The sequence below is a fragment of the Ursus arctos genome, chromosome X, assembly GCF_023065955.2.
Source record: "Ursus arctos isolate Adak ecotype North America chromosome X, UrsArc2.0, whole genome shotgun sequence".
NCBI classification, from domain to species: domain Eukaryota; kingdom Metazoa; phylum Chordata; class Mammalia; order Carnivora; family Ursidae; genus Ursus; species Ursus arctos.
This window is the reverse complement of record NC_079873.1, coordinates 35,953,461-36,025,549: the sequence shown is the minus strand read 5'-3', so window position 1 is coordinate 36,025,549 and position 72,089 is coordinate 35,953,461. Positions and strand designations below refer to the sequence as shown.

General features: G+C 41.3%; 1 protein-coding gene across 1 annotated transcript; it reads left to right on the top strand.

Moving 5' to 3' along the window:
* The first annotated feature begins 34,679 nt into the window (after positions 1 to 34,679).
* Positions 34,680 to 59,590, top strand: PPP1R2C (PPP1R2C family member C). Its single transcript, XM_044389372.3, has one exon. It carries the CDS (start codon positions 58,735 to 58,737, stop codon positions 59,359 to 59,361), a length of 627 nt encoding a protein of 208 aa, XP_044245307.1. The 5' UTR covers positions 34,680 to 58,734; the 3' UTR covers positions 59,362 to 59,590.
* The last annotated feature ends 12,499 nt before the right edge of the window (positions 59,591 to 72,089 follow it).

Below are 72,089 nucleotides of genomic sequence, written 5' to 3'. Positions count from 1 at the left end.
CAGGACTGCTCTTTGGGGTCAAGGGAAGAAAGAAAGGCCGTTTGTACTGTTGCACGTCCAGAATTCCATAACGTCGGAAAATCGCCCTGATCTGTCTCGGTTCCATGTTCTGCAGAGAGCCATTCTCATGTCCAGGAGGAAATGCAGCCTCAGGTAGGAAGGCAGCTCAGTCTGAGCCTCTTCACTGTTCCTCTGTCTGTAGCCCAAAGAGCTCTGTGACCAGCCCTCCTCTCTCGCATAGGAGGAGCCAGGTTCTGGGGAGACCACATGAGAATAAGGGCGTCCCAGGGCACCTTCACCGAACTCCGGAGCAGCGCTCCTCACAAGCCTCTCAAAATTCCTTGGAGGAGAGCTTTCCAGATGCATGAGGGGAGGGGAAAACCTGCCTAGATAAAGCCTTGCATCATCTCAGTGCAGAATCCAGCTGGGTCCCAGCAACTGCAGTAAGAGTCATCCCATCGACGGCCTCGTGCAGCTACCAGAGGCTCCATTATTAATACGCTGAGAGAGACAGCAAATTATCCTGGGAAGGAGGTGAGGGGGAAAGAAGCAGCAGCCACCCGGCTCATAGGTAGCAAAACCCTGAACACAACACACACAGCCTAGGACGAACCCACCAGAAAGAACTTCTTTCCCACCGGGCGTTTTGGCTTTCCACGAGCCGAGCCTGCGTGAGTGTTTTCTGTGGTGGCTCTTGCTTTATAGCATGGGCTGAACTCTGGAGAGAGGATGTTACGGAGCCAAGGCTCCTTACATATTCTTAATGATCGTAAAGTGTCTGGATTTATGGCATGAAAAATGAAGGCTATAAAAGCAGAGTGGTGCACGATGGAAGAAACTGCTGTTTGTTCCTCTTTAATAAAATATGGTCGAATCATGGCAACATTCAGTCAAAAGTTGCAGTTGGAGAGCAAGAATAAATAAAATAGTCCTTAATCATGCAGTTAACCAGGAGATGGGTATTAAACCAATTATGAAAGCTTTGTTCAAGGACACTGCCGACTTAGTACTGGGAGCAAACCAAGCACCCCAAACCCCATGTACATGATCCTTCTCAGAGATTCAAGAACTCCCCACTGTTGACATGAATAATTCGGACAACCTTGCAAATACTAATGGTTAAGACATCAAAATAAATCACGGCATTAGGGAGACATGAGCGCCCTGCCCTAATAGGCCCACTTTTGCTTGTGCTGAGCGGCGCAGGAATCCATGAAATAGCCATCTTTTTTTTTTTTTTCCCCTTCCCGCCTCTTGGCTGAGCATCCTTGATTGCACACATTCGTAAAACTCGGGAAAATATTGGGAAGTATTGCTATTAGCAGCTACCGAGCCATCTGAAACAGACTACAGGATATATATTGATAAGCTCTTGCCAATTCACGGCAGCCAGTAGCTATCATTTCTCCTCGTAGTTCCAGTTTCTGAAGTGTGCATTCTGTTTCTATAGCAACTTTCATTTTGTTAACCTGTTACTCACATTAAAAGTGTTATTTTTAGCATAACATTTCCAGAACTCTTTGACAAAGAAAAATGGAAAGAGATGGTAGCTTGAGGATGAATGTAATGCCCAATATGAGTTCTAATATGTAGCGTTTTTATTTGGTCAGTACATCATCTTTTACAAAATTATAGAAATATAGATTTTTAAATGTGTGTGTATGGACTTTGCGGAACAAATGCCATATCCCGTATCTTTTTTTTTTTTTTTTTTTTGGAACAAAGGAGAGTATAAAAAAGTAACAATATCCAAATGGATTTATTTCCCACAGATTTTCACTTACATAAAACCCAAGGAGAGGAACATATAGCTGAGGACTTTGTGCGTGTGGTAGAGTGGCAGCTTTTGCTACTGGGTTGCAATTTTAAAATGTGATGTAGTATCAGGACGTGTAGGGCTAATGCGATGAATTGCAGCTGTGAAGAAGTCATATAATAAGCCAGTTTGGGGGGGGGAGAGCAGTTCTACAGATAGTTGACACTCATAATAAATTGTGACATAGCCTGCCTTTTGACCTTCCCACAAACAAATTGCTTTCTCTTTTTCCAAAATATTGTCTTATCTTTCACTTCCCTGTCAAAAATGGAGTCCTGTGCCTTTTGATTAACGTGACTGGAAATGAACGACGTGAACACCGCTTGATTAATCCACTCTTTGGATGTGGGTGAGGAGAACGTTGCCCTTCGTTTATTACAAGTGAACCCTGAAATTAGACTTGACTTGAGTTCTAGATGAGAACAATTATTTTCTCATGTTGTAACTAATATTCTCTAATTATTAGAAAGGCGGTAGAGTGGAGTGGCTAAGAGCCTGGCTTCTGGAACCAGACTGCTTGTGTTTGAATCCCAGCCACGTCAGTCCCTGTGTGACTTTGGCAGTGTGCCTCTTCGTGCCACACTTCAGCTTCCTCATTTGTGGAAGGGATGATAATGGTACCTATCATAGGGTTGTTGTGAGAATTCAATAATTTCAACATGTAAAATGCTTAAAAGGGTACCTAGCATGTAGTCAGCTTGATTAGTGGTATTTTTTGTTTTTTTACTTTAAGCACTATGGTTTTTTTTTTTTAATGGTTTTATTTTTTTAAAGATTTTATTTATTTATTTGAGAGAGAGAGAGAGAGAGTAGGCACACACGTGGTGGGAGGGGGCAGAGGGAGAAACAGACTCCCTGCAGAGCATGGAGCCTGACACAAGACTCAATCCCAGGACTCTGGGATCACGACCTGAGCTGAAGTCAGACACTTAACCAACTGAGCTACCCAGGCGCCCCACAGTATGGTTTTCTTTCACCACCTTAATTAGGAAATTACTTATCCTTTTACTGGCTGCCTGATATGGGTACAAACTACTATGTCGTTTTCTAATAGGTAAATTGTCAAAGGTCACGCAGTTAGTGACGGATGCGGCTAGGATTCCTACCCGGGCAGTCTGGTTCCAGAAGCCAGACCCTTATTCACTCTATTTTGCTGACTTTCTAATAATTTGAGAATTTTAGTTAGAACATTAGGAAATAATGGTTCCCATCCAGAATTCAAGTCATAGCTACAATTCATCCCATTAACCCCTTGCCTTTAGTAGAAATACATATTACCCCAAGGACTGCATCCCGGTATGAGTTTACACCTTTAAGCACACACAGGCTCAAAGTAATAAGTCCTAAAGGACACTGGCCATGCCCTAGAACTCATTCTCCCCCACCCCAGGAATTCGCTCCCCAAATTCCCTCCTGCCCCTTCACGGTCAGTACTGCTTCTCCCACTCTTGGCTTCTGGCAATTACTGATCTATCTTCTACCCCTGTAGTTTTTTTTTTTTTCCCTTCCAGCTCCAAGAGTACACAATTCTAAGTCAGATAAGGATCATACAAAATCTCTCAAAAGTAGCAGGTACCTGATGTTACCTCTGTGAAAGGGGAAATGAAATGGGGTGACTTATGTCAAGGGGTTTTCAAATGCAGCCAGGAGGCCATTAAAGAGGTGGACCTTATGCATGTCCTCACTGGAGGAACCATGAACTTTTGAGGTGGGCCAAACCACAAATACTCCAAGGACTCAGCCCAAACACCTGCAACGTGGTACAGTAGCAGACTTTGCTTAGTGATAACCTTAGCCAGCAGTTATATTCAGTCAAGATTAACTTTCTGCTGCCAACACCCAATCAGAAATTCTTTGTAAGCAATGTATACAAGTATTCCCTTTTTGCTTTATAAACCCCTGACTTTTACTCCCTAATAGGACACTATTTGGTTTGCTGCCCACATCTGCATACCCAAATTGCAGTTCTTTGATCCCAGATCAACACTTAGATTTCATTATTGCCTCCTGACGATTTTAGGTTCACACCCAATACGTGGAGACTCATAGGAGCTCGAATCATTTAAACTCACGAAACAGTTGCTGGGTATTATGCGTGCAATCTCCTATCTTACGGTTCCAGTGGGGAGAGGGAAAAGAGTGAAGGACTGTGGAAGAGTAATCTTAGACACAAATCCCATCTCCGGAGAGGCTGTTAATTAGTAGAAAAGGACAGATGCAATCAAGCACAAAAGGTAGACAAATCCATCTTAATTAAACAGAGTTAGGATCATAAAAGCTATAGCTTTCTCCTTTCCATCGATGCCCTTTATCAAACAGGAGAAACATGAGGTATAGTGCATATGTCTTGTGAATGACTGCAATGGCCCTCGACTTAAGCGTCTTAAAGCAAAGCTCACATTCATTCACCTTTGCTGTTTCTTCTTTTGCTTCACGGTACATGATAACGGGTAGGCGCTCATAACGTATCTGTTTAGTGAATGAAAAATGAACTCTTTGGTAGGAATGTTAACAAATAGGGAATTGTAAATTTGGCCCGTGATCTCTTAAAACTCACATCTTTTCATGGTTGATCTGGGCTGAGATGCAAAAATTTCTGGGAGTGCTCTTAGCTGCACCATATCGCCTTCCTAAGACCTCCTGACTGGAAGATGATTCCTCCCAGTAGAGCGGTTGTAGGCTAATGACTCGAGTAGCTCTGTTGCCGAGGAAAAGCAATGGGGGAAGAAGCATTTTCAATCACTTCCTTCCGGTGATTCAATCTAAGTATTTGAAAACCTGTTATCGGTCTGTTTTCTAAGGAACACTTTTCTCAACTGATTTTTAGTTATTACTTATTTTTGAAAGCAAGACTGAATAGTATCAGTCATTTGACCCTAAAAGTCATAGTCTCATAAAAAAGTTAACCTTTTTCCCATTAGGACATTTTCCAATACAGTAAAATATTCTTGCCATAAATGATAAGAGTAAGTATATGAAGAAAAATTGCTTGATAGTTTCTATCTGGGTAAAGGCTAATTATTCCCATGGGCAAGACTAGAATTTTAAATATAAAATTTTGATATTTGTTAAATTTTGGAGAGCTCAACTTCCATGACAACTATCTGTACATTCAGATTTACTAGTGTGGATTATGACATGTGCAGAAAGGAATGTTTCTGGCTCCAGTCTCTTGTAAGGGGGTTGCTTACCTTGTTCGCACATTCTGTTCATTTGAACTATAATTTATCACCTGGGCCCACCAAGTTCAAGTACTTACATATAAGCAGGTATTGAGGGGATTATTAATTAAAACTCTAAAAATAATAAAGATTAACTGAGAAAAACTGAATATACACTGGGGGAGAGAACTATACACAATTAACTTTAACAGAATCACATACAACACAGTATAATTTATTAGAAATATAATTTTGACATTTAAGTGCAAATTCTTTCTTCCTACTTTATTCTGAAATAGATTGACCACATTAGTCTTAGAAGATGAAAAGATAAATGACTGTAATTCTGAATATCCAAATCCTCAGCCAACTGTTGGTGTCATGAGAGGCAGATCAGTGTGAGGACCCTGGTGCTTCCTGAGCTAAATTGAAACACAAGGCTGGCCTTTGTGCTTCTGTGTGAAGGCCACATTTTAGAGGAGACGAGCTGGTCTCCAGGGCCCCTCACTCCCAGGTAATCTTACTTATTAATCTTGGGCCACAGCATCATTCCAGTTGATGGTAAGTAGAGTTAAGGGAGGATTAATCCAAGGCCAAAGACAAAAAGGGAAATATCTATTTCCTCCAGAGACAAGAGCAAAGATATAATGTGCTGACCATCCATGCACTTGAGGAAGAAAGGAAGAAAGGATTCCAAAGAAAGGATGACAGGGAGCTTTTTCTAACCAAGATGCAGTAACAAGGACGAAATTTACTGTCCCATCTGATACAAATAAAATACTAGACGAAACATACAAAAGAGTAGATTTTAAGTCATTGGATGTCAGGCTATAAAGGATATGCTCTCCGAGAGACAGAAGCCTACTATTGCCCCAGTTTAAAGCTTTGAGAGAGTTTCTAGGCCACAGTGTATTGAAGGCAAATCCAGATAGAATGCATCAAATTACCTGAGTTGAATCGATATTGTTAGCAGGCTCTGGAGAAGTAAATAATGGAGTTAACAAAACCTAGCACTGGAGAGAAGAGAGCTACACAGAAAAACTTCTGCAGATTTATAGAGGGTCCCCCTCAGGTATGCAACAGAGTACCCAGCTGCATAGGCATGTGAGAAAACTACCCAAAGCCAAGGGAAAACCACCCGAAAGGACCAGCGGGAACAGCACTTGGTGATAACACAGGACCATTAATAGTGCCTGTTCTTACAAGCTGGCGTGGTAATCTTCATAATTCATGGAGTACTGAATAGAGTCATTAGAAGAATTTTTCCTCAGTAGTAGAGAATAATTAGTCTTAGACTAAATGCTGCTCCATTCCTGACACATAGGTCTTAAAAGCAAGACCCAAAAGGATTACACGGTTTCCAAGTAACATCCTCCCACAGCAAGATCAAGAATATTTATAAAAATACAGAAATACCCAGCATCCAACAAGGTGAAATTCACAACATCTGACATCTTATTAACGATTACAAGGCAAGTAAAGAAGCAGGAAAAAAGAACTCATAACGAAGAGAATAATGTATCAACCAAAACAGACCCAGAACGGGCACAGATGTGGCAGACAATGACATTAAAGCAGTTAATATAACTCTATTTTATATGTTTAAAAAAAAGGCACAGGAAAGATTAAATATGTTAAGTGGAGTCATTGAAGATGTTTTAAAAACTTAAGACCTAAGTCAAAATTATAGAGATAAAATCCACAATGTGTGATGTGAAAAGTACACTGGATGGTATGAATAGTCAATTTGATATTGCAGAATAAATGACTAGTGAACCTAAAGATGTGGTATAAGGAACTCTCTGTAACACAGACACTAAAACACAGAAAAGAATAAAAATGGAATGGACAGGTCACTAGGGAGCTGTAGGACAACTTCACACACCTAATGTGCATATAATTGGTGTACTTATACGAAAGAAAAGAAAGATGGGATAGAAAATTAATATCTGAAGAAATAATGGCCCCCAAAGCTCCAAATTTGGTAAAACTTAAAATCCCAAAGATCCAAGATCAAGGAACCTCAAGCACAAAAAACATGAAGAAAACCACACAAAGGCGCACCGTAATCCAATTCTCAAAACCAGTCATAAAGAGAAAATCTTAAAAGCAGTCAGAGAAAAAAGATATATTACCTACAAAGGAACAAAGACAAAGATGATGGCAGATTTCTAATCAGAAATCAAACAAAAGGACAGTGGATTGACATCTTTCGAGTGTGGAAAGACGTAAACTGTCACCCTAGAATTCTCTACTCAGCAAAAACAGAATTCAAAGATGAAGGTAAAATAAAGACCTTTTCAGACATAGAAATCCTGAAAGAATTCATCACCGGAAGCCTCCTTTTACAAGAAAGGTTAAAGGAGGTTGATCAGGCAAAAAGAAACTCCTGTAGATGAAAATGTAGATCTACACAGAGGGATGGGGCACACCAGCATGGTGGATCCTTGGGTAAATATATGAAATATTTTTGTTATTTGAATCTTTTAAAAATTGGCTGCTTAAACAAAGGTGAAAATATTGTAGAATGATGTAGTGGGGTTGACAACACAGGTCGAGGTAAAGTGAATGATAACCAAAGCACAAAGCCCGGGAGGGTAGAAATGGAAATTTACTGTTTAAGGTTCTCATACTTTGTGTGAAGTAGTGTTAATACCAAATGAAGGTCGACTGTGACAAATTCGAAATGTGTTCTCTACATTAAAACATAAAAGAGCAAAGCGAATAGTTACAGCCGAGAAACCAACAAAGGATATGAAATGAAATTATAAAAAATAATCAGTCGAGGGCCTAAAGGGTATTATGCTAAGTGAAATAAGTCAGATGAAGACAATGCTATGTGATTCCACTTATATGTGGCATCTAAAAAAGCAAAACAAATGAACAAACAAATAAATAAGAGCAGAAACAGATCCATAAATACAGGGAACAAACTGGTGGTTGCCAGAGGGGTGGGGGTGGGGGGATGAGCAAAATGGGTGAAGGGGAGTGGGAGGTACAAGCTTCCAGTTATGGAGGGAATAAATCACGGGGATGAAAGGTACAGCACAGGGAATATCATCGATGATATTATAAGAGCAGTGTATAGTGTCAGACAGTAGGTACACTTGTGGCAAGCAAAGCATAATGTATAGCATAATGTTGAATCACTATGTTGTACACCTGAAACTAATGTAACACTGGGTGTCAACATACTTAAATAAATGTTTTAATCAATCTGAAGGAAAGCAGAAAAAGAGGAACAAAAAACAAAGGAGACAAATAGAAAACAAATAATAAGACAATAAATGTAAATCTGAACATGTTAATAATCACAGTAAGTGTAAAGAGTCTAAACACCCCATGAAAAGGCAGAGGTTGTCAGATTGGATGAAAAGCAAGATCCCACTGTATTCTACCTACAAAAAACACACTTAAATATAAAGACACAAATAGGTTAAAAGTAAATTGGTGGGCAAGCATAGACGATGCTAACACTACCCAAAAGAAGGCTGGAGTGGCTATATTCACAAGTACCCAAGAGCAGTGAAAGCATTTACTCGTTTATATGAGGACTTGTACATAAATGTTCATAGAAACTTTATTTGTAATAGCCAAAACTGGAAACAACCGAGATGTCCAATTATCAGGTGAATGGATAAACAAATTGGAGTATGTATATTTATACAATGGAATATCATGCAGTAATAAAAAGAAACAAATTAATGAAACATACAACATCATGGGTAAATCTCAAAAAGAGTACATAGAATGTAACTCTAAGATCATGGTGGTGCCTTCTTCCCTGACCCATTCCAGCATTCTTCATTCTTGAAGATGAATTTATGGGGGAGGAGGGAGAAGACAGCCTTGAACTCACACTTAGAAACAAACATTAGGCAGATAAAAAAAAAAACTTTATGTATATATATATATATATATAGAGAGAGAGACAGTATATCTTATAATATATATATACACACACATATATTCACAAAACAAGGGAGAAAATGAGGAAGTTGGGGAAAATGTGCATAAGAAAAGCAAGTTGAGGGGCGCCTGGGTGACACAGCGGTTAAGCATCTGCCTTTGGCTCAGGGCGTGATCCCGGCGTTCTGGGATCGAGCCCCACATCAGGCTCCTCTGCTATGAGCCTGCTTCTTCCTCTCCCACTCTCCCTACTTGTGTTCCCTCTCTCGCTGGCTGTCTCTATCTCTGTCAAATAAATAAATAAAATCTTTAAAAAAAAAAAAAAGAAAAGCAAGTTGAACCCCGATGCGAGGTTAGGAAGAGAATGCTTAGTGTAAATCTAAGACCTGTGCGCTCAAAAGATGGGAGTCATGAATTTGGCTCTAAGTTTTCTAGTGATCAGCTCAAAAGGGAAAAAAGTTATTCAATTTGGCTAAAAATAAAAACAAACAGGACTTCAGAGGTAATACAGCAGAGGCCAGAAATATGTTCCATGAGGTCATACAAAGAAGAGATATTTAATGTACCAGAAAATATCCAAACTTACTCAGCAACACTTAAAATAAATACAACAGAACCAATTTTATTAAACGTGTTCTTGGAATGTCCCTGTCTGTAATCAGGGTGGTCACCAGACCAGCAATATCAGCATTAAGTGGGAAGTTGTTAGAAATGCAAATTCTCAGGCTCCACCCAGGATTATTAAGTCAGAAATAGTGGGGTGGACCCAGTCATCTGTGTTTTAACAAGCCTTCCAACTGATTCTGATTCATGCTAAGGTTTGACAGGGCTAATTACCTTCTAATAGTTTCATTCATCTACACTTGTTTAGTTCACTGTAAATTTATTTAGCTGCTCCCTTGAGACTGGAAACTTCCTGAGAGAAGGATGTGCCCCAAATGTCTACCCCCACCCCCACCCCACTCACGAGAATCCTGTTGAAGGATCATTCCAAGATAAATTATCTTAATAGGAGTCTGTATTACAGCCTGAAAAGATCAGTTAGCGTTTCCTTTTTTTTTTTAAGAAAAGAGCATATCAGATTCATAATACTCACAGAGATGTAGTTAACTGACCCATTTATTTTTCACAAAATGTTGAAAAAATGCCACGCAAGACGGCGCCAAATGGAAAGCTCAGTTGGCAACTCCTACATGCCTTCATTCTCATATAATTTTCCCGGGACTTCGAGCATCAGAAGTTGCAGTGAGGAGAGAGTGAGGAAAGGAAGGGGTAGGAGACTTAATGAAAGAAGCTCTGAACTTCTCCCAGGGCCCTAACGTTACGGTAAGTACAATGTCCTGGGGAACGGCAATGATGCGCTGGCCTGGACAAAGAGACTGAAAACATTACCAAAGCCAGCTCCTGTACCTACGTCCTGGTTTTAATTTACATTTATTTTTCAAAGCCAGGCAGAATAAAATTAGCTAAAATGCTGTTACAGTTACTCTATGGAAATTCTGTATAGAATAATCGACACTTTTGGAGTCAAGATCATTTTAAATTGCAAGTGGAGAGTCATATTTTCCACCTGCTATCACTCTGTGCAGAGGCTTCTAATATTCAGTGGAGTCACTAAAAAATACACATTAATAGAATGAAAAATGATGACAACTTGGACTCTTTCAAATACATTTTAATATAGCGCAATGCTCATTGATATTGGAATTTTTACTCCTACAATGTGGTTATGTAAGATAATATTAGATATCATCATTTTTGCTTTTCTTTCAAATAAAAAGCCCAGCGAATATTTGAATATAGTTTTATCTGGTTTTCATAGGCAAGAATATGTCCCGTATATGGTGCACAGCTCACCCTGAAGTTCTTCTAGCAAATAATAAGAAAACTATGTTCTCAGATGATCTTTCTGTCCTAGCACAGTCAATGTTCTAGGGATTTCTCGTCATCCATCTTCTGAAAGTTTAACATTTAGAAAAATAGAATTCTGTGAAGGATTCTCAATATTAATTTTTATTGGCATTTCTGTATTTCTGGTTTAATTTAAAAACAGTAGGGCAGTGAAAAACTAAGAAGCAATATCTTTCTGACTTGTATGATTACAAAAAGGTCTTGCATTGGACTCATGAGGCAAGTAAATGCAATCTTCTGTATTATTCTGTCAATATTGACGTTTAGAAAATTGTTCATTTCAATTTAGGCTTATGTCCTGTGAAACAGCCTTAGTAACAAAACTCCAGAACCCTGCTGACTACACACTGTCATTTTACTCTTGATTTATTATTAATTTCCTTTTCTTAATCCCATCCTGTTCTTTCTTTTTTTCCACATGCACTTGTCCTTCAAGTGAATTTTCTTGTTTTTCAGGTTTTCCATTATTGTGAGTTGATTATTTAGTATTGAAAAACATCAGGGAGCTATGTTTTCTCTGACTACAAAAGTTTTGTGTTTTTTTTTAACTGTGACCCCTTTGAAAGATTTTCCTGAATCTTTATCCTCCAGGTATTCCTGACACATCTCAAAAAGCACATAATGGAATCAGATAAACTTTCCAGATCATTTAAAAAACTCAAAGAAATGAGGGACAATGATAAGAGAAAACCAAAGTGGAATGTCCATTCCAATTACAAATGACAAGATGTAAATAATTTTAGAGTAATATAGTCAGATTATCTTAATTTCCATACCTGGGATACCTATGTCTATTGGGTCAAAAAGATTAAATGGGAGAGCTAAAACTTATATTCCTTCATACATGTTTAAATATATGATAGTTTCAACCTCACCTCCCAAAAATTCTTATGGATCTCTGACCTGTGTTGTTCCGACACTTCCCTTCCGAGAATTCAACTTCCTGTAGAGCTTTGCTACTCTAGTAATTAAGTTCAGGGCCGGATCGCCCATTTTTTCTGCCCCATGGCTGTAGAAGGACATCCTCTTTCGATGCTGCCAATGACACCATCTGACACAGATTCATCTCTTTCAGCATTGCATTGACTTGATCCAGTGCAGTGGCCCCCAACAGCCATCCAATCCCAAATCCTTAAAATTACTACTTCCTCGAAAATCCCAAATGCCTGAGACTTGTACCTGCTGGTGCATTCCACTCCACCCGTATCCCACAAGAGTTTACCACCGGTGTAAATTTTAACAATTATACAACCACAACATGCCAGGGGCTTTCCATAGTCCACTTACCACCATTGGAATCTGTATTGCCAGCCAGCCTAGAGACGATCCATCTTCAAAATACCATTTTAGATTGTGCTACCTAGGACCACTTCCTCAATGAACTGTCACATGTCAGATTTCTGGAGAAAAAGACTCTTGAGACTCTGAGATTTGCAAGCAGGAGGTTTACTGGGGAGTGTTCTTGGACCAAAATACGTGTGGGGGAGCAAGGGAAGCAAGACTGGGCAGAGGGAAAGATTGAGCGATGGTACGGTTGCACTAGCAACTTTGGCTAGTCCAACGGGGGTGCTCTGAAGCCAGGATGGCCTTTCAGAGATGCCTGCCTTGCCTTAAGGCACATAAGGAAACTATGTCTCTGTATTCCAGCATCAACCAGTCATGAAATACAGCTTTACGTGGTGCTGCATCCTCTGGCCAGGGATAAGTCCCAAAGAGGGCACAGTTGTGACTTGCTAGTAGCCAGCACTGCAGGCAGATGGTAGAATAAGTGACTCTTTCCTGAAAGGGCATCTGGGTGGCATGGCGTAGTATTCACTCCATCCATGATACACAAAGAGTCCTACAATTGAATTAGCACAAATAATTTTAAGTAAAAAAATCAATTCACAGAAAAGGAAATTCAAATGGAGGACGATATTAAAAGATGCTCAGCCTTATGAGAAATTAGGAAAATTCAAATTCAAACAGCAAGACATTTACATAGCAGATAATATATATTTTTAAAGATGGATAATATTCGGTGGTGATGAGAACACAGGGAAATAAACACTTCCCGTATTGCTAATGGGAGTGTGTGTGTAAGAACATAACTGAAAAACCTGGACGGTATGTGATGGCATTAAAATACAAAATAAAATGCCTATTTTCAGTTAATTTATAGAGTTAAAGCAATCGCAGTGAATACCCGAGAAAATTATTTGTGCAAATTGACAAGCTCATTCTGAAACGCATATAGAAATGCAAAACATCAAAAATCACCAATGGCATGTTGAGGAAGAAAACCAATTGCAAAGCTTTCATTACCAATGTCAATACCTGTTATCAAGAGACAGGAATTAAGATACGGTGGCATTGGTATAAGGATAAACTAACAGGCAAACAGAACAGAATAAAACAAGACACAGACCATCCAGATTAACATACATGGTCACCCAATTTATAACAAAGGTGCCAGCCACTGAAATGTAGTTAGAATGGGTGGACTTTTCAATAAATAGTGGTGGCTCAATGAATTAGATTTCCACATGGACAAAAAATAAATCTTGACCCCCAACTTCATCTTATATTTAAAAATGAACTCCAGAGGCGCCTGGGTGGCTCAGTCAGTTGTGTCTGCCTTTTGCTCAGGTCATGTTCTCGGTTCTGGGATCAAGACCTGCCTCAGGGGGCGCCTGGGTGGCACAGCGGTTGGGCGTCTGCCTTCGGCTCAGGGCGTGATCCCGGCGATCCGGGATCGAGCCCCACATCGGGCTCTTCCGCTGTGAGCCTGCTTCTTCCTCTCCCACTCCCCCTGCTTGTGTTCCCTCTCTCACTGGCTGTCTCTATCTCTGTCGAATAAATAAATAAAATCTTTAAAAAAAAAAAAAAAAAGACCTGCCTCAGGCTCCCTGCACAGCAAGGAGCCTGCTTCTCCCTCACCCTCTGCCTCCCCACCCCCCAGCTCTTGCTCTCGTTCACGCTGTCTCTCACAAATAAGTAAAATCTTAAAAAAAAAAAAAAAAAAAAGAACTCCAAAGGGGAGACAAGTCAAAGCAATAAAGTTTCTGAAATAGCACTAGCCAGTAGAACTTTCTGAGATGATGGAAATATACTCTCTCTGTGCTAACACAGCATCCACAAATGATTATTGACCACTTGGAGCTTGACTCGTGTGACTAAGAAACTGGGTTCTCAATTTTATTTAATTTCAGTTAATTTAAATGTAAGTAGGACATGTGGTTCCCATACTGGGTATTGCGGTTCTACCAGATAACATACGAGAATATCTGTGATAACTATTTGATGGGTTAACTTGAGTGGGCTGAGCCATAGTTTCAAGGGAGATTCTCTGGCAAGGGCCGAGAAATGGAAGGGAGGCAACAGCCCTTTTGTAGCATACACAGACCTAATCTGGGTGCTGCTGTAAAGGGAGTTTGCAAATGTGATTCGAATTCAAAATCAGTTGACTTCAAATTAATCAAAAGGGACATTTTCGGGGCACTTGGGTGGCTCAGTTGGTTAAGCGTCTGCCTTTGGCTCAGGTCATGATCTTGGGGTCCTGGGGTCGAGCCCCACGTCTGGTTCCCTGCTCAGCGAGGAGCCTGCTTCTCCATCTGCCCCTTACTCTGCTCGTGCTCTCTCTTTCTCTCAAATAAATAAAATCTTATAAAAAAAAAGGGACATTATCTTTGTGGGTCTGATTTAATCTGTTGGAAGGCCTTTAATAAAGGGCTTAGGCCTTTCCTGAGCTCAGAGACTGCAAACAGCACCTGGGTCTGCAATTGCTCTCCTATCTGTTCTGGATCTTCCTTCCTACCTGCTGTCTGTGGACAGTAAGCTTTACTCATGCTGTGCTGTTCTAGCCTGCTGGGGATCTTCCCATCCTGCCTGCCTGCCTGCCTCGCTGCGTGAAGATGAGCTACAGCCCATGCCTGTGGGATGCCAGCCTGCTCATGATCCTGCCTTCCTGATTGCCCGCCCTACAGATTCTGGGCTTGCTTAGCTAGGCCCCCACAAAATGCACTAACAATAAGGGAAATGACTGGCTAATCGTAGTCCATTAAAATAAGGAACTTCTCTTTATCAAAAGACTATGTTAAGATGGTGAGGCAAGACCCCAACTGGGAAAAGATATTTGAGATATAAATATAGATATAGATAGATATATAAATATATAGATATAGATAATGTTTAGAATATAGATTTTAAATATGCCTCCAAAGATAGGGACTTTAAAGGACTGATAAAGTGAAGTCATAGGACGGTCCTCATCCAATCTGACTGTGTCCTTCTCAGAAAAGGAAAGGCTTAGGACGCACACACAGGACAGATCACCTGATGACGCAGGGAGGGGAAGCTTATTTGCAAACCAAAGAGAGAGGCCTCAGAAGAAACCAACACTGCTGTCAATGTTGATCTTGGACTTCCAGCCTCCAGAACTGTGAGCAAATGAACTTCCGTTGTTTAAACCAAAAAAACAAAAACAAAAATCTCCACAATCAATAAGAAACTGACATCTCATTTCTTTCTCTTTTTTTCAATGAATACAAGACCTTAGTGGAAATTTCACAAAAGGAAATGTCCAAAGGTGCCCACCTTCATTCGTTATCAAGAAAGTACAATTAGAACCACAATGAGCTTCACGCTAACCAGAATGGCTAAAATTAAACAGAAACAACAACAATAACAGTAAAGTTTAAGAACCTTAAAATACCATGTGTTGGCCAAGGCTTGGAGCCACTGAAGCCCTCAGATGCTACTGATGAAAGTATATATGAATACATTTACTTTGGAAATCAGAGCGGAAGGGGTGTGTGTGTGGGTGTGTGTGCTTAATTTCTTTTTTTTTTTTCAACTGCGATTGGTGCTTTTTCTGTTCTGTTAAGAAACTTTGCCAATTCCAAGGTCATATATTCATATATACACAATGTTCTTTTATGCATTCTTCTATGCTTTAATATTTAAGTCTGTGATCCATATCAAATTGATTTTTATATATGTGTGAGGGAGAGGGGGTCAAGGATCATTTTTTTTTCATGCAGATATTCAGTTGCTCCAAACCTACTCATTTCTTGCTCATTGAAAAGACTCCCATTTCCTCCAGCGAAATGCATTGGCATCGCTAGTTCTTTTTACCTTAAACTGAAGATAAAAAGAAAAGGAAGTTGCGTGAAGAGATCTGTAGGATGATCCCATTCTTTTGGGTAAGAGAATAAAATAAGTTTGGATATTTTAATATGAGATTCTAGAAAGGTACAGAAGTTAACACAAGGAATATTTCACATTGGTTACTTTGAATGGGGGTGGAGATTGAAGGGGTGGAGGAGCAGATTGTGAACTGTGGCCTCATGCCTCTGTATTATTTGACTTGTTATGCAATGTCTCTTTACTCTTGCAACTTAACAAAAGTTCTGAGAAAACGATGAAGCGAGACAAAGCATCCATAAAGCAAAACAAGGAAAGTAATCATTCCCTTTTTTTGAGATTTCTCTTCTGGGCCCCGCCATCTTCTCCCTTGCCTCGAAGATGTTTGTGTATCTGTCCTGATTGCTGCTCTTAAAAAGTATGCCATCAAGTAGCGGGACCACATTATACTCATCTTTGCAACCCCGGTGTAGCCCTTTCCAGTATGATGGAAGGTTGTAAGCAGATGAAGGACAACGAGCAAAGCAGGGATTTCTTCTGTTTGGCTCCTTAGGTGACATTTGTGAATTAATTCTTTTATAGTAAATAATTATTTCCTTTGCATGAATGCTAGATCATTATATGGCTCTCTTTCATTTTAAAATCTCATTATTAATAGGAATACAAGCCTTTTAAACTAGATACATAATAAGATGAGTTCAAAAGGCTAGCTTTGAAAACTAGCTCAGCCATTAACATGGACTGCACTTCTTATATTCTGAAAGCCATGCTGAGGATTCATCTGTTTCTCTCTTTTAACTTTTGCATCTAATTAATCTTTGTCTGAAGGGCATGTTCCTGGTATTCAGAAGCATGCCTCAGTGGTGCTAATGTGCAGCAGAGTGACCTTGAGTGAGAAAACAATTTTCACCCAATCGTTTTCCAGCCAATTATCTCCAAAGGTACAGAGAAGGAGTATTTATTATGCTCGACTCTCTCACAAGGGAAAAACATTGAAAAATTAATTGTGTTTCCCTAGGAGAGATTATAAACCTTCACATAATATATTATGAAAGGGCAAGGTATTGTTGACGCGATTTTAATATACCTTGGAATTTTCAGGCAGCCCTGAGGGGATCTCCAAATACGGCTTAGTTGTCTATAATGTATGCTTGGTAAACTGGAAACTCCTAGAACAAGGACCTAAGTTTTGAAATGAGAGCCTTTTTTAATACATGTGGAAATGTTACTTATTCAGTATGAAAGTCACACTAATGAGCACTTAACCAAGTGGCATCTGGCCCCCAAAGAAGGAACACAAGGTTGGCAAGAAATCGCTCCAATAACTTAAAACGTTTCAGATCAATAAACACCAACACCTACCATACCATTCTTTTGGCTTGTAATTGGCGCCAACACCAGGGACATGAGAGAATGGGAAAAACTTGAACATTCACACCCTGGCAAAAACTGTTTGGGATTAAGAGACGATTTTAAAACCTATTTACAAGACCACAGTCAAGTCACCAAAAGCAGAGTTAGATCATGGGAGGTCCTGACTGTCTTGCCTTTGCAGTCAGTGGTGAGTCTCTTTGATGGTGTCATATGATCAGATCTGTGATTTAAAAGATGGTTCAATCAAAGGAAAAATACCACATAAATATCTCTACCAAGGCCCCCAAAGAATGTGATAAAATTCCACATCTTGTACTGGTCAATCTCTTATAGGAACACTTACATTGCATGCACACTGTGCCAGGAACCATCTGATACATATTTTTTAGATAAATTATTTGATCATCACAACAAACTTACATGGTAAAAATACTATAGAGTATGGTACTTTGATGGAGCCGAGTCTTTAATAAATCCAAAGCAGAGGGTGCAGGAAGGAAGTAGGTGAGTTTGGAAATGAAAGCAGGGGTAATACCATGGAAGTTCTTGAATGTCTTGCTAAAGAATTACACATCCTCTTATGCAGGTAGGATGAGTCCAGACAGGGGTATAACATGATCAGATGGGTGTTTAAGAAAAATGAATCCATGGGGCGCCTGGGTGGCACAGCGGTTAAGCGTCTGCCTTCGGCTCAGGGCATGATCCCGGCGTTCTTGGATCGAGCCCCACATCAGGCTCCTCCGCTATGAGCCTGCTTCTTCCTCTCCCACTCCCCCTGCTTGTGTTCCCTCTCTCGCTGGTTGTCTCTCTCTGTCAAATAAATAAATAAAATCTTTAAAAAAAAAAAAAGAAAAATGAATCCATGAAAGGAGAAATGCCATATGAGTATCACACACACTACAGATACTACAAATGCATTTGATAACATCCAACCTCTAATGTTGATAAAATTCTTAACTAAATCAGAATAGAGTAATAATAAATAATACTTCTACAATACATGAAATATCATTGTTTTATTATATTATATATTGTTTATCATATTGTGTTATATTATGCTTTGTCATATTGAAATTATATAAGGAAGCTTTTATATAGCAATTACTATGAACCAAGCACTGTTCTAAACATTTTTTCATATTTTTAACATTTTTAAATGAATTTCATGTTGACAAAGCCCTATGAGGTAGTGTTATTATTGCCATAATATTCAGATGAAGAAATTAGTACTGAAAATTTAAGTAGCTTGCCCAAGGTCATAGCGTGTAAGTGGCAGAGCCAGAATTTGAACCAGGATAATTTCTTACATAATCTACATCTCAAATCAAAGGCCAGCATCATGTTTAATAGTGAGAAGCTCAACGAATTCCCAATAAAGCAAAAACAAGGCAAAGATACCCATTATCAGCAGAAATACTTATTATGTTCTGCAAGTACTAGTCGAGGCAAATAAATGAGAAAAAGGAATCAGAAGAATAAATGTTGAGAAAGAGAACGTAGATTTTTTTTCCTGCAATTTTGTAAATGTAATGTTTGAAGCCTTAAGCCAGAAGGAAAAGGAGCAAGGAGACTATTCACAAAATCAACATAATTAATACACAAAAAAATGTCAGCTGTCTTTACACAAATAAAAATCACTGAGAATTAAATAAAAATAAAATGTAAATTTTTAAAAATCTCTTAGAAAACCCTGTTTAGAAAAAGTCACCGACCTTAGGAAAATGTCAGTGCCCTTTAGGCAGAGACCCTCATGAACATACTCAGAGGTGAACAAGTTAGGTTTCTTGATTATCGTCATGAGGGAGAATGCAGGCCACAGGGGATCGTCTCAGTTAAGAGGGTGCCAGAAAGGACTTAAGACAGGATTCAGGCTTGCTTCTGGTCCTTTAGGAGAGGGTCCCAATGAGACTTTGCTCAGAATTGTGTGCTGTTAGGGAATGGGGGTAATTCCGTGATTGAGTTAATAAACCTTTTCTAGGAAGAGAAGATTCAAGTGAGGCCAAAGCTCTCATTGATAAAGAAACAGCAGTCACTCGTGTTAGCTGGGCGAGAGGTCATTTCTGTAGTTTGGAAGAGTTCATGTTTTTATCTGTGTTCAGACATGATTACAGAAGGGTCTGGCTTTTGTCTTGATCACAATTGCAGGCTGGCCTTGTTGGTGTTGGTGTTCTGTGAAATTGGTTTTGTTTATGCTCACCAGGAAAGGGCCAAGCCGGTTCCTGGATGTCAGGCACTGCTTCCCTCTTTCTCAAAAAAAAAATACAAGTTCTCAAACCATACAGGTTACAACACCTGGGGATAAATTTAACAAGGAGTGGGGTGTAACTGGGAAGGTGCTCACAGAGGGCTTCTAGGCTGCTGACAATGTGTTTCTCGACCTGAATGGTGGTTGCATGTCTTCACGTTATAATAATTTGGTAAGCTAAATATTTATGGCTTTTGCACTTTTCTCTAAGTGTGTTATGTTTCACAATATTTAGATACTTTAATATCTATTCAATTTAATTTAAATTTATCAACATTAAATTAATTTATTTAAAAATACACTTCCTCAAAAGAACTATGAGTCATAAATAGTGAATGAATAAGTAGAACACAGTCTGTGTTAGTCAGCGATCTCCAGAGAAACAGAACCAATATGATATATAGAGAGATATATACAAGAAGAGATTTATTATAGAAATTGGCTCACATGGGTATAGAGGCTGAAAAGTCCCACAATCTGCTGTCTGCAAGTTAGAGACCCAGGAAAGCCAGTGGTATAATTCAGTCTGAGTCCAAAAGCCTGAGAACTGGGAGCTCTGATGTCTGAGGGCAGGAAAAGATAGACATCCCTGATCAAGAAGAGAGAAAGAGAATTCGCCTTTCCTTTGTTTTTTTTTTTTAATTCTATTCAGACCCTCAGTGGATCAGATCATGGCCACCCACACTGCTATGGGCGGATCGATCTACTCAGACTACTGAATCGAATATTAATCTCTTCCAGAAACACCCTCACAAACACACCCAGAAGTAATGTTTTAACAGCTATCTGGGCATCCATCAGCCCAGTTAAGTTTGCATATAAAATTAACCATCACACAACCTCTCTTTATAAGGACAATTACGATTACATTTAGCACCCATCGGATAATCCAGTGTCCTTATAGAGAGAGGCAGAAAAAGATTGGCCTAGAGAAGAAGAGGCAAGGTGACAAATGAGGCAAGATATTGCATGACTGGCTTTGAAGATGGAGAAAGGGGCCACGAACCAAGGAATGCAGACAACTTCCAGAAGCTAAAAAAAAAAAAAAAAAAAAAAAAAAAAAAAGCAAAGAAACAGATTCTCCCCTAGAGTTCATACCTTGATTTCAGCTCATTGAAACTGATTTTAGATTTCTGTCCTCCAGAAGCACAAGCGAATGAATATGTGTTGCTTCAAGCCACCAAGTTGGTGGTCATTTGTTACTTGCAGCGAGAGGAAATGAATACAGAGTCCAAGGAGAGTTTCTCAAAGGAACATGCAGCCAACAGAACCACATACTGCTGAGATTTCAAGTCTCAATTCTGTTGCCTTTAGAAATGTGGATATTATTGTTGTCCTTAGTGAGAACCTTTTTCATCGAATGATAGGAACAAAAGCAGATGGGAGTGGTTGAAGAAAGGCATGGGAGATGAGGAAAGCCCTCCTATATTCTGGAATCAGCACTGGAAAGAAACAAACATCTATAGCAACACATGTCTCTGGTTTAAAAAATAATAATAAATAGTTAGCTTTAAGTGGTATAAATAAAAAAGACATCATTAAAATAGCTAAATGAAACAAAACAGATGAACATATGGGAAGAAAAAGAAAGAGAGAGGGAAGCAGACCGTAAGAGACTGTTAACAATAAAGAACAAACTGAGGGTTGCTGGAGGGGAGGGGAGCGGGGGATGGACCAGATGGGGGATGGGTAGTAAGGAGGGCACTTGTCATGATGAGCGCTGGGTGTTATATGTAAGTGATGAATCACTAAATTCTACTCCTGAAACCAATATTACAGTATATGTGAACCAACCAGAACTTAAATAAAAATTTGAAATAAATAAGTAAATAAAACCTTTTTGCCCACTAAAATAAATAAATAAATTAATTAATTAAATAAAAGTCTTGCTAAATGAAGGATAGATAGGACAGGAAAAATTTGAAGGCAGGGAGGTTAACTACATGTCTATAATAGTAGTCCAAGCGAACGGCTATGACTTCAATTGAGGTATTAAGTTTGACGTGGAAAAGAAGGATAAATACAAGAGGAGAGGTTAAAGATGAGGAATTACTGTTGGTGGGAATGCAAACTGGTGCAGCTGCTCTGGAAAACAATGTGGAGTTTCCTCGGAAAGTTAAGATTAGAACTACCCTACAACCCAGCAATTGCACTACTAGGTTTTTACCCAAAGGATATAAACAGAGTGATTTGAAGGGCCACATGCACGCTAATGTTTATCGCAGTCTTATCAACAATAGCCAAATTATGGAAAGAGCCCAAGTGTCCATTGACTGATGAGTGGATAAAGAATATGTGGTATATACATACACAATGAAATATTATGCAGCCATAAAAAGAAGGAAATCTTGCCATTTACATCAATGTGGATGGAGCTAGAGGGTATTACACTAAGTGAAATAGTCAGAGAAAGACAAATACCATATGATTTCACTCATGCGGAATTTAAGAAACAAAACAGATGAACATAGGGGAAGGGAAGGAGAGATAAAATAAGATAAAAATAGGGAGGCAAACGATAAAGGATTCTTTATGATAAGGAACACACTGAGGGTTGCTGGAGGGGGAGGTGGGGGGGATGGGTTAAATGGGTGATGGACATTAAGGAGCACACTTGTGATGAGCACTGGGTGTTGTGTGTAAGGGATGAATCACCAAATTCTACACCTGAAACTAATATTACGCTGTATGTTAATAAACTGGAATTTAAATAAAAACCTGAAAAAGGAAAAAAAAGATAAAATTTAAAAAAAAAGATGAGGAATAGGTGGTACTTGATACCAATAATTTGCATAGGGGTGAAAAGAAGTGAGGTAGTCTACTTTCGCTTGAGTGACTGAGTAGGAAGGGGTAACATTTATCTTTATAGAAAACACAGGGCCCAGACAGTCTGTTACGCATTCTCATTTACTGTGTGTTGATCTTCTTTTCCCCACTAAGTTATACACTCATAATTTTTAATGTTTAATTTACATTGTCTCTGCCATTGTTTGCCCCAAGTCCCTGGACCAGGACCTGCAGACAAGCTCCCTGTTTTGGGGCCAGGCATGTGCTCAGCAGAAATTTCTGTGTACTGCATCCTCTGCTAGGTATTGTGCAGGGCGCAGGATTAATAGAATGTTCTTATCTGTGGAACCGAGGTCCCATGAGTGCTACTGTGAGACATCTTGGTACTTCAGAAGCAGGAGCTAGTGAAAAAGGAGACAAAACTAGGACAAGTAAGTCTGGGAAAGTTGCGGAGGCTTGCCCTAGGAAGGGTGGCCAAACAGAGAAATCCATTGTGTTACAGGCGTACATAACATGTCAGCCATTCTAACTCTGGAGGCCCAGTCTTCAAATTGGTAAGGTCTTCCGGGAGGTCCAGTTTGGATGTCAGGTGGCAGGGGTTAGTTGTATGAAAGTTGGTGACATCATGTTTCCTTTTTTTTTTTTTTTTTAAAGAGAGAGAGCACATGCGTGAGTGGGGGGAGGGGCAGAGAGAATCTCAAGCAGACTCCCTGCTGAGTGTGGAACCTGACGCAAGGATTGCTCTCACGACCGTGAGATTGTGACCTGAGCCAAAATCAAGAGTCGGACGCTTAACCGACTGAGCCCCCCCAGGCCCCCCAGTGATAATCATGTTTGTGAACACTGTCTGCTCAAAGGCAGACCTCAGGTAGTGGTGGAGGATATCCAGAGTGAAGTCCAGTAACTCTAGACAAGAGTTTGATAAGAATTTAGCAGGACCTCAACCCAGTTAAGTGGTAGGTGGATTCATGGGGAGATTGTGGGACTAACTCGGCTGGGCTACTACATGGGGATTAGAGGAGAATACGCCTTCCTAGCACACCTGACCCTTGGCTTATTGCATTCAAACTGAATTCTAAGTTCCGCTCGATCTGAGCTGGAACCTCGGATATTTGGCATCCAGGATTGAGTCAGAGCCTGAGACCAACCTTTGCCTAGTGGAAAACCTACCAACGGTTACAGGAAGTTGGACAGGTGAAGGAAAAATCAGGAGAGAGGAGCTGGGAGCAAACAATGACTCCCTGAAAGGGTTAAATTCAGACTGAGGGAAAACCTCCCAACATCCCTATGAAAATGTAACCAGTGATACGTGACTGCATGGGTAGTCACCAATTGCTAGCGCAGTGCATTCTTGCCTTTCGAAGAGGGGAGCATATATTCCTGAAACAGGTCATCTTTTCTCCTCAAGGAATAATATAATAATTGAGATTGTGTTTCTAAGGAAGATTATGGTATAAAATAAATTATACGCACGGACAACAGTGTGCTATAGAGGCAAAGACACAACAACTGCAAACCTCCATAAGAATTTAAAAGAGTAAAATTATGTGTCAAGTCCTATATAATGGGCAGAAATATATTGTGCACATTGATTACACAGAAGGGACTCCGATGTACCATAAAGAGCATACACAGCACGTAAAAATACAGCTCTCATGAATCATGAATTTGACCTGAACTATTATGCTAAGTAGAACAAACACTAATTAAACATTTACTTATCAATAATTTCATGTGCCTTCTTAAAAAATTAAAGGGCTTTTTAAGGGATGGTTTTGCTGACTTACCTCTTTGAAGAGATACCTCGGGAAGCTGAAAAAGATGCCTTTCCTTTCTTTTTCTTTTAATAGACTTTGCAATATTAAAGTAACGATGTATTGAGATGATTTCACTGTCCTTGTGGATATCTCATTAAGGGTAGGGTGATATGGTTGAATTCAACATACATTCATTGCCTATCTATTGAAGGTTGGCCCCTGTGTTAAGTACTGGAAACATAGTGATGACAAAACATGTGTATGCTGACAATCCCTTAGAATCAGCCCCTTCTTTTGGTTACCTCTCTCCTCGGAACCAGGACCTCCTTTATTTTTCTACGTATCCTCAGGGCCTAACAATAGGCCCGGCGCAGAGTAAAAGTCAGTGGTTTTTGTAATGAACTACTGGATATATATTGGCTGTGATGATTGTCTTTTCTTTTTGAAATTTAGGAGGCAGCCGACATGATTAATTTTACCTACCCCGAACTCCTCTTAGGCTATTCAGTGGTAAAAAGCCAAATGTTCTGTCTTTATCCAGACATCAGACCAAAGTAGTGATGACGGGAGAGAGGGAAAAAAAACCCCACAGGAGCAGTTGTTAAAGGCCTCTTTCTTCGTGTCCGCAGCTACAGAGAAGAGAAAGCTATTGACAGCTATTAGAAGGACTTCACACTTCATTGGAAAACCGTAAAAAACAATTACCAGGTCTTTGGCACAGAGTTTTCAAGAGGAGCTTCAAAATATTTCTCATAGAATCGCTAAGACAAGCATAAAACTGGAAGCCCATTGTCTGCTTTTTTTGCCTTTATACTTGGATTTTGACAGTAAGACTCCAAAAGACTAGGTAAAGTGAGAGACAGTCGAGGCATGGGTGTTAATTAAGGCACCGATTTGCCTGGGACTTATCAAAAGACAGGAGATTTCATGAGACTTAATGCCAAAAAAATGATGGGCAGTCAATAAATAGAGCTACTGTGTTAGGAGGTAATGCTTGACGATCGGGAAAATATTAAGCTTGAACATGGGAAAGGATTAGCAGAGGTAAGGGCCTCAGTATAGACATGGATTCATCTGGGGTCTTCTTATTGCAAGTGAGTACGCACAGGTTGGGTGTGTTGTTGGCTAGTAGGTTGGACCCACGGGATGCAGCAAAATCAATAGCAGCTTGGATCGGGCTCCTGAGATGGCTCAATACATCACATCCCAGGCGTGGACTTCTGGTTGACATTAAAAAAAATACATGTTTTGGCAACCAACTTCTGAAATGAAAATTCCATTTCAAATATATTCTATCTATTCGTCCTGCATCTATCAACTGGAATTTCATTCTTAATCATGGCCAGTGTGAGCCCATGCGAGTGTACACACGCTGAAATATGCGTGCTGGTCTTCCCCATCTGTGGGTTAATGAGAAGGTTAATTTCCAGTTAATTAGATGGGGTGTGGGAGATGAGCAAGCTTTTTCAGTAGCACACTCAGCAAAATCCCGGGGATCTGGAAAAAAAAAAAAAAAGGCAGTGAAATGTGGAGAGGGAGATCCCCTGATCTTCCTTTCAATTTGTGCAAGCCCAAGCACCGAATTTCTGGGGCCCCAGGCCGGCTTTAACATGAAGATGAGAGTTCTTTTGCAGGCCTTGGAGATAAAATGTGCCATCTCTACCTGGGGACAAGGCAGTTAATCTCATTCTCCAACAATCTGAAGTGTTCATCAGATGAAATTCCCAGCAACTCCCAGCCTTTCATGGCCTCTGAAACTCAGGGTAGTTGGATAGTTAAATCCTCATTTGAAACAGAAGGAAGCTGGCCTTTCTTTGCCAGGGCTAAAAACTGCTACACTGCTACGCACGATACTCATCATGTTGTGGTCTCTGGAACTACACAAGGTAGCTTCGCAGACCCCATCAGCTCTAAGAAAGGCCAGTGGGAGAAAACGGGGAAATGAAGAAGCAAACTGTAGTCAGACAGCACTACGTTAGAACTCAGTGTCCTACGTCTCAAAGGCTCCAGATACATGTTTCGTGGCTTTGAATCTTTTCAACAAGTCTGTTTCTTTTTTTATGCTCATTTCATTCTGAGAACAGATGCTTCGAATGAGAATCTACCAATGACATGCAGGCCATTTACCTTGACACTGAGGAAGTCACCAAAAAAGCAGTTCAGTAGAGGGGCGCCTCGGTGGCCCAGTCAGTTAGGGAACCGACTGTTGATTTCAGCTCTAGTCTTGATCTCGGTTTCGTGAGATTGAGCCCCACCTCTGGCTCCACGCTCAGCGCAGAGTCTGCCCTCCTGCCTCGCCCTCTGCCCCATTCCCATTGGTGCGCTCTCTCTAAAATAAAGAAATAAAGATTTTTTAAAAAGTAGAGAGTATGATGTATAAAATCATTCCGCCGTAGGAGTACAACAGTGAGCATCCTGCGTTATCAATAACGCTTGGAGGTGTTTTCTTCTGTTCTGTGAAGTATAGCTCAGAAGATGGGCTGGCCTGCATGTTTGCTCTACTCTCTAGGTATCTACTAACACCTGACTGACTGATACAGATGTGAAAATCGGTTGGATGCTGTGTAAATTGGCATTCGTGACTTGGCAATTAGATACCAATGTGCGTACAAAATAGAATCGAAAGTCATCCTCATCTCTAGCCTCTGCACAGAGAATAGAATGAGCCAGAAAAAATTAAAAGCTTACTCTCCTCCCTCCTATTTTCAGGTTTAGTGTATTTTAGCTCCTTCTTGTCTTAAACACACCAAAGCTATTTTTTTCCTCTCTCTTAACATTCTATAATTGTTTAGAATTACCACCGTGCTTTCCGACTTCTTGGCTCACATTGTGTTTTATTTCCCACATATTCCTTCTGGGTTATTACTGAAGCACTTCCTTTCATTCTTTCAGCCTGCTTCTGTGAAGAGTTATCTCTCCTGGTTCTCATATAACTCTAAAACCTTTATCTGACGTAGTATTCTAGAGTAACGAATATTTTCCCTCAACACTAGGGAAATACTATTCTTCTGTCATACCTGGCCAAAAGCCCACTGTCTGTCTTTCTAAGTAAGCTCTTTTTTTCCTTGACTGCTTAAAACAAAACAAAACCAAACCCTGTTTTTGTTATTCTTTTTTTTTTTAAGATTGTATTTATTTATTTGAGAGAGACAGAGCAAGCAGGAGTGGGGGGAGGAACAGAGGGAAAGGGACTAGCAGACTCCACACCGAGCACGGAGCCCAACGCAGGGTTCAATCCTACAACCCTGAGGTCAGGACCTGAGCCAAAATCAAGAATCAGATGCTTAACCAACTGAGCCCCCCAGGCGCCCCTTGTTTTCATTGCTCTAGGCATGTACTCCAGTGTATCTAGGTATTGATTTTTAAAAAATTTTGCCTGGGACTCAGAATACAATTTGCATTTTTTGTATTTACTCCTTGACTCAACTAACAACTTTTTTCTTAATTTCCAATAGACAGTATTTTCTGATTCTATGCTTAATTTCTAGTTTTATTGCACTGGAACGAGAGACTATTTCTTGGTTCTATTTGTTTCCTTTCCATTTGGAATTAACTGAACTTTTTGTTTTGTTTTGTTTTTCTTCAGAGACCAAGGCATCGTCCCTTTTCCTCGTGATTGTTTAATGGGGACTCAAAAGTTTTGTTCTGTATTTTCAGGAGAGAGTTTGATATGTAAATATTAGATCCATCTTATGAAAGATGTTAAGTTTTCGTGGCATCAGAAAACAGGTGGGGCGTACTTAAATGGGATAACTTGACACGAGATGATTAATAAAAGGACAATTTACAATGGTAGATAGAGGCCGAGTAGAGGGGCGAAGCACAAGGGATAGAACAGTAACTCAGATATTTTCGGGGGTACCATTCCTAAATACAGACCTGAAGATGAAGGAGAAGGAGAGCCAAAGTACCTTGAGATAGAGAGCTTACGTGAAAAGGGCCACCTGACAGGAGCTTCGGTAGAAGGATCTTGCTAACCTGCAGCAACTCAATTGGGACCAATCAACTGGAATGAATACTCTTCTCTCATTCTCTTTCCATCCTCTGTTCTATCACTAGTGCTCCCCATTGACCGAACCTCACCAGGAGCCAGAGACAAGGGGACCCAGTGATGCATTTGGCAGAGTCCACAAACGAATTTGGTTTCCCAGGGCACCAGAGCAAGGTAGAAGAGGGAAGAATGTGCATCTGGAGAAGCAAATTGAAGATCCAGTGGCACAGGTATTCTATAGACGTCCTCATGTTTTAACAACTTGATTTATCTTGGATAATGAGAATGTATTCTAAGTTTCCTGCTGCTAGTGCATTTCTGCTTATTGTTTTATATTTGAAATTAAGATCATGAACCCTCTTCCTCTTGGTTTGGTTTGCGCCTAGTATACCTTTACCAATTCTTTATTTTTAACTTTTTAGAAACACTTTTTTTATGTGTCTGAATTTATTTTATGAACCAACCGAGAACTCTTTTAATGAAGGACTTTAGCCCGTTTAAATTTATTGATATGAAAAATATAGTCAGTTTTATTTTTGTCATAATAGTTAATTTTGTGTTTCTGTATTTATAATTTTTCAAGTCTTTTGCTATGTGGACTCTTCATATTTTTTAGGGAGATTTATAGTCTTATACCAGTAATTTCTTTATAACTGTAATCTGTTTCATTTTTACATAATTTTACATATATTACAAGGTTGTAAACATAGCACAAATGAAACTCTGTAGTGTGCTTCTTCCATTTAACATGTCAAAACACCTGTTAAGTGCTCTATGCCATGTTTTAACATAGTCTTAATAACTACATAAAGAATGCTTATATAATATTCCATTGAGTTGATGAGACATAAAAATGAACTTACTGGAATTTGGGGTTGGGCCTATTTTCTATTATGAATTGAGACCTGGGGGTCAATCTTTTGAGTTTGTTTCATGGATGGGAAAAGTAAGTTCCAGAGAAGTCAACATTCTCTACCTCACAGGAGTTCAAGGATCCATGAACTGATGTGTGGAAAGGCTCTAGCCTTGGGCTGATAATTTGCAGTGACCTGGCTATCCCTTGTTTTAGTACTTACTTACCAGAAGGGAAAAGATATGTTCTGTGTTTGTCCTCTTCCCTTGTCTAAAATTCCCAGAGGGGTGCAGATTGCTGGTCTCATTGACTTGAGACCTAGTACATGGAAGGTTCTTCACAAAAATGCATGCGCAGCATGGTGGTGGTGGTGAGAAAAGCTGGATGGCTGAATCTTCACTGGTTCTTTGTCTCTCTTCATGTGGATTCAAGTCACTGTCTACTATCCTTTCATTTAAGCCTAAAGGACTCCCATTAGTATTTTTGTTTTTTTAATAGCTTTAAAAAGATATGAGTCACCTACCACACAGTTCACTCAAATGCACAATAGAGTGGTTTTTAGTTATTCAGAGATATGTGCAATCACCACCACAATCAATTTGAGAACATTTTCATCACCTCAGAAAAGAAGCCCTTTTCCCATAAGCAAACATTCAACTATTCCTCTACCCACTCCCCAGTCCTAAGTATTAACAGATCTACTTCCGTCTCTATAAATGTCCCCATTTTAGACTTGCACATGAATGGAGCTGTATAATATATGGTCTTTTGTGACTGGCTTCTTTTGGATAACATTTTCAAGGCTCATCCACGTTGTAGCATGGGTAAGTACTTCATTCCTTTTTGGTACCAAATGATACTCCATTGTATGAATATGGCACTTTCTGTTGATCTGTTTGTCAGTTGATGAACATTTGGGTTGTTTTCAACTCTTGGCTACTAAGAATCATGCTGCTATAAACATCCATGTGCAAGTTCTTGTGTGGACACCTTTTCATTTTTCTTGGATGTATATATATACCTAGGAGTGAAACTGCCCAGTCATTGGACGACTTTGTGTCTAATCATTTGAGAAATTACAGGAATGAAAAAGAAAGAAATTACCAGAAAGTTTTTCAAAGTGGCTGCATCCTTTTATAGTCCCACCAGTAGTATCTGAGGGTTCTGAGTACTCCAAATCCTTGCTAATACTTCTTCTCTGACTTTTTGATTTTAGTCATCTGCGTGGGTGTGACGTGACATCTCACTGTGGTTTTGACTTGCATTTTGCTGATGAAGAATGTTGTTGTGCATGTTTTGATGGGTTTATTGGCCATTTGTATATCTTGCTTGAGTTTCTTGATTTTTTTTTTTAACCTGTGTATGGGCCATGTTTTTGTTTCTTTATATGTCTCATAATTTATTTTTTGTTGAAAACTGGACATTTGAAGTAATATAATGTGATAACTCTGAAAATCAGATTCTTCCCCTTCCTTAGGATTTGCTTTCCACTGGTAGTTTTTCTGTGTCTTTGTCATGTGTGGCCACTGAATCTCTACTTGGTTAGCCGAGTGATCAGCTAATGACTGGCCAGAGATTTTCTTAAATGCCTGAGACTGGCAGATCTCTCCCAATCTTTGCTGAGGGGCTCTGTGTTTGTATTGGGGTATGCTTTCAACGCTCAGCCAGGCAGTTTGAAACTTTGCCTTAGCCTTCACTTCTTACTTGCACAAAATCTCAAGGTCAGCCAGAGGTGAGAGCTGAGGGCCTCCTCCGATCCTTTCTGTGCATGTGCACAGCCCTGAGCATACAAACTGCCTTAGGCATTGTGCCTGGACTTACAGATTCCCGGGAAAGTACCAGAGCTTTTGAATGCCCCGATGGAATTTCATTCCCCAACTTTTATTTTCAAGACTTTTTGGTTACTCTATTGTTTGCCTCAACTGTTATACACTGCCTCAGGCATCCGTGAAGGTCAGCAATGGTCTGTAACTGCTTTTTGATAAATGTCCCTGGGGGATAAGGCTTTTCACACTGTGCAAGCTCCCAGTCAGGTAAGATACTGGTAGTTTGCAAATATGGTCTTATGGGGTCACAACTGACAGGCAGGTCAGAAATTGACAGTTTGGGGGAATGATGCTTTGAAAGAGTTTCAGTGCTATTCTGCTTTCTCCAGTAGTTGCCAGTCTTTGCCATCAATGTGCATTGTTACTTTTCAAGGCCACTGTGCTTCTGGGAGGCAGAGAATGAGACTAGGACAAGTTAAGATGCCCCAAAGCTTGCTGTTTTTACCAAGGTTTACCAGCTGTTTTTCTTGCATAAACATTCCCTGGATTGCTGCAAGCTTTTAGTTAATTTCCAGAGTTCCGAAAAAGCTGATTCTTTATTTTTCGCCAGTTTTCTCATTGCTTTTATGGAGGAGAGAATTTTTGGCATCCTTACTTTGCCATTTTCACTTTATAGCTGTAAATTTACATAATACCCTTAATCTTCCATTTCTTAGGCAGTATCTATTATCTGAGCAGTGATAAACTTAGGATATTTTTTCTTCCTTTTCATTTCCTTCGTTCACTTCTACCACTCAGTTTTAGTTAATTACATTATATTTTTGTTTACCATTTATAGTTAACTATGCTTATGCTTCTATGACTTCATATTTGCAGCTTTAAATTATCTCCTTGGACTCCCAGCAATTACAGATGAAGCAATGGGATATGTGCAATACTTTATATTTACTGTCTCCCTCCCCCAATCAATTTTGGCTAGTTACATTGTCTTAATTTGTGTTCCCTCAGAGGCACATCATGAGACAATGATCCAAGTGTAACTTCTTTATTTGTGAAGGGCAAGAATACCAATAGGAAAGGAAGGAAATACACAGTAAAGACAAAGCAACCAATAAAATGAGTATTATGCCAGCCATTTCTGTGGGTAACTAGAACTTAATATTGTGAATAATTTCTGGGAAACATTTTAATGCACACGCGTCAGAGTTGTCTCTCCAAGGATCAGGGGATCCACAGTATTTATTCACCAAATCCCATCAGTCATTTGTTGAGAGCTTCTCCTGGGGGGATTTTAATTCCATGGTACCCTTGGGGAAAAGACACATATATTGGTAGATAGAATCAGCTAGAACAACCTGAAGTGGTAAAGCTGCAGGGATACAGATGGGGCACTGAGAGTCCCCTAGATATTATATCATTTCTCCATGACGATTGTGTATAACTTTAACATTATATTTTGTACTTTCTTTCTCACATGTGTTTTAGGCTTATTTCTACTGTTAAATGTGTTCAAAATTCATTGTAAAGTCTTTCATAATTTCCTTGTTAATCTCTTTATTGTCTTATATTCGTCCTCCATTCATTTTCTCAGAAAGTGCTCATGGCGGTGATTTTTCCTGAGCTCTGGCATGTTCAAAACTATTTGTCTTTAGCCTTTTGTACTTTAAACACAACTTGATTGGTAAGAATATTCTTGGCTCACATATTCGCCAACGTGCTACAGGAAGATGTGAGCATCAGTACATTCCATGATTTAAGGAAGTTAAGGTTGAATACTACCTCCCCAGAATTCATATTTACCTGGGACCTCAGAATGTGACCTGATTTGGAAATGGGGTCTTTACAGATATAATCAAGTTAAGATGAGGGCATATTGGATTAAGAAGGGCCCTAACCCAAAGACTGGTGTCTTTATGAGAGAAATTTAGACACAGACATGCACCGAGGGGAAACCGTGTGAAGAAACACAAGGCAGAACGTCATGTGAAAATGGAGGCAGACACTGGTGTGATGGTGCTACAGCACAGGCAATATTGGGGATTGCCGGCAACCATCAGAAGCTAGGGGAGACAAATGGAACAGATTCTCCCTCAGAATCCCCCAGTAGCAACCAACCTGGCTAATACCTTGATTTCAAGCTTCTGGCATCCATAACTGTGAGCGAATACATTTCTGTTGTTTTTTTTTAAGCCACCACCCACTTTGTGACACTTTGTTACAGCGGCCCCTGGAAACTACTACAACAATTAAATGTAACTTCTTGATTCTCTGAAAGACAGCAGCAGCCTTCCCTTACTGGTTCCAAATGAAGTTTTAAAGTTAATTTTGGTACTTACAGTTATTTCCTCTTGTGTAGAGTATGCCTGCGGAATTTAAATTATGTATTGTATGAACTTGAGATTCTAATTTCTCTTGAGTAACTCTTCTACATGCGACCCCAGGTGGGTGGCTAGATTCTTTGCAACTTTTCAAGGCTGAGGGGTAGAAAGCATAGATGTGTACGCATGTGCATGCGTACACACACACACACACACACACACACAGAGTACAATATCTTCTCCTGTTTGTGGGGTGGGTTTTCACTAATGTTACTATGCCTGCAGCTATACTCTCACAAGCTCTTAAGAACACAATTAATAAAATTTTATTCCAGAAATGCATGATTGGTTTAACATCCACAAATTAATCAATGCAATACACAACATTAATAGAATTAAGGGCATAAAAATGATCATTTTAGTAGATGCAAAAAAGGAAAAAAATCCAACACACTTTTGTGATGAAAACACTCACCAAACTGGGAACGAGAAGGAATTTCCTCACCCTGTTAAAGAGTATTTTTGAAAAACCCACAGATAACATCATACGTAATGGTGAAAGACTGAAAGCTTTCTCCTTAATAACATTGGGATCGATACAAGGATGTCTATTCTTGCCACTTCTCTTCAACGTTGTGCTGGAAGTTCCAACCAGAGCCATTAGGCAGAGAGGAAGGAAGGCAGGAAGGCAGGAAGGCAGGAAGGCAGGAAGGAAGGAAGGAAGGAAAAGAAAGAAAGGAAGAAAGAAAAGAAAGAAAGAGAAAGAAAGAAAAAGAAAAAGTGAGAGAGAAAAGAACTTGCTAAGTACTATTGAGGCAATGGAAAATGTGTATCATTTTCTTCACATCATTGACATCTTTTACTAGAATGTGTGGACTGCATTAGTTGGATTGCTGACCGATCTTCTTTCAAGCAGGAAACCATGAACAATGGGTCTAAAGATCCATTTGACAGAACTGAGCCACCTCTGTATCTAAAGATTAATCTTAGGTGGATTGATAGTGTAAACGAAGTGAAATTTATATCTGATTTTTTTAAAGATTTTATTTATTTATTTGATGGAGAGAGAGCCAGCGAGAGAGGGAACACAAGCAGGGGGAGTGGGAGAGGAAGAAGCAGGCTCCCAGCGGAGGAGCCTGATGTGGGGCTCGATCCCAGGACTCTGGGATCATGCCCTGAGCCAATGGTAGATGCTTAACGACTGAGCCACCCAGTTGCCCCTATATCTGATATTTTCTTCCAGAAAAGGCCTTCCCCCACTCCCAACATTCAGGAACCTTCCATTCAGAGGTGGTCAGTTGTAGAACTACACCAAATGGTTACCAAGCATTTTTATAGGGGCCTATGGAATACCTTGACCTTTGGCACTTGCTTTGGGTATGGATACCAAAAAAATGTAGCAGAAATAGCCTGATAACCAGATTTTGATCAGCCTTATCCCACTTGCTTTGTGGATAATCACGATCTGTCTAGATAAAAATAGAAGCTTTTTGCTTTTACATCCATTTGTGATACTCAGATGCCTATCTTGTTGCTGTTTTCTACAAAAGTAGAAGTTTATTAAGGTTTTTGCAAGATTACATTTTAAGATGATCTGATGGAAATATGTATACCCTTTTTTTTTTTTTTAATAATGATTTTTTATTATATTATGTTAGTCACCATACAGTTATGTATGCCCTTTTGGAACATCTGTCCCAGAAGATCTCTTGCCACCCTTCCCCCAGAACACACCACACACACACACACACACACACACACACACACACACACACTCACTCCTTACTATGTTACCTCCTTGGCAGCATATCTTAGTAAAGGACTGGGAAGGACCAACCTTCTATCACTGGAAACTGTTGCCAGCTTTGTCACTGAGCACGCTGAAGGGGGAAACAAAGCCTTAATGAGTACTTTCATGGTAGTCCCCTCCCTCTTTTCTACATGGGTATTTATTTTGTTAACCCTGACTTTAAGGTATGACAGCCTGTGGCAACACTATTCTGTACAACCTCCTTCCCTTCTCTCAGTCCTAACCTACTTTAAGCCAGAAATCCTCCACTATATCCTGAGATAAAATCTACTCTGGCCCACCCATAAGGCTATGACTATGTCATAGTCACTCACATGCCATGAAAATCACTTAAATAATGAAAGACTCAATAAATAACCACGTTTCTTACATTTCCTTTGGCATGATGCCTTTTTCTGAAAGGGGAGCTCAGTACTGAATGCTTTCTCCTCTTGCCTAAGCCGCTGTTAGCCCAGCCAATCATGTAAAAGAAAGAATGGTCTGGCTTTAATTAATTAATTAGTTAATTAATTAATTTTGAAAAGATTTTATTTATTTGAGAGAGAGAGTGAGAGAGAGAGAGAGCATGAGCAGGGGGGAGGGTAGAGGGAGAAGCAGACTCCCTGCTGAGCAGGGAGACTGATGCAGGACTCCATCTCAGGACCCTGGGATCATGACCTGAGCCAAAGGCAGACGCTTAACCAACTGAGCCACCCAGATGCCCTGGTCTGGCTTTAAAAAATCCTGAGTGTTAGATTGCTACAAAATAGCCCCCAATGAATTATACTATCTTGAATTCATGGAGTTGAGCATTCTACTCTAATCTTATATGAAGATGGGCCTTATAAGTTGCTTGGGCTGATAGAACGTGCCAGAAGTGATGCTATACAAGCTCTGGACTAAGGCCCTGTGAAGTCTTACTGCTCCTTCTTATGCTGTCTTGGAAACCCAAGACAATCATGCCGCAAAAAGTCTGAGATGAAAAACCACATGGAGACGTCCAGCTCTCCCAGCCGTTCTAACAGAACTCAGACCCCACCTGCCCCCTCTGTTCAATACAGCTGCATAAGTGATTCCAGCAAAATCAGCATAAGAACTGGCCAACTCACCCATGGAATCATGAGAAGTAATAAACAGTACTTTCAAGCCATGAAGTGCTGGGGTGGTTTGTTATGCGGCAGTAGATAACTGATACAGTTACTGTTTGTAAAGGTTTCAGGTGCTGAGTGTTGGTTTCCCTGACGAGGGTGCACTACATGGCCTTACAGCCCCAGGGTCCTGCATGGGCCTCTAGTTACAAGGAGCGCTGAAGCCAGCTTCTTCATCTGAGCCTGCAAGGCCAGGTTTTCCAGTGATGTATATTTCTCAGTTCCAGTTTATATTACTATGTACAGGGTCTGAAAGAACAGTGGAAGACATGACCTGCTTTTTAAAGAGCAACTGGCAAAATGCCTAGTGAGGAAAGCATACAAAAAGCTTCTGCAACTCTAGGTAACTCTGGCCATATTTGATCATTTCATTTTCCAATGGCAATGTCTCAGCTGTGCCCCAGTGTCTCTGCAGCTTACATTTATGTTCAAATGGGAAGTCTTCCTAATTTCTCTCCTCTGTCATTTTCTTATCCAAGTTTCTGGGTTTTCTTGCTCAATTCCTCATTGACAGAGCCTCAGGTAAAGTACTTCTGTGCCTAGAGTGTTATTTATACTATTTATCACACCCGAAGTCAGTGAGAAGAGTCTCATTTTAGAAATATAGCCACCAAAAGGAGACCCTCACCATGTAGAGAGGCAGAAGAGTGTAATAGCGAAGCATATAGATTCTGGAGCCAGATTGCTTGATTTTGAACCCTAGGTCTGCAACCTGCTGACTGTGTGACCTCGGATAAGTTATCTACCATCTCTTTGCTTCATCTTTCTTGTCTGTCAAATGGGCATGGCAATAGTCATATAGACCTTGGAGATCTATAAGAATACATGTGTTGGGGAAGGTCATTGAAAAGATGTGACCACCAGTTGACCCGCAAGGTGGACCCAGGCAATCAGAGGCTCCTCACTCCTTCCCCTGCCCTGGGACTATGGGTTCCACTTGCCTTCTTTCTCCCAGAGGCTGCTCCAAGAACAGAGCCTTGAGATAGTGATGTAGTGTTGAGAATACCTGCACAGTATTCTTGACTGAACCCAGTTAAGGCCTCTTTATAAACTTTTTAAGATTTGGTGAACTGGTGTGGGGATCCATTCATCTTGCTGCAGCCCAAGACAAGCCTTGTGTTTAAGTTCCCTTTGCGTATTAAAACTGCCACCTACCAAGCTTGGTATGACTTGCCTCTTTCTTTGGTTTCTCCTTGCCCTCTGCCTATGGGGATCAGTTTCAGATTACATCCAGAAGGCTCCCAAGAGGGCTGGAAACCAACAACATGCAAACTTGGAATTATGTAGCTGTGTCTGTACATTTGGCTGTTAGCATGATTCTGATTTTTATGGAAGAAGAACTGAATATAATAGAAGGCAAGGATTTTAGACCCCGGTCTTTGACAGACTAAACATTTGACCTTGGTAAATAACTATGTCTCTGGGTATCAGCTTTTCCACCTGTGAAATGAGTACTTAAGGACCTTTTCAACTAAAAAATCCAAGAAATTTATGTAATCTGTAAAGAAAGGCTAACTTTGGCCTCTCAGACCATGACCCCAAGGGTAAGATATTTATTCTCCTTTTCTAGAAGGGACCAGAGATCTCTTCAAGTGTAGTATTGTTTCATGCATAAACCAAGGCCTCATTTTGTTTGGAAATGTGGTTTCAGTTGTAAACAGAGCTATTTTAAATAACCATCCTGATAGGGAAGACCCACATACTCAAATACTTTTTTAATGGTTTAGGATGATTTTCAGAAGGACATGCCAAGATCAAGGAGGCCAGTAAATGCTAGTACAGAGAAAGGAAGACCACAATACCATGTTTGTTACTGGCCAGCAGGGAAAATGAAGAAGAGAAGCAGTTTTTGATGACACCTGAATCAGCCAAGAAGTGTTTGATCATAGGATCAGAAATGAGGGGCGCCTGGGTGGCACAGCGGTTAAGCGTCTGCCTTCGGCTCAGGGCGTGATCCCGGCGTTATGGGATCGAGCCCCACATCAGGCTCCTCCCCTAGGAGCCTGCTTCTTCCTCTCCCACTCCCCCTGCTTGTGTTCCCTCTCTCGCTGGCTGTCTCTATCTCTGTCAAATAAACAAATAAAATCTTTAAAAAAAAAAAAAAAAACAGAAATGATACCGCTTTTCTTCCCGACTTTCCTCCCATCTATCTTCATGCCTCATAGGCAACGTCTTGGAATAAACATTAGTATTTAGCCCTTTGTAGTATTGTCAACTTGTACCCTAAGGCCAGGATAATATTGTTGCTATATAACCAAGACCATTATTTTCCTTTCCTGCTTTAAACTAACCTCTACCCCCATCTTACCCCCGAGCTCAGAGATCAGATTCATCTCAAGTCTTATCTATCATCTATCTATCTATCTATCTATCTATCTATCATCTATCTATCTATCTATCTATCGTCTATCTATCATCTATCTATTTATCTACTATTTCTATTTTTAGAGTTTTTGCTGCAAGCTAATCCCCCATTCATAGAAGCCTTGATGAACTTCCAATACTGTACCAAGAAACAATCACACATTCATATGTACACACACACACACACACACTCACATCTATATGAATGGCCTTAAAATGTCTAGTTTTAGCTTACTACGGGACTATTAGAAGTCATATAGGATGCATGCTAGTTTTGAGTAAAAAAAGAAAAGAAGTATTACTACAGAGTAAGAATAATCAAAAGAATTCCCTCCTTTCAACATTCTTCTTCTATAACTCAAAACACTTCTAAAGCCCTTATTTTGCTATAGATGGCAAATGACCATATATGTGTTTTTTCCTTCTCTCTCAAGAAACCCTATTAAAATAATAGCAAAGCTACTGAAAAGGGGATGAACCCATAAGAATGAAAAAAATGGGAGTGCGAGTCATTATCAGATGAGGGATATCAACAACTGTCTAGAATACAGAAAGAGAATAGAAAGATTATAACACATGGAGCGAAGAGGAGAAAACGAAAGTCTAGACTATATACACAGGGATGGGTTGCAGTGGATAGGGAGGGGGAATAACTGACTTGGAAAAAATCTGGAAAGGAATTCAGCATGGAAGCTAGCACGCATGACAGGTGCAGGAATAAGAAGTGGTGATAAAAGCAGGATCTGTACATGTAATTGTTGGCTTCCTGAGTCTCTCTCCACTACAGGCATGCAAAACAGCATATAAGATGTTATTGTACATTCCCCATCTCTCAATGTATAAAGGAGAGGGGATATCTAAATAAAAGAAAGAAAAATATATGGGGTAAATTTGGGCATCTGTGATGGATTAGGGTGCCCCAGAACACAGCCTCCCCATTCTGGAATTTGGGAAATCCCAGCATGATAGTCACCTCCCTGACTGCATCGCACCTGATTGCTTTAATGTGAAGTCCACAGCTGACAAACACCAGCCACTTGCAGAAGGTTCTGGGTCAGTGTATTAGTCAGGGTTCTCCAGAGAAACAGAACCGATAGGATATACGTATAGGATATCCTATTGTTATATAAATTAACCAATTGTTAACAATAACCAATATCATATTGGAGATATAGATAAACACACATTCATGCACATACACATATCTCAACAGATTTTTGTTAACAATTGGTTAATATATATAACAGTAGGATACCACATACATACCACATATATATATATATATATATATATTTTTTTTTTTTTCTATTTCTCCGGAGAACCCTGACTAATAAAATGACCAAGACCTTTTTTTGCAAATATATAAAATATATGTTAGATATAAATTTAAAGAGATTTATTGTAAGGAATTGGCTCATGTGGTTATGGAGGCTGAAAAGTCCCAAGGTCTGCAGTCAGCCAGCTGGAGACCCAGGAAAGCTGATATGTAGTTCCAGTCTGAGTTTGAAGGCCTGAGAACCAGAAGAGCCAATGGTGTAAGTTCCAGTTCAAAAGCTGGTGGGTTCAAGGCCCAAGAATAGCCAGTGTTTCAGTCTGAGCTTAAGGGCTGGGGAAAAAATACCAATGTCCCAACTCAAACAGTCAGGCAAAAGGAGTTCCCTCTTATCTAGCCTTGTTTTATTCAGGACTTTGAATGAGGCCCATCCCCATTAAGGAGGGCACTATGCCTTACTTAGCCTATGGATTCAAACATTAACCTCATCCAGAAACTTCCTCAAGGACACACTCAGAATAATGTTTGACCGAATATCTGGGTACCTCTTGGCCCAGGCAAGTTGACTGTTAAAATTAACCACTGCAGTTAGCCTTCCTGTAAATGCCAATTCTTGTATTTGCATTAAAAGCCAAGGATCTTTAGATATCTGGGGGAACACCTTACATGAATGAAAAAAAATTAATATAGAGAACAAGCCTTCTAGAGAAATGGAGATAATTCTAGAAGCAGTTGGAAACTTAAAAGGAGAGTGCATAAAGTGATTTGTGGCATTATTGCATGCAGAAAACAAGAAGAGGATGCAATGGTAGAGAAATGATCCCAGATCAATAAAGACCTCTTTGAAATTAAAAATATGATTACTGGAGCTTCGATTAAAGGTTGCTAGATTCAATTCAGAAAATTTCCCAGAATATTGACCCCCAAAAGACAAAGTGAAAAAAATTATAAGGGAAAATATTAGAGATACAGAAAATCATCTATATGTCTCACAAATACATATGGAAGGAAGTCCAGAGGAGAGTATTAGTGAAGAAATAGGGAACTTTCCAAAACCTGAGAAAAGTGGTGATTCTTTAATTGGAAGGTCTAATTTAAAGATATACTGTGTGAAATTTAAAGACACTGTGAGATCTTCAAATAATGAGACTAAAGAAAAAATCTCTAAAACCTTCCACAGAGATAAAAATACATCGTAGAAATGAGAATTACCTTAACCCTAACATAATCATCCACGTTGGATGTTACTCTTCCCAGGTTTTTTTAAAATTTTATAAACAATGCAACAGTGAACATCCTTGCACAAGCCTCCTAGTGCCCAAGGCTCTAACTTTTTGCAAAAAAGACTCTTCTCTTTATTTTTTTTCTTTCTTTTTTGCCTATGATGAATGTCACCAGGACCTCCTTATTTTCCTGTTTTAGCTTCCTGTGAATGTGACAAGTTTTGTTATGTCACTCAAGGTTCATGATCTTTTCTTTCCTTCTGTGTTGTGTTGAGTAAGATTAAGGGGCCTTCTGACAGAAATCTCTAGACTATCATTTTTATGATTCATTTCTGCACTAAGACATTTACTCTGTATTATAGAATTATGATTTCCTATCTCAAGGGACAAAGGTAGGATTAAACTCCCTAAGATGCTTTTCTTGACAAATACTTAAAGGCAAAAATCAAGCTGCTAAATCTTTACCTTTTATGTCTGTTAGCTTTGAATTATTCGAAACTTGGGTTTTCAGGGTAAATTAGCTGTTCTAGTCTAGAAAGAAAGTCACAAATACGAAATGCATTCAGATGGCTAAATCTGCCATCCACAATTGAAGAAAAGAACAAGAGTTAGTGACATTTGTTGGTGTCTTAGATGTACTTACATGCATTGTGTAACTTAATCCTTATCACAAACATGAAAGGCAAATACTGCTTTCATTATATAGAACATGTAACTAAAGCATGGAAAGAAAAAGTAACTTCCTTTTAGTCTCACAACATGTAAGCAATAGGAAGGATGTCAACATACTACAAGATCGCCTTTGGTGTAATGAACACCTTCTTGGTTCAAATCCTAACTAGACCTCATTTTCACAGTCTACTCTTAAGCAAATCATTTTCTGTTTCCTAGTACTCTGTTCTCTCTTCTGTGAAATAAAAGGACAAATTATTTTATAACCCTAAATTTATATAAATCATTTATCGGATACCCGTTAAACATATAGTACTCATATTAAGTAACGTTAACACTCCGTATGCACTTATTCTATGAAGGATTAGTAAATGAAAGTTTGAAGTGCTCAACTGAAATGCCAACACAAAACTATACAATAAATTTTTCAAAAGGAAGCCACACGGACTTAATAATCCTTCAAAAAGATGCTGAATCGTATCTACTCATTAGAAGATATTTTCTAGGTTTCTACTAGGGGTCAAATGGTCTGCCAAACACAACAATGAACATAAATAGATGCAAGTCTTGCCCTCTTGAAGCTAAAAGTCTAATGTTGGATAATGGCCCAAGATGTGACCATACATTGCAAAAGGGACTTTGTAAATGTGATTAAGGATCTTAGAGATGGGGAGATTATCCTGCATTATCTAGGTGAGCCCAATGTAATGTCATTTCCTATAAAAGGGAGGCCGAGGGAGACATTACTATAGAAGAGCACAGATGTGAGGACTGAAACAGGATTCTACACTGCTGGTTTTGATCTTGGAGCCAGGGTTCCTGAACCAAGGAATGCAAGTTCTAGAAGAAAAGGCAGGAAACAGATACTCCCCTAGATATGGAGAGAGTGTGGCTCTGCAGCCGCCCTGATTTCAGCTCAGTGATACTGATGTCCTATTTCTGACCCCCAGAATTGTGAGAGAATAAATGTGTGTTGTTGTGAGCCATCAAGTTAGTAATCATTTATTACAGCAGCAATAGGAAACTAATATAGAGACCTTATTCAAGTGAGTTCACAAACAGTAGATGTCTGGTAGGGATCTCCAGTCCCACGGTTCAGCATTCTGACAGGTGCTCATGGCACACTGCATATTTAAGACCTCTCTCTTGATTTCCTGTGCTCTTTCTCTCCCCATCAGTTGTGTTGTATGCTTACCAAGAGTCAGTTGAATTTGTTCCTAAATACGGTGACTCCAGAACATCCACAACAGGGAATTTTCCAAACTAAGAAGTCAGGCCAGTGGCAGGCCAAAAGAAAAACAAAAGACAAATGTCCACCCAGCTTTGAAAGAAAATACATGGCATTATGACACATATACCTTGGGGATCTGAGGTCGTCTGGGGAGTTGGAGAAAGTCTCCATGAGGAAGTGTTACTTGAGGTGAGATTTGAAGGAGAAAAAAAGAGTTATCCAGCTTGGGAGTGGGATTAGGGGTGGAGAGGATTGCTAAAGTCTTAAAGGAGAGAATATGGTTAGTGGATGAACCAGGAGGCCAGTATGATTAGAGCAGGGAAATCTAGGAGCATCATGACACAATATGTGATAGGAAAATCAGGGGCCAGACCATACAAGGCTGTGTAGACCCTGTGAAGATTGTAATCTTCATCTTAAGAATTACAGAAAGTTTTTCTGCTGTTTGAGGTGATCGGGGAAGAGGAGGCTTGGCTAACATGATCAGATTTGTATTTTGAAAAGTTCACTCAGGATCCGTGGTGGGGAACTAATTAGAGGGAAAGAAATGGGTGCAAGGAGATCACTTAGGAGACTGTTCAAGCAAGAGATGGTGGTAGCTTAGACTGGAGAGGTCATGGTAGAAATGGAGGTAAATGGACAGACTCATTATGCTTTGTAAGTATATAAAAGAGTTGGCAATAGTCGGACTTGATAGGTAAGATACAGGGAATGAAGAAGAGAAAGAGGTCAAGGTGACTCCAGCTTTTGTGGTTTGTTCCTTTGTTTTCTTGTGCATGATTTTGTACTACCAGCAGGACTATGGTACCATCTGCTGAAATACAGCATAATGGAAGAAGACCAAGGAGAAAGGAATCATAAATTTGGCTTTGAAATTGTTGAGCTTGAAAATATTCAAGATGCAGAAGTAGAGATGCCAGATAAGAGGCTGAAAATCAAAGGTCTGTGTCAGAGATATAAATTTGAGAATCACTGCATATAGATGGGGATTAGAGCCTTGACCATGAATGAGATGGGCTAGGGGCAGAATAAAGAGGAAAAGAGAAAAGGGTCTAGCATTGAGCTTTGAAGAAAGTTCCAGCAATTGCCAATTGGTCACAGACAACAAAGAGGTGGAACAAAACACTTTTAAACATTTACGTAGGGTTTTTATTTGGTTTTTTGTTTGTTTCAAAACGTTTTCTGGGTCAAAAAGTATTTGGCCTACTTAAAAGCTTTCAGTTAATTTCTTTTAAAAATACTACCCAGACAAATAAAATTAATCTGTGGTCAAATTTGACCTCTTGGCCACCATATTGTGACTTCTGTTTTAATTAGAGCTGACCTGGGGCATAGACAATGTTTGGAAGAATCACACGAGTGACAATAGAGCACCACTCCTGCTTGGACTGGAAAAATATTCTTGGGATGGTGGGAAGTAGGAGAGACAGAGGGGAAGCAAGGAGCCCAGAGGCCTGTATTCCAAGAGAGAGAAATAATTCTGAGCCTTCCTTTTTGAGTTGGTGTCCTGAGGAGTTGGAAATACCTCACTGGAAGCTGGAGGACCAAGGGACAAAGGGATTTATACCTGTAATATCTGTTTGGCTTCCCAAAATGGCACAAAGTCTAGGAGAACAAATGGTTGTGAAGAGGTCCACGCAGAGAGGAGTAAGATGTCTCAACATGGCCTCAAATAGATGGATGGCCAACAATCCACTAACGCCCTGGCACTTGGCAAGGATGTGAGGGAAAGGGCTTCCTCTCCCTTCATTGCTGGTCGTATGATTTGTGGGTATAAATTTAGTATTACCTATCAACATAAATAATGTATGAGCTTTAACCAAGAAAGTCTGTGTAAAAATTCAGCTGACAATAATAGAATTAGAGTACCATTATTTTTGCAGTCCCAGGGTGTGTCTAGTCTTTGCTACTTGCTGCCTTGGACAGTCTGTAGGGTACCTGCCATTCTTTATTAAATCCCCTTCTGCAGTAACTGGCTAGGATGGACTGTTGCTCACAGCTAGGGATTCTGAATGATGTAGTAAGAATCACAGAATTTTGAAGCTGATAAGACACTTAGAGCTCATTTTCTCTAATGCCTGTTTAGCCCCCAAAACCCATCCTTTTATTTTTCCATTTGAAAATTTTTTACTGAAGAATTAAATTATCCTTGATTTAATAAAAGACATAAAACTGCTAATTATTCTGAACTAATAGAATTCTAGACAAAGCCAAAAAATTGATATTGTATTTGCTCACTACAAATATAATATGGATCAAATGTCAGATTTTCATCAATCTTTTTGAAATGTTAAAAATAGAGAGTATCCATTACTAATTTTTTGCTTCTAGTTTGAAAGACCCTGCTACATTCTTCTCCTTATTTTAATGATGAATCAAGTACAGCTCAACAATGTGGATACTTTGTATGACACAGCTAAGTCAAGTCAGAGCTTGGATGAGAACCTGCCTTTAGGAAATAACACACTTTATCAGGCACCGAAGAGAGACATACCACCTCTCTGAGGCTTCACCATAAGATTCATTCAAATATTTATTGAGCGCCTGGTCTGTGCCTGGTACTGATTCAGGCACTGGGGATATATCAGTGAGTAAGATGCATTAGGTCCTGCCTTCATCCTAGTGCGAAAGCACAGATAGCAAATGAGAAAACAGAGATGAACATAATTTTGGGTGGTGATGACTGCTGTATTTAATACTAATACTAATAGTAATAACAGACAAAAGGGTAGAGAGTGTTTCGATGGTGAGGGTGTTAATTTAGTGTGGGTGTCAAGGGAGGCTTAAATGAAGTGGCCTTTGGGGTGAGACATTAAATAAAGCCTTGAATGCAAAAGATTAAGGACAGAGCGCTCTGTAAACAGCGAGAAGAACAAATGCAAAGTTCCCAAGGCTGAAGCAAACTGCATTTAGAGAAACAGAAGAAAGACAGCGATAGAGGGGAGACAGTGGAAGATGAAGACAGAGAGAAAGGAGGAATCAGGGCCCCAACAATACACCACCTGTTGAGGAAGGAATTTGGATTCTTTTTCTAGATCCAATGGAAAGACAATAAAGCCTTTTGAGCAAGGGAATAACATGATCTGATTTACTGAAAGGTATCACTTTGGTTCCTGCCTAGAGAATGGATGTTAGAAGGGACAGAAATTCATTTCTCTCCTACAATACCTATAGTAACGAAGGACTAATATATGTTTGGGGGACAATAGCAAGACTCACAGTTCACGTTATTTTCAGGAGATGCAAACTTATGACTGCTAAAACATGCATTAAAAAATGCCATGCCATGGATTTGAAATATTTGCTTTTCTATCACAAGCCTTGGCATAGTAACTTGTCCTCATGTCCGTTTCTACTACATATATACATATTAATTTAACAACAGTTGAATACTAAGACCGCTCAGCATAATAGATGGCAATGGCTCCGAAGGAGCTGAAATAATCTGTCAATTAAAGAATATGCGTTTCAGAAGTACTTAACGAAGAAACCATAATGACTCGAAATGGGCTTGTTAAAGTGGAACAAGGCGATCAATTCCTGACAGCTCTTCTTGAGCCAGTAAGAGGGCAGGAGATGTCATCAGCACCACTCTGGATGGTCTGGCCAAATAGGTTCAAGGCTAGATTGCAAGGAAGTGCAACTTTAAAGTAATATTCTTTCTCCTGTGTTCTTCTCTTCTGAGTTTTCTGACACTCAAGATCCAGCCAAAACAAAAGTTTAAAAGCAAACTATAATGCTGGCCGAATAAGAGCAGGAAGCTGAGTCCACGTGTTGGCTAGATCTTTCTCCAATAGAGCAGCAGGAGGAATTTCTAGTAAAACAAACTAACACAAATACTCTCATGCTTAGAATGTATGTTTTATTCTTTTTTTAAAAAAGATTTTATTCATTTATTTGTCAGACAGAGAGAAAAAGCAGGGGAAGTGGCAGGCAGAGGGAGAAGCAGTCTCCCCGCTGAACAAGGAGCCTGATGCGGGACTCAATTCCAGGACCCTGGGATCATGACCGGAGCCAAAGGCAGATAGATACCTAACCAACTGAGCCACCCAGGCATCCCAATGTATGTTTTATTCTTATTAGCAATGATCCTAGTTAACCTTGTTGACCACGTACTGAGTGCCAGGCACTGAGCCAATGTTCCGCACGATATCTCTGTTGATTTTTTTTCTAACAACCCTATCAAGAAGATACTAGCATTTATTTTGTTTGTACATGGGGAAACCAAGGCTCACAGTGGTTAAGTAATTTCTTTCAGTTCACAAAGATTCTAAGCTACAGAAATAAGGATAGGATCTGGCCTCCTCCATCCCTAAACTGTTTACTATATTAAATTGTAACACCCTTTGTCAGAAGTTATCACCCCTTTATTAACTTCAAGTAGCATCAAAATGAGATCACCTGACATGACCCACACTATATAAGGCAAGGTTTTGAAAATGGACCTTTTATTAAACTGCCAAAGTCCACAGTATTTTTTCAACAGAGCTCCTCTGGTTTATCTGGCAAAATGATTTGCATCTTAAAAGGTGTAGAATTGCATACAAACAAGTTCAAAGCTCGAGTGAATCTTTATAACTAATTCCCCTGAAGCAAAGAGTCTTTGTTTTCCTCTTTGCATAACAACTTCAAAATTCTAGATGTCTTAGATCATCTGAAAATCACATGACTTGGTAATTTTTTGTCCCCAGATGGAGCCAAAGGCCATGGAAGAGTGCACTTGAGAGTTCTCAGCAGGGTACAAAATATTTTGGCTAAGCCTCTTCTGCTCCTGATTCACAAAATGAATACCCAGCTTTCTTTTACTTGGAGGTTGAGTATGATAATTATCAAGTGGCTGTGAAGGTTTCCAGCGTTCAAAGGGATGGTATTGGGCTAAGCATGAGGATCCTTATTATATTGCTATTCCCTCCATCCTGCCCTCACACCAAGATCTATAAACATACATAGCCCCTTGGTCCTGGTGCTAAGGATGGAAATATTTGTTTAATAAATGAACATTTTCTGAAGCTTGAAAAGCCTTTACATAAGTATCTACCTATAGATCAGAGAAGAGAATTATCAGCAAATCACAAATTAGAATTTGATCAATTACATAGTGTTCTTTAGTTTTTTTTTTAATCAACTAAACTCCATAAGGTAATTTTAATACATTAAAAAGGCAAATAAAGTACATATCCATTTTATCACATTGCTAGGATGAAGAAAAACCATTTCATTATGTGCTCAGCCGTTAAACAAAATTTAGACACAGGCACAATTTGCCCAACTACTATGTTGATTCTTACTGGATGGTGTCAAGGACCAACATTTAATAGATATAGGGCATACCTCAGCCCCTTCCCTTGACAATCTATCCTGATCTCCCCACCCATCTCCTAGTTGCCCTCACTCTGTCTAGCTGATGTGGACTCATTAAATACATATTTATCAGGTGCTTACTATGTATCTGGCTCCTTTGTAGGAAGTGGAGATACATCTGATCCAGACAAAGATCTTGGAATTCATAGAACTTACATTCTAGTGTCCTGGGCATACATGTTGATTGGTATTCATTTTCTGCTTAATAAAAGTAGTTTGTGAGTCACAAAAGCAGAATTAAAGACCAGGAAAATTATTTTTAAGCTGATTAAAACATTGTTTCCAAAATATTAAATAATAACAGCAGGTTGCAGAGCAATTTATATACTTTATTAAAAACTATGTTTATGTAAGTCTAAAAAGTTCATCAGGAAGTACGCACAACAAACAGTTAACACAGGGTTGGAGGGAATACAGGAGTTGATTGCTTCTTCCTTTCCATAGATATTCACTGTTTAAATCTGTTAAATGGAGATGTATTCTTTGTGTAAATTTTTTAAAATTCAATACATATTTATTTAGGAGCTGATGTGACCTGCTTTTCAAATCATCAGTTGAGAGATTGAACTAGATTAGCAATTCTCAATCTTTCCTCCACTCATGGCAGTTGACATTCCCTGTGTAACACGTTCCCAAAGGCATAACCAGGCCTATGTGTAATTCCCTGGCAGAAATCTACCTTTTTCTCTTCTACTAAGAATAGTGTGTCAGAAGCTAGATGTGGTAGTGAAGCAAGATTTGCCACCCCAAAACGTGTCTCCTTGGCATGTGGATTATTTCAGGCTGATTACTTTTAAGAAATGGAAAGCTTAGGAAGAACCTTTGGCCTTCCTTCTAATTGCTTAAAAGAATTCAGATAGAGGACCTGTTCCAGAGAGGGAGCTATCACCATAGATAACTAGAGTATAGTAGAAACTAGGTGTGGTAGACAGAGAAGAACCTAGTACAGCCTGTTAAAATTCCTCTATGTCTCATTGCTTCTGTATGACCCAGGAAACATTTGTTAACCAAACATTTACTATTTTTCATCTTCCTGTGAAATATCTTTATTCCCTTTGAAGTTCCAGACTTCAGCCCCCTTAGCTCTGGACAACATATAAGCCTCAATTGCCTGACTGCCTGGGGCCTCATATTCTTCTGGAGCCACCATATGTATGTAATTAAATCTTATTTTCTCCTGTTAATCTGTCTCATGTCAACGTAATTGTTAGTCCAGCCAAAAGAATCCTAAAGCGTAGAGGAAAATTTTTGCTCCCCAACAATGTCAAGGAGAGTAATATTATGGGGATAATCTTAAATTACTTTGATTCATAGATACAGCTATAACTAGAGAGAGAGATAGAAATATGCATAGATATACAGTTAGAGTGGAAGAGACCTGGTGATTAACTAGCATTGGTAACAAATCACCTGTGACATAATTACAGAACACTATATGTCTAAAAACTATAGGTTAAAAAACAAACAAACAAACAAACAAACAAACAACAAGTAAAACTGGTCTTAGACCTTGCTACTCAAAATGTGCTCCACAGACCAGCAGCATTGGCCTTACCTGGGAGCTTGTTAGATTTGCAGAATCTCAGGCCCCACCCCAGACCTGCTGAGTCAAAATCTGCATTTTAACAAGATCTTCAGATGTTTCATGAGCACGTTAATGTTGAGAAGTACTGGCCTAGATACATCTTGAACTCCTTCCAAGTCAGAGATTTGGGAAACCTAGGTAAAAATGACAGGACTGAGTATGACATCCTCACCTGCAATGACATCTAGCCTTGTATCCCTGCTTCCATGCCTCCAGAATTTCAGATGACCTTTTGACGACCTTTTATCCTTCAAGCATAGCCATGCTACCAAAGGAGACAAGCTATTTTCTAAAGAACAGTTGCTACTCGGCCCTGTGTTGCTGACAGATTGTTTCCACACAAAATTGCAATTCATAACTCAGGCATCTGCTCTGACTTTCCAGATTCCAGGCATTAGTTGCGACAGTTTTGAGTTTGTGATTTCGTCTTCATACCCATCCTCATCCCCATGACTGTTGGCACATATCTAAAGATCTATTGGGAAATGAAACCATAAAAACAAAATGGTACTATAATTTGAAAGACAAGAGTGCTTTGAAACTTTTCATTATGCTGTCAAAAAAGAAAAACGGTGTTTGTAAGTATTCAATACTTTCTGGTGGTTTTCTAATACATTACTTCATGTCTGCACTGTGATACCCAGTATCAATTTTGCAGCAATGCATTATGTATGCATGTATGTCATACTAATGATTTTCATCTTGTAGTTCAGTACCGATCTGAAAATGACTTTCTCCGCTACAGGTTCCTTGATGAGCAGACAATGGGAGGGACTTTTTTCTTTGTCAGAATATTGGGTCACTAACTCAAGAAGCCTACTGAAAAGTAATAAACCTCATGATATACCAGATCTCACTTTCCTCGTGTCCCTTTGCTTTTCTCTGTTTTTCTCTAAAGGAAAAATTTCAAGATGTCTTCGAAAATGTTACCAGTCCAAGCCTAAATTCGTAAATCTGATTCTTCTATTTTGCTTTGGCTATTGTCTTCTCTTTGGTCCGTCAATGTTTTGTATTGTTTTTTAAAGCCATGCATCTCAGTTTCCTGTTGGTACTCAGAGGGGAAAAACGTCATCCTAATAATAGTTATAAGTGGCCCAAGAGCCATTTCTCATTAGGTGATGACAGGCCTTGTCATACTCAATACTTGCCCATAAAAAAATAAAATGAAAAAAGGGGACTTTATTTTTTGAAATGTTTGGAAGTATAATGGCACAGAGAAATGGAAAATGGAACAATTCAGGTCACAACTGACCCTAATAAGACTTAAACAAACAATGGAGACAGAGATGTATTGCCTGAGCCATGAAGCAATATTCTGTTTTATCTTTTGTTAAGTGCATATTTCTCAAAAAAACCTGATAACAAAGTGTATTATTTTGAGCACAATTATCTGAAGTGACCATTTTACACTGGGGTGGGAGCTAATCCCTTTGAAGAGTTGTGTCCATCTACTGCTGGAGGATTTTCTATTAGGGTGAAGGCAGCCATCAGCTGGAACAGCTCCAAACAATGGCTTTCTGATGGACCTGCTTACACTGATCCCTGCTGTTTATTAACAAAAGCATTATCAAGCCCTTACTGTGTGCATTAGGAGCTATAGAAGACACATAGGACATTAAAAACAGGATCTCTACGTGTGAGGTGCTTTCCATTGAGCTCTAATTGGAGTCCTTGTGAAAACTGGGCCGTGAGAACTACTGAGATTGGCTGTTGGATGAAGCCTGCTTGGACGAATATGGCCAGCCTAACCTGCAGGCGACCATCTGCGAGACGAGATTTCAAGAGTTCCAATAAAGTTGCACTGTCCAAAAGAATACCCTGCAACCACTATCAGATGCCTAAAATACCACCAACCCACTATCCGATCAAGTATCTATGGGTCGATGTAACCTGTTACAATGACAATTCCCTGGGGAAAACTAACCAGCTAAGAGAAATGGACTCTGCCTTTGAGGAATAGTTAGTCATGTGACTCTGGTTTGTACTGAGCAAGTGCAAACAATAGAGAATCAGCTACAGGGAATGCCAGGGAACCACCCTGCCAACTCCTCTTCCTACTTTTCTTTCTACATGTGCAATTCACTCAAGTAGTCCGTGTGAATGTTTGATTAAACAAAGAGCAATGGGCCATTTTTATATATAGTTATAAAGGGAGTAGCCATCATACTGTTGCAGTATGTTATGGATCTGTCCCTCAAAGACCCTTTGCACTCATCATCTGCCACAGACCACCTTCTTCTGCCTGCAGTCTCCTTCCCTGGCCCTTCTTCACTTCAGTGCTTAGTTCAAAAAACACCCACTGTACAAGGCCTTCATGGCAGAATGAATTCCCCCTCCCTCCGTACTTTCCTTTGTACTTGCTCATCTTTCCAAAGAGTAGAGCACAGGGTTCCAGCTGTGGACCTGGATTTGTCCTAGTCACCTGCCAGATGGGGCAGGACCATGTTCTACTCCACTGGTTTTCCATGTAGCCCCTGGACCAACACCATCCGCATCACTTGGGAACTTGCTAGAAATGCAAATTCTCAGATTGTTTCTGTCCCAAACCTACAGAATCAGAAGCCCTGGGGGAGGGGCTTAGTACTCTGTGTCTTAACAAGCCCTCTAGGGAGTTCTGCTGCACGCTGAGGTTGGACAACCACTGTTCTACTCTCTTTGACTCCCGCCTTCTTGTCAGTGTCTTCATGGCTGCCATTAACTGTTTTGCTGGCTTTGTTTAAACACAACCAACACATAGGCATGACTAAGATGGAACCAAACTTCACTGCTAGGTTTACTTCTATTAGAGCTGAAATGTGTTAACCTTACTTACTGGACTGGTTGTCAGAAAGGAAGAAGATTCTGTCGGGTTACATCAGCCAGAATAAATTGCCAGCTGACAATCTTTCCATGTGGTAGTCACAAATACTATAAATCATTGACTGGGATTCGGTGACAGCTTTCCTGCCCCACCTCCCTGCAGACGGCATCTTGTTAGGGAGTCATGGGGATGCTAACAATATATTTACTGCAGCTTCTAAGAAATCTGACGATTCTGTGAGTTATTTTTCTTTTTGCGTACAAAACATCATAAAAAAGACTTGCAGCGTTTCATTTCTTTTTCTATTACCCTCTCTTGCTGTTTTTATAATGCTCTTTCTAAAAAATATAGATATATAATAACAAGAAAATTTGTTTCCCGAATAGAATGGATCACACATCGGGTTATATCTCCATGTGTGTGTTTTTCTCCCCAGCCATATTTGTACACATGGGAAATAATCCTGTCTATAATGTCATCTTTAAAGGGCTGCCTCAAGGAATCTCAGTGTTGTTGGCAAAATTGAATTTTGCTGCCTGGGATCACATTATTGCTTTTCTAATTTGACTATGGTTCATCCAGAACTAGAAAACTTGGTCAGCTGGCCTATTGATTCCTTGCCCAAAAAACTTTTCCACTTGTGCCTCAAGCTGAGCTTGCACCTCATATTTTAGCTGCTACCCAGAGGACACAAGGTTCAGGATTTTAATCCTTCTGAAATGGTGGTTTTGCTGTTTCTTTTGTTCTTTCCAAGTGCCAGTGCTACTGGAGAATGGTGCAGGCCAAGGAAGCAGAGATAAGAAGGGGTTGGATCTAAACTTGGGGAGGTATCTGATTTGGATGTGAGACACTTGCAGGGACCCCGACTCCCACCACTTCTAGAAGATGTGTGTAGCAAGTGGGCAAGTGCACTGCCATAGTGGTCCCAGAAGACCTGGATTTTTAGTGCAAGCTGTGCCACTAACTGTCTGTGTGATCCTGAACAAGCCACCATACCTTTTTGATCCTCAATCTTCTCCACTAGGCAACGAGTCCTCTGGGACTGCTGTGGCAGTGCACTTTCCCATTTGCTACACACCCTTTCTTGAAGTGGTGGGAGTCAGGGGTTCCAGCACATGTCTCTTATCCAAATCAGATACCTCCCCAAGTTTATTTATTTTTCAAAAAATGTTTTATTTATTTATTTGAGAGAGACAGAAATAGTGAGAGAGAGCACAAGCGGGAAGGAGGGGGAGAAGCACGCTCCCCGCTGAGCAGGGAGTCTGATGCGGGGCTTGATCCCAGGACCCTGGGATCATGACCTGAGCTGAAGGCAGACGCTTAACCGATTGAGCCACCCAGGTGCCCCTTTCTCCTCAAGTTTAGATCCAAACCCCCTTCCCATCTCTGCCTCCTGAATTTGGCTGATACAACTTTCAGGATTTCCATCTAAGCCAAAATAATACTTTCTGGAATCTAATTTTATGTGTATATATGAAAATAATTGATTGGTAAAACCATGTTCTATTTTATCAATAGCTCCTTCCCTGACCAAGCAGGGTCAAGAGTAAGAAGAGGAACCACCTTTCATTTTCCAATGAAATGTCTTAGCGTCCTTTAGGGAACGGGAAGAACACTTCTCTCTTACAAACTCTTCAGCCGATCCCTGCAAAGGCCTGTTTTCTGATATCTTTGACTCTACTTTCTATATAACTCCTGGCAGACATGCCCACTGATGATCTTTCTCTTCATTTAATATTCCCGAACTAGATTATCCCCTTGGGGGGGGGGGGGCTAAGTTGATGTTTACTGTGTTACATCAGACATTTTCAGTGATGTCCTGTCTCCTTTATGACCTGCTCTCAATGACTATGATTGTCAATCACTGCAGTAGAAAATCTCCTCAAGACAAGTGACCACTCAGAAAAGCAACACGTGGGATAACCAAACACTCATGCTTTGGGCAACAACTCACCTTCACGGTGGTTTTCAAATCGGCCTCCTTCCTCAGGTCCCGGTGATGCCTCAGGAACCACCTCTGAGGTGCCAAGTGATGATAACTCTGGCGTCCCCTCTTCACTCAGACCGACTCCATTGCTTTCTAGTTCCAATGTTACCAGTCGTTATTCTGGAGTTCTATGTAATATTTCATTTGGAAAAGAAAAGTTCTACTGTTTTCAAACTTTTAATGAGAAAGATAGAAAAGTGTCACCTCACCAAACCTCTCTAGATCTGCCCATACTGTCAGACTCCTCCTTTCAAAAGGTTTTTGTCCACTTTCCTCAGTTCATTCACCTACTTTACAGAAACACGGGCATGTGCCAGAGTTTGGACAGGTGTCAAGTATGTGTTAGGTGTGGGGGAACTGAAGATAAAATGCACAATCCTTGTCTTAGTCTGGGTTCTGCCTGTAAAAGCAGATCTGGAGAGAGAGACTTTCCTTTCGGACTGTGAGCCCAGGGAGCAGGACAGCAGGAGAAGGTTTGTGAAAAGGGATGGGAGGAAGCCAACAAGAGGATGAAGCAACACACTGGCCATCCACTCCCAGTGCTCCAGCAGGAATCCAACGTGCAGGGAGTTAATGCCCCTCTTAAGTAAAGATGACAGCAGTTGATGCGTAAATATACTCGAGCACCCTCACCCATGAGGTGGAGGTGAGCCATGGGGGTCGCTCTTCCTCATTGACTCCCAGTTTCGCAGCAGGATTAAGCTCGAGTTGCCCACAGGAGGGACTGCTTTGGTGATGCGCCCTTTGTCTCCTGCGCTCCCCTGTCTGACTTTCCCACTCCCCTATCAATGTTTTCTGCAAATCTCTTCCGAAGTATAGACTACTTGCGCTCGAATCCTTGTCTCAGGGTTGGTTTGTAAGGGAACCCAATCTAAGAAATGGATTTTTAGTAGAATGTCAGAAACCTGGGTTTGGAATATGAGAGAGAGAGAAATTGGGCAAGACATAGAGATTCAAAACCAAAGAGCACATTTGTTTTCATACCCCACAGTATCTAACATAATTCTCCGAGTACTGTGGATAATTCTTGGATAAACTGATGCATGACTTCAGATACCACGTGGATAAACTAGTATTAACCCCCACTTCCAGTAGCATGATTGGTCCCAAAATAGCCCACCGCCTTCTCAGAGTTTTACTAATCTCTCACTAATGGCAACCAGTGGGACATCTGGGATACCTGCCTTGTTGGTGGGAACTCTTGGTTTCTTAGGTGTTTCCACCTTTAGTTGAGAATTTCTTTGTTCCGGCTTGGTTCTCCCTTCAAACCAACCCCATACTTACAACGCTTCGAGAATGTCTCCGTGGAAAAGGTTATTCTCGGGGAAGAAACAAAGCTGTGGAGTCCATCAGTGCTCTGCAGAATACTCTGATCCTGTGCAAACATCAGAGGGTTCAAATGAGATTTTAAATATCAGTAATATTTTTTAAATGTTTTTTTAAAACTGTGATGATAGAACCGCATGGATATTTAGATGTATTTATTAAACATTAACCCATGGAAGACCACCAAAACACCACTTTGCTTTTTGTGAATTTGAAATGAAAGTTCTGCTCTTGGAAATACAGTGGATGGTCGCTAAATATGTGTTGAAAGGACTTTCTAGGAGTGTATCTAAATCTCATATAATGTATCATTGACTGGGAAAGTTTTAGTTAGCTCTGGAGTGTGTGTGTGTGTGTGTGTGTGTGTGTGTGTGCGCGCGTGTGAAGGAGCCTCAGACATACCTGCTTAGCTCTTGTCCTAGGGCAATAACGAGTGAGTGGGGTAAAGACAGAGGAATATTGAAAAGCCTGCTGATCTTTTCTAACTCAAGCTTGTGGTAGCGTTGCTGAGATTGAGAATTTTTAGTTTGATGACAAGAACTCAAAACTTGGGTTTTCCTTAGGGTGCCTTTCTTTAATTAAGCAGATAACGAGCGAATGGTGGGTGAAAAAGGAGTACTTTTACATAACGTACCACTGAAATCTGTCAGGCCTGGCTGTTTCCTTCCTTAAACTATGTTGTTTGTGGCCCATGTAATAGGTCACAATCACAGTGCTCCTGGCCCAGCATGAACTGCCTTTGTGCTACTGAAAGATGAATTTCAGAAAGTGCAAGAACGACCGGATCGCTGACTCATTATATATTGAGCAGCTTGTGTATTCAGATCACAGTATGTGGGGGTGGGTGCCGTGTGCGGACAAAAGCAAAATTCTGATGCACTGGAATCAGCATCTCCCTTTAACATCCTGTTGACAACTAAACACCACAGACCCACTGTGACTACCAGCCAGGAGGACTAACCACATTTGTGCTGCTCTGTGTTGCCTTGCAGTTAGGCTTTTTAAAAGGGTAGCCTGGAGTAGTTCTGAATAATGAAGATTGTTTTTTTCCTCCCCTCACATACCAGAGGGTTTTCCAATAGCCTTGAATATCAGCTTTTGAATCCCTGAAAGCCCTCACCACAGAATACAGCTTTTTTTTTTTTCCAAAGAGTATGGTATCAGGAAATTCTTTTTCTAAGATGAATAACACAGCTTTAAAGTGATTGCAGAGTTCCTGAAGTTAGTAGGACTTTGGAGAATACAGGACAACTCGAACTCAAGGTGCTTAAGACCCTTGTAAAAGTTTTATGGTTCTTTCATGCTTTTGCTTTTGTGTTTCGAAAATGCAGAAAGACCTTGAGGGAGAGAAGAGGAAGCAAAATGTTATCAGAAGGGAAAAAAAAAATCTTGTGAATGCTACCTGGAGGGGAGAATGTGAAACTGGATCTTAATTTCCTTTTTGTTTTTTAGAAGAATGTCACTGCCTGTGAAATATGAGGCCTGTGAAGGACAAAATGTTCCAAAGTCACTCCTATAACAGCTTCCAAATTCCACATACGGGTTTTTGGTTTGGTCCCCCCCCCCCCCCACGTGACTGATTGGACAAATTGTAACTCATTGTAAAGGCTCTGGAGTCCTCTTTTCTCTATTCACACATCTCGTTCTTCCAGTTCCCCATCACCTCTCATTTATTATTCACTTAATATTTTTGTAATACCTACTATGTGCCAGGTACAGCATCATGTTGTGAAGATATAGAGCTAGAGACGATGGTCAGCAAAAGACATCTTCCTTCCTCTCTTGGAGTTACCATCTGTGTGCACAGTCGCAACTGCCAAGGAGAGGAAGAGAGGCCATGAGAGCACAGGAAGGCCTCCCTGCCCTGGGGTCCGGGGAAACAGGCCCAAATAAGGCAATAATGATTGAGCTGAAAACTGAAAAGACCTCTGGGACAGGAAGGGAAATGGATGTTCTTGGCACGGAAAAGCCAGAATTGAAAGGTGGAGGTAGGGTGGGGAGACTTCAGGGGAAGAATGCTCCAGATATATGTCCGAGCAGTTCAGAGAGCTGCCTTTTTTGGCCTCTTCTGGATTTGGGTCTTTTTGTTACAGAAAATGGGCAGCTGTTAAGGGGTTTGAAAGAGAGATGTGACAAGATTTGATGGGTGTTTTTGAAAAGCCGCTCTGGCTAGAGGGTGGATAAGAGGTTGGAAGGCAGCAGGAGGGGTTATGGGGGGGGGGTGCAGTTCAAAGGCTGTGGCTGTAGTCCCCACAAGAGGCGGTGATGACTTGAAACAGGGTGGTGGTGGGAGAGAGAATTGGAGAGCTTCTCGAAATATTTAGGCCAGTGCCTGAGGGCTGGATTGGAGAGTGAGGCGCGGGCGACGATGCCAGGTGCCCAGCTGGTGTAAGTGACTGGATATTGGGGCCATTAACCAAGAGGCGGAGCGTGAGAAGAAGACCAGGGGTTTTGTGTGTGTGCAAGTAGGTAGGGGAGAGGGAAGTGTGCATGGCGACAGAAGGTAGGAGCAGAAGGTAATCACCTTGTAGCACCTACACCTTCAATCTTTCCAACCAAAGTAGTGACTCAGATTTTTGACCGGGACCCACAGTAAGACATACATTTTACATAGCCTCTGGTACGCAAACAGGCTATATAGAAATTCGCAAAACAGCGCTTCCCTGTTTCGTGTGTAACGCAGGGATATTTGGCGTATTACTCCTTAAAACAAAAACAGCCAGCATGGGCCGGGAGGCAGTGACGGCGGCCATGACGGTGGCCATGACGGCGGCCATGACGGCAGCGGCCGCCTCTGTGGCGTCGTCTGCAGTGTCCTTTTGTGACGTTGGACCCTGGTGAAGCTCTTAGGCCGTTGCAACCAGTGCCCAGAACAGACCGTGCTGCCGCTTCAGCCTGGAGGGCGGGCAGGCGGCTGCGGCGGCCCAACCCTCCCGCGGCGGCCCTTGGCTCCCCAGGCAGTCATGGCGGCCTCCACCGCCTCACACCGGCCCATCAAGGGGATACTGAAGAACAAGAGCTCCACCACTTCCTCGGTGGCTAGCTCTGCCCAGCAGTCGGGAGGAACAATCCAAGAGGTCCATAGAAAGAAGTCCCAGAAATGGGACGAATCCAACATCCTGGCAACACACCGTACAGCCTACAGAGACTACGACTTAATGAAGATCAACGAGCCCAGCAGCCCCTATTTCAGCCCGCAAGACGATGGAGAAGATCCCGTAAATGATTTTGAAGCAAAGGAAGCCATGACCCCGGACATCTTAGCCAAGAAATTCGCCGCCAGTGGTACCTTGGAGTTGAACTGCCAGTTGGGAGAGCCGGAGAGTGACAGGGCACACAGCAGCAAGATCCTTCTCGACAAGCAAGAAAAGCAGCGGCAGTTCGAAATGAAAAGGAAGCTACATTACAACGAAGGCCTGAACCTCAAGCTGGCAAGACAACTGATCTCCAAAGACCTTCAGCAAGAGAAAGACAAGGATGACAACGAAGAAACTGTACATGGTGACAACAACGAAGACAACACTGCCGCAGAAGAATCGGATGAAGGCCCTACAAGTGACGAACTGCAAACCCAGTCATTCGGCGCATAGACAACACCTGCTCAGCCCTGCCATCGCTTGCCGCATACGAACTGCTACGAACTGCTACGAACTGCTACGAACTGCTACGAACTGCTACGAACTGCTAGTCCAACACGCTGCTGCTTGCTCTGTCGAGAGGAGGCTTCCAGTACTGAAAATACCTATCAGTTAAACTGTACCTCCATAATTCAATGGTGAACTTAGAAAATAATACACTAACGGCAAAACGGTTGCTCGATATTTCTGTGCGTGGTTCTTTGCGGCAAATACTGATAGCAATTTAAAATCGCGTGGCTTTTAAACTATTGATTACTGTATATATTATAGAGCTTTTTAGATGTTAAAGGGGACTCATTTTTATTCACTTATAGATGTGCTGGCTTGGTTGGTTGGTTGGTTTTTTTTTTTTTTTCCATCGACTGGCTTTAGGGTGATTTGCTTGTTTAATTGGGGAGGGGGAGGTGTTTTAAGAGTGATTTGTTCCATTTCCTGAGCTTAGTACCTTTACATTTTCTCTTAATTTTCTTTCAGTGCTTACAAGGAAATGCTACCTTTTTTTCTCAACAGAAATAGTTCTTTTTCACGAATTACTGGGTTAAAATTGTGCCAGTGTCTATTCGGACTGTGTCTTGTACACCAGGTGGGCAGATTAAATGTTAATATTTTTTAAAAATCTAGTATCTCAGTACTCCCTTCTCATAAGGGTCTTATCCTCAACCCTTTGTTTCCTCAATCCTCCCGGCAGATACTCACACGACCCTTTATGGAGTATCGTGGATTCTCAAGACACTGGGGACCCTTCCTTGTCTCAAATATTCTATCATTTGTTGAAACAATGTTATTTCTACTTCGATCACTACGGCCTAGACAGTCTTCTGAGGTGTGGAGAAGTAGGAAAAAAAATTCAGCTGCCAAGTTTTTACACCTTTTTGGTTTATAGCTTGCTAAATAACTTGCTATTATTAGTTTATTGTTTGACCTAGTTAGCTTTGAGAAAACAACTGAGCTTTTCTTTTATGACAGATTCCTTTGCAACCAGTGACATGATTATAGCTCCTGGACAGAAGTAAGCCCAAAGGTTTTTCCTGTGTGTATTTCCTTTTTTTTTTTTTTTTAATTTAGAAGTTTACTGAGATAATTGTAGGTTCACATGCAATTGTGAGAAATGATACAGAGAGTTCCTGAGTTCTCTTTACCCAGCTTCCCTCAGTGGTAACTCTTTTAGGGTTCCCAGACCCAATTCCAATGTGGGAGGAGGGGCTTCCCCCACACACAGCAAGCGGTTCTCACGCTATCTGAAGATAGCATCCAATTCCACAGGTTAAGGGTTCAATCCTGCTCCCACTTCAGACACCACTCACTACCCTAGGCTGTCACCTTTGCTTCTCACCGACCAGCTACAAATTGCAGGTTCCAAGGACAAAGAACTTTGTTTGATTAATTTGCTAGAGCAGCTCACAGAACTCAGGGAAACAGTTACATTTGGCAGTTTATTAAAGGATATGAATTGATAGCCAGATGAAGACACACACAGGGGGAGGTCCTGAACAAAGGAGCTTCTGTTGTCATGGAGCTTGGATCCCGGCTTGGTGGCACATGGAAGCATTCTGGTTCCCCAAGCATGAAAGCTTTCCAAAAAAAAAAAAAAAAAAAAAAGGACCAAAAAACCCTGTCCTTTTGGGGTTTTTGGGGGGCTTTATGACATAGTCAGGATTGACTAAGTCATTGGCCATTGGCTAATTCAACCTTCAGCTTCTCCCCTCCCCCAAGGTCAGGGGGCAGGGCTGAAAGTTTCAACCCTATAGTGACATGGTTGGTTCCCCTGGCAACCAGGCCTTGCCCTTCGGTGGGGTCCAAAAGTCACTTTCATTAACAGCAAGACACCCATTTCACCTTTATGGCTCTGAAGTGTTTTCAGGGAACTGTGGATGAAGTCCAAATATATCTGAGTACTATAATTTGGGTCATTTGGGTGAGCAAACATATTATTTCTTATAAATCTTTATATCCCAGTGACATGTTGCAAAACTATAACACAACACTGCAACCCAAATATTGACGTTAATATGATCAAGGTACAGAACATTCCCTCACCGCAAGGATCCCTCATGTTGCCCTTTTGTAGCCACATCTGTTCTCCATTTCTAGAGTTTTGTCATTTCAAGAATGTTCTGGCCTTGAAATCATACAGTATATAACCTTTTGGGATGTACCACCTTTGCTTCTCCAGTCATCCATTGAAGGACATCTGGACTGGTTCCAGGTTTTGGTATTACAAAAGAAGCTGCTATGAACATTCGTGCACAGGTTTTTGTGTGAACATAAGTTTTCACTTTTCTGGGATCAATGCCCGGGAGTGCACTTGCCGGCTTGTATGGTGGTTGCAGTTTCTTAAGAAACTGCCAAACTGTTTTCCAGAGTGGCTGTGCCATTTTACATTCCCACCAGCGTATATGAGCATTCCAGTTTCTCTGCATCCTCACCAACATTTGGTATTGTCACTATTTTTAAGTCATTTTTATAAGTGTCCTGATGTCCTCATTTGCATTTCATGAATGGCTAATGATGTTACACATCTTTTCACGTGCTTATTTGCCATCTGCATATCCTCTTCCATGAAATGTCATTTGCTCAGTTTCTAGTTTGATTATTGGCTTTTACTGTTGAGTTTTGAGAGTTCTTTGATTTGCACATCTTTTCTTATAATCTGTACCTTATTTTATCCTCTTACGGAGACTTCTGGTCTGCGTTATGTTTTTAGGTTTTTTTTTTAAAGATTTTATTTATTTATTTGAGAGAGAGAGCACAAGCAGGGGGAGCAGCAGGCAGAAGGAGAGAGAGAAGCAGACTCCCCGCTGAGCAGAAAGCCCAACGTGGGGCTTGATCCCAGGACTCTGAGATCATGACCTGAGCCAAAGACAGACGCTTAACCGACTGAGCCACCCAGGCGCCCCAGAAGTTTTTAGTTTTGATGTGGTTTGACTTACCAGTTTTTCCTTTTATGCATGGTGCTTTTGGTACCCTAGTCAAATGTAATCCAGAAAGATATATTTTTTTTCTAAATTGTGATTTCCTAAGTCAGTGACATAGTATTGGGCTGTATAGAAAGCGAACTTTTCTTTTTTTTTTTTTAAATATTGCTTTTTTTAAAGATTTCATTTTTATTTATTTGAGAGAGAGTGAGAGCAAGAGATACCACAGAGGGAGAAGCAGACTCCTCACCGAGCAGGGAGCACAGGCAGGCTTGATCCCAGGACCCCGAGATCATGACCTAAACCGAAGGTAGATGTGTAACCAACTGAGCCACCGAGGTGCCCATAGAAAGTGGACTTTTATTATTTAAGTTATGAAGTTTCCTTTGGTGAAAGGAGTCTGAGAACGTTCTGTTCCAGTTCCAACTCTTTATCAGTCTCATCTCCTCTAGTAACTCCTCTCATGTCAGCCTTTGTTTACTCCTTTTTCAGTCTGAGATTCACCAGGCCTAGTTATTTAAAACCTGGGACACATAATTGTATAAATGGATTGTTAAGTAAGAGTAACTTCCCCTTGAAGGTTAAAGCAATTACATGTCCCTCTAGACTTTGAAATTGTTTGCATTTTTTCCCTCTGCATTAGTACACTAAATAACATGTAATAAGGCACAATAATATAAAAGAATGGTAGTCAAGAGCCACTAAATTGGTCCCTTTAAATTGCAACCTGTAATTTGAAAAACACTGAACTAGAAGGATCTTAATATTTTCAGTTAAAGGATTCTGTTCTTCTTTGTGTGCAAATATCCCCTGGGAATAACACATAGGTGCCTAGCAGCCTTTCACACCTTAGAATAAACAAAGAATGTGGTATCGAGTATTGATTGGGAAGGGAGTGGGTCAAAATTGGGGGTCATTGGGGCTCCTGGGTGGCTCAACTGTTAAGCGTCTGCCTTTGGCTCAGGGCGCGATCCTGGAGTCCTGGGATCGAGCCCCGCATCGGGCTCCTCCGCTGGGAAGCCTGCTTCTTCCTCTCCCACTCCCCCTGCCTGTGTTCCCTCTCTCACTGGCTGTTTCTCTCTCTGACAAATAAATAAATAAAATCTTTTAAAAAATTGGGGATCATTATAAAAACGAAAGGAGAGAAAGAGGTAGCCAGAGTGAGGAATTGGGAAGGAGGGGAGAAAAAAAAAATGAGGGGAAAAAAAAAGAATAAAGGATTGAGTTCACTAGCTCTAAAAGTTATGACTGGCTTTCAATGAGTTGTCAACTCTGAACTGTCATAAGAAGGACACAAAAATCTTACTGAAGGAATGATGAGGAAGAGGATAGTTCTCTTTTCCACCCAACCAAATAATTATATCAATACCACTACCAGTACTATGACTAATAATTGCCATTTCCTGAGTATACGTGATGTGTCCGACACTGTACTAGGGCTTCAAAAACACTGTCTCCCTCAATTATGCCAACGGTCCTTTGAAATAGTATTATTTTTCCCATTTTAGAGGTGAGGACATTTAAAATAAAGGAACTTAACGTAACTTGTCCAAATCCACAGCTGCTTAATGATGGAATCCGGATTCAGACCCAGGCCTGTCTGGCAGAGTCATTCCCCCCTACTGTACAACGTTGACTCTATTCAGGTCCTTGATGGGACTGAGGCTTCTTCCTGCACACCCCCTAAGCGCATATGTCTACCCCGACAATGCAGCAGGGGCTGCTTCTCTGTACACCTATAAAGTGGGAGTGGTCTTAGCAGAACATTCTCCAATCTAGGAGCTGCCCCCTCCCCACACACACACCGCCCTGAGCCCCAGGTGCACGTGCTACTCCCTCCCACCCTCTGCTCTGAGTCTGCTCAGTGAAGAACCTCAGTCACTCAAACAGAGATGAATGGAGCATATGTGACTTTCAACCAGTGAACAAGCATTTACCAAGCATGGCCATGCGTCAGGGGCAGTAGTCACGCCTGGGAGAAAAAGACGAATGAAACACAGCCTCTGCCCCCAAGGAGGTCTGAGTCAAGTGGGGGAGACCCGTATGGTTCTGAAAGGATCATTTATGAAGCCTTCCAGGAGCGAGGATGCCTATATTCAAAGAGGGGCGGGGTCCTTGTTTAGGTGACGTAACGACTTGAAAGCCAGTAGGCAGTTTCTAGATGCCTGCGAGGTGAGCACCAGCCTTCAGAAGAGATGCTCTCTTCTGAGTTCCTTCTGTCTGAACATGAGCACAGAGGGAACCCAGCCCTCAGGATCTGTTCGGGTTCAAGAGAAGAGGAGGCCCGATAGGCTGGTGATGGGTAGTAAGGAGGGCACGTATTGCATGGTGCACTGGGTGTTATACAGAACTAATGAATCATCGAGCCTTACATCGGAAACCGGGGATGTACTGTATGGTGACTAACATAATATAATAAAAAATCATTTAAAAAAAAAAAAAAGAGAAGAGGAGGCCCAGCTCACGTGTGTTCAGGGTTAGAAGAGGAGAGCAGAGGGGATTAGGGGAAAGCCAGAGAAGGAGTCATAAGTGGGGCAGTAAACAGAGAGACGAGGATCAGAGGGGTTGACAAATGGTGGTGCATTGAGAGTGGGGTGTCCGCTTGGAGAATCCTTTACCACAAAATGATGCTGGGAGTTTTGTTTTTCTCTTATTTGAATGAGGCATTACAGATGCTTCGTCTCAGAAGTTAAGCAGTTATGTAAAATATGGACTATAAACCGTGCTTCCTTTTGTTGGATGGGCTCTATGGAGCTATATTGTCCTGCTCTGGAACATTGGTGCCCATTGTTGAAACCCTGGGTCAGGGCAGGTGCTGGTTTGAGAGGTGTGTATCCCTCTACCGTCAATCCTCCACGCCCCACCTGATGGGGAGGAAAGATGGGGAAGGCCCGGGGAGTGGCTGGAAGGGAGGCGAGTCAGGCTGGAGAGGAGCAGACGGGAAGGAGAGAGGGAAAGAGGGAAGAAAAAAGAAGATGAAAGAGCCAAGTTTTATAGGAAAATATTTTTGTAGGGTAAGAAACACCAGCATTCAAGACCATAACCCTCTTGGATTTTTCTAATGTGTTCACAATTGTATGTCCCCTTCTTGGATTATTGAGCCAATTCCTGTCTGTCTTATAAATGGTTTGAGTCCTGTGACTCCTGTGCTATCCAGGGGACAAACCAAGTCTCTAGAGGGGGCACCTTAGCTAGAGACTGGTGAGTGGGGACAAAAGTAAGGAGGACGGAAGAGCAAATGCAGACAAAATGAGGTGGCTGGAAAGACAGACATTTGGCAGTAAGAGTGAGATGATGTGTGTGTAGGGCCACACCACTCAGAAGCCAATTCTGACCTTTGTCATCAAACACCCCCCACCCCCATTCTCTGGCCTTTTCTTTTATGATTTTATTAATTTTTTTTTTTTGAGAGAGAGCACACAAGTGGGGGTGGGGAGGGACAGAAGGAGAAGCAGACTGCCCACTAAGCAGGGAGCCCTCGGGATCCCAGGACCCCGAGATCATGACCTGAGCCGAAGGCACGCTTAACCGACTGAGCCACCCAGGCGCCCCTGTTCTCTGGCTGTGCCCCCCTGCCCCACTCTCAGGTGGCGGCTGAGTCTCCCCCTCCACGTTGGTGAGTGTTCACATTTTCATTTACCCAGCACAATACCAGACTCGGATTAATAGGATCATTAGGGAGAAATGTGGGCAAGGAGAGATGTGAGGGATGGAGCCTCCAAAACCCAGATTTGTGGGGGAAGACAACCAGAATTTGTTTTTATAAGACCCTTGATCAAGTTAGTGCTACCATTTCCTCATGGGGAAATTCAGTCCATAAGCAATGGAGGCAGCATCCAATACACCTCAGGGGTAGGGGCGAAGAGGCTGAGCTCTCTGCCAGTGTCCACACTGGTTGGGCTTCAGCAGCTAAAGCTGCACGTGCAGGGGCTTTTGGAGGACTTAAGGATGCAGTCTGGGAAAAGTCTGGGGAAAGCTGAAAATTGTGTGTGTGTGTGTGTGTGTGTGTGTGCACGCGCGTGCATATGCGTGTGCGTGCCGCGGTGGGGGGGATGTTGTCGGAGGCATTCTTCCTCACCAGTATAAACACAGTTCTCTAATACAAGGTTATACATTATTAGCTCCTAAAAAATATAAAGAATTGTTTTTATCACTGTGTAGGCAGAGCGGTTTTGCATCGCGAAACCTGCCTATGCATGTTGGGTACTAATACCTTATTCTTTCAAGGAGCCTTTTTTTCCTCTTCCCTTTTTTTCCCTCTGTTTTAAAACAGACTCTTTGAAAGGTGCATATGAACCCGGTTTCCATAGCAATTGCAAAGCATCAGTGATAACCCAGAGCTTCTAAGTTATAATATACAGGCTACCTTATTAATGAGTTTCAAACTGCATTTCCATGAGACAACAGCTCAGCCAGTGATAGATAAGGTCGGACCCCATCTCCAAACTTTAAATTAAATCACGATAGATCAAAATGCAACAGAAGGAATGTCCTTTCGGAAAGTGTGCTGTTAAAAAAAAATATGTTCTTTGTGGAGGAAAAACAGTTGCTTTTGTGGTTTGTAATGCCCAGATGGAAAAATCCTAAAACAGATACAGCTGCTTCTGGGTTATTAATGGCATGTTGTCATTTCCTTATGCTATTTGTGAGTGAGGTTCCCCTCCCCCCCGCCCCCGAACCTAAGAAAGCACCTAATCCTTTGCTCCAGGAAGAACAGATGTGATGGTTAATTCTTGCCAGGTCTGGAATAACACCAGTTCAGTGATAATTTATTAAGTTGTTTGTTCATGTACTAAATGCAGAGACCCAGTGCCTGTCTTCAGGGGGCTGCCAGATCAGTGGAGAGCTTGGCCTTGTCGCCAGGCCACTTCCACGCTGTGCCAGAGTGTTGTAGAGAGGCCCCGAAGGAAGCGAATGATTTTAGTGTTCAAATGCCAAATCGCTCACCTTTCGCTCCCAGCCAAGTGAGCCCCGCCGGACCCGGAAGCTGGTTAGAAAAGCATCCGCTTCTCTGGGGCTGGGACCATGGGTGCTGTAGAGGATTCTCATCGCTGCTCAAATTTAAGAATCACTCCTCTACAGTATGGCTTTGTAATGAGCTGAGCTCAACTCTGCGGGGCAGACCTCACTGTTACTGTGTGTGTGTGTGTGTGTGTGTGTGTGTGTGTGTGATATGTGTACAATTTTGCGCACATTCACCACGTCGAATGGCAGGACTGTGTGCAGGTTTGCTCAGAAGTTGCCACAGGTAGTCCGATTCAGATCACAGCTGTACTCAGTCTGTCCCCTCCTCACCCCATGCTACTCTTTCTCTAGTCCTTCCTCCTCACCTCCTGGACACTGTCTTCACCCACCGACCCACGCACACACACTCAGTTGTTGGTACACTGCACAAGCAGAGTGAGTGGCAGGCCGAGGGACAAGCAGGCTCCCCACTGAGCAGGGAGCCCGATGCTGGACTCGATCCCAGGACCCCGGGATCCTGACCTGAGCCGAAGGCAGACGCTTCACCGACTGAGCTCCCCAGGCGTCCCTATGTCTTCCTGCTTTTACTATGTCTTCTACTCAGTCTTCCACATTCAGCAAACCACACCTCAAACCCCTGAGTCAGACTAGTGGGTGCCTGCCTTGGGGGAGGCAGAAAAGTATAGTAATGGACAGGAACGGACTTAGAGTCGCAAAGCTCTAGATTTGAATCCGGGCTGTCCCATATATTAGCTGAGTCACCCGAAGCGAAGCTTGTCACGCCTCTGAGTCGAGTTTCCTCACAATCAAATGAGGATAATAATAAATAAAACCTTCCATTCACGGTTGTTGGAATGATTACATGAAAAGATGTTAGTAAAACACATGGCCTCTAGTAAGTATCCAATCAACGGCAGCTAGTATTATTTTTCTCTTGTGCACACATTTTCTCTACACCTGTTAAAGTGCTGAGCATCTTCTGTAATAGCATAAGATATAGCTGAGCCTCTCCCTTCTCGCCCGGCACACTGAAGGCCTCTTGGAGACGGGAGCTGCGCACACACTCGAACACGTCTTGTCCCCTGTGTCCCCTCAAGCCCCAGTGCCAGGAGCTGAGGGACACAGGTGAACACGAAGGGAAAAGGTGACTCTCCCAAAAAGCAAGGCTTGAGTGGCAGGTGCTTCAAGTGACCTTCTCTTTGAAGATGTCCTTGGTGTTTTCATCGCCACTAAGTTTGCAAAGTAGGAGATGAAATGGGAGGACAGGAAGCAGGATTTAGATGTAAAGCGAGTCTACATTTTAATTTTAAAATGCTTTGAAACTTCCAGGACAGCGCCAAGTTTATGAAAGAAAGGAATTAATTCTGTCTCCTGAATCCAAACCACAGGTAAGAACCACATTCAGTTATTTGATATTCTCAGAACGTTTCCTTTTTTTTTTTCTTCTGAAGTCTCTTTATAAGTTACTATGGACTTTGATGGCAATGTACAATTTTTAGAGCTGGAGGGGGCCTTCAAGATGCTTTGTTCCAACCCTCATCGGAGAGGTAGGTGTCTATGTCTCATAAGCTGCAGAGACCAAAAGACGGGCCAGGGCTTATGAAGCCAAGGGGAAGCAATGTTTGTACATAGCCATACGGTCTCTCCTTTTGTATATGGGGAACATAAATTGAAGGCAGACTGAAATGTGTTTTCAAATTGATTTAGGGGTTTGCTCTTGCATTTGGAACTCAGGAAAGCCTTCAGGGAGCGTCTGTCCTTTCTTACAAAGCCTCCCCACAGACCAGCACTGGATACCCTCTCTGGCTTTTTTGGCTGTGCAGGGTGGTACCTTGCTCCTCTCAGGGCACCTGAGCATAAAGACGGTGCAGGGAAGGGGCACCTGGGTGGCTCAGTCGGTGAAGCATCTGTCTTCGGCTCAGGTCATGATCTCGGGGTCCTTGGATCGAGCCCCGCCTCGGGCTCCCTGCTCAGTGGGGAGCCTGCTTGTCCCTCTCCCTCTCCCCTCCCCACCCCCACGCTCTCTCTCTTTTAAAAAATCTTAAAAAAAAAAAAAAAAAGACATCAGTGGTGTACCCGGGACAACCCACTAGCCCTGAATTCCTCATCTTCTCCGAGGGAGGCTAGAAGAGGCACTCGTGGGCCCTTCTGCTCTGTCCCCTGAGCTTCCTCATTTGTGAGATGCAAAACTACCCACATCGTGGCGTTGTTGGGAGGACGTCTATGAAGTCACCCAAGAAGAGGGCTTAGAATAGGGCCAGGCACCGTTGCCTGTATTTAATATTCTTTTTGATATTGTTAGCGCCCTCTTGGAGCTCTCCATGGGGCTGTAGGATCAATCAGAGACCTGGCATCGAACCAGGGCAGACTCTGCAGCTCGCGGATAGGCAGGACGCATCCCAGGAGCCAGCATGCTCTTCACATCACAGGCCATGCTGGGTGCTTGAACTGAGACCTAGCTGCATTAGAGCTGGACCTCATGGGGAGCGCTGTGATCCCCTGTCCGGACCCCCTTTAGCATCACAGCTGCTGAATGTGCCCTCTGCACACAGCCCTCAGCTGTCAGCCCGCTCTTCCCCAGGACGGCCTGGGCTGAAGAGAAACCCTTGGCTCAAGCTCACACTTCCTTCCTGTGGTGATCCAAACCCAATGACTGATCAGCATAAGCTTCTAAGGGGCCTGTTCCTTTGGACCCAACTCAGGACAACTCTGAAAGGCCATTCCAGCTTCAGAGCTCCCTGCGGAGCTGGCCGAGACTTAGCCCTGAGACTTCATCACAGCTAGACTTCTCCTTCAGCCCAGTCCCTCGTCCTTCCCCTCCCTCCTACTGGTGTTGCTCCCAAGAGCCCCTTGAATAACTCTCTGAGTCGGCTTCCTAGGGAAACCAACCTGTGACGGACCTCTAGCATTAGAAATGCTGAGCTTGGAGTGATCTCATGTTAAACCGCAACCTCTCTGTCCGGTCCTCAGAAATGAGTCATCTATCGCCATCTGCAGCTACTGCAGTGTCAGAGATGTGTCCTTACTGGCTTTTTCTTGGCAGGGTGGCATGCAAAGCTAGTAAGAAAGGGTAGTTCTCAGTGAGAAATAAACGGGGGGCCCGACACCCGCTCTAAAGCGTTAGGGATTACTTTGACAGGATCCCCTCCCCACCCGCCCCCAACTCTTGGCGTAGGACCTGGGAAGGCCAGGGCTGCCCTTCACCAGTTAGCTCTGTTGGAGCTTAATCAGCCTATTGTTCCGGTCCTGTGGGACTCCCAAATCTCTCTTTTTTTTTTTTTTTAAGATTTTATTTATTTATTTGACAGAGAGAGAGACAGCCAGCGAGAGAGGGAACACAAGCAGGGGGACCGGGAGAGGAAGAAGCAGGCTCATAGCGGAGGAGCCTGATGTGGGGCTCGATCCCATAACACCGGGATCACGCCCTGAGCCGTAGGCAGACGCTTAACCACTGTGCCACCCAGGCGCCCCCCAGATCTCTTTTTATCCACAATGTATTGGGGATTTCTGGCCCATTAGTTTGTCAGACTCCGATCAATGACCCCCTGTGTGGACACTGACCGAGGACAATCTCAAGTCCAACCAACAACAAAGAAATATCAGCTCCCTTCTTTTTATTTTTTATTTTTTTAAAAAAAGACTTTTTTGGGGTGCCTGCGTGGCTCAGATGGTTAAGCATCTGCCTTCTGCTCAGGTCATGATCTCCAGGTCCTGGGATGGAGCCCCATGTTGGGCTCCCTGTTAACTCTGAAATTCACTAAAGGTATATCATAGTTTGAGTGCTGTATATAGTTTCGGTGTATCAACTCCAAGACTCTAATCTATGCCCTTCTGGTGCCCCGCGATAAGGAAGAAAAAAATAAATATTTTAATTTTCTGTCTTCTTCTTCTAGCCCTAAAAATTATCTTCTGTCTGTGACACTGGATTTTGAAAAATAGTATGATGGAGAAGAATAAAAGTAGCATGCATGCTATTTAGCAATACTTACTTATTTTCATGCAATACCATTAATATCCCTGGGGTATCCAAACCTGTTTATATCCCATCTGTTTTCTTCCTGCCACAAATAAAACTTCCATGCCCTGGGAAGCTTTGATTCCACTGCTCTGAGGCTTTGGAAAGAATGCGTGCAAACATTCTGGTGTGTGTAAGCATCATGCGAGCAGAGGAAAAAAAATTTAAAGAAAAATAACAAAAACAAAGGAATTCTAGAATCCATATCCTAAATCTTTCAGGATCAGAAGTAAGAGTAACCACTAGTGTGTTAGCGGGTTCTTGACCCTTGGGCCTCCAATCATTTTGTTTGTCTGTTTAAACGTTTACCTTCTATGTATTGATGCGCTGGTAGTTCAGCTCATCTGAGATCTGAAGAACAGTAAAGGCATGATCTTTCTGAAAAAGTCCACGCAGTGAGTCTCACCATTTAAGTTCACTGTCTCTAGAGGACCCAAGTATGTGGAAGTGAGTATATAGATTTGGTATTGTCACTAATGCCCCTCTGTTTAAGTAACTTTAATCAAATATCCTTGAACTTGAAATGTTACATAAATTTTGTTGATATTGCTTCGGGAATGCAAAAATGAATGATCTAGTCCCTTAGCTGGGGCAACTGTTTACTCAATAACTGCAACACATTGCGACAAAGATTTAATAGGCTCGTGTTGAGAAAGCACAGATAATGGATATTGAATGTCTATTTTAAATAGATCACTCCCCCTTCTATCCATCGAATTTGCATAGCACCACGTTTTTGGTTAGTGGTTAAGGAGAGGAAAGAGAATTTTATGGTTATTCCCAGC

Excerpts from the sequence above, each read along its gene's own strand:
- PPP1R2C (XM_044389372.3), top strand. The coding sequence starts at position 58,735 with ATGGCGGCCTCCACCGCCTCACACCGGCCCATCAAGGGGATACTGAAG.